Below are 62,658 nucleotides of genomic sequence, written 5' to 3'. Positions count from 1 at the left end.
GAAATGGAGTCAATGTACTTCAATTCAGTCTGGGAACTTGTAGATCAACCAGATGGGGTAAAACCTATTGGTTGCAAATGGATCTATAAGAGGAAACGAGACCAAACCGGTAAGGTACAGACCTTTAAAGCACGACTAGTAGCAAAGGGTTATACCCAAAGAGAGGGGGTGGACTATGAAGAAACCTTCTCTCCTGTTGCTATGCTTAAATCAATTAGAATACTCTTATCTATTGCCACATTTTATGATTATGAAATTTGGCAAATGGATGTTAAGACAGCTTTTCTAAACGGCAATCTTGAAGAGAGTATCTATATGGCTCAACCAGAGGGGTTCATTGAACAGGATCACGAGCAAAGGGTTTGCAAGCTTAAAAGATCCATTTATGGGTTGAAGCAAGCATCTCGATCCTGGGATATAAAGTTTGATACTGCGATCAAATCTTATGGCTTTAAACAGAATGTTGACGAACCTTGTGTTTATAAAAGGATAGTCAACTCTACAGTAGCTTTCCTGGTGTTGTACGTTGACGATATCCTACTCATTGGAAATGATGTGGAAATTCTGACTGACATTAAGCATTGGCTGGCGACACAATTCCAAATGAAAGATTTGGGAGAGGCTCAGTTTGTTCTTGGAATCCAAATTGTTCGGAATCGCAAGAACAAAACACTAGCATTGTCTCAAGCATCGTACATCGACAAAATGTTGATTCGATATAAGATACAGGACTCCAAGAAAGGATTATTAACTTTCAGGCATGGAGTTCATTTTTCGAAGGAACAAAGTCCTAAGACACCTCAAGAAGTTGAGGATATGAAACACATTCCCTATGCATCAGCGATCGGTAGTCTGATGTATGCCATGCTATGTACCCGACCCGACATATGCTATGCTGTGGGAATTCTCAGCAGATATCAGTCCAATCCGGGACGTGCTCATTGGACTGCCGTTAAGAATATCCTCAAGTATCTTAGGAGAACGAGGGACTATATGCTAATGTACGGTGCTAAGGATCTGATCCTTACAGGGTACACTGACTCAGATTTTCAGACCGATGTAGATTCGAGGAAATCGACATCAGGATCTGTCTTCACTCTGAACGGAGGAGTAATAATATGGAGAAGCATAAAGCAAGGTTGCATTGCTGATTCCACCATGGAGGCTGAGTATGTTACTGCTTGTGAAGCAACGAAAGAATCTGTATGGCTTAGGAAGTTCTTAACTGATTTGAAAGTCGTTCCAAATATGCATCTTCCCGTCACTCTTTATTGTGATAACAGTGGAGCAGTTGCAAATTCAAAAAAACCAAGAAGCCATAAGCGAGGAAAACATATTGAGCGCAAATATCATCTCATAAGGGAGATTGTGCAACGAGGAGATGTGATCGTCACACAGATAGCTTCAGAGCACAACATTGCTGATCCATTTACAAAGCCCCTCACCGTAAAGTGTTTGAAGGGCACCTAGTGAGTCTAGGACTACGAGTTATGTAATCTAGGACAAGTGGGAGAAAAGGCATGAGTATGTGATGCCCTAGTTTATTGTATTTCTCTCTACTCAACGTTATAAAACCCCACTAGAGTTCTAGTCCAAGTGGGAGTTTGTTGGGTTTTATGTCCTAAAACTCATAGTTTGTAAACGAAGATATATTCTATTTTCAATAAAGTTATTATTGATGTTTATTCAGTAAAAAATATTATTGAATAAAGTGATCTTTACGATCATTAATCTAAATCCAATAAACTAAGAACACTCTGGCTATAGTATAATTACTTGAACTATATGTAGAGACATAAGAGGGGATCAAGTTCAAGTATATAGTCAAAATGATCTATAGTATAAGGATAAGGCTGAGTACCTTATTCTGGGGACACTATGGATGCGGCCCACTTTTGTATATGATATAAACAATATGATCACTAAATTGTACATGTGGAGATATGTGAGTGGGGGCGTCCTATGCAATGAGTATTGCATAAGATCGGACCATGAAGAAAACCACTCTCACTTTATAATGTCGTTTACTGTTGAGACTGATTTTCTTTTCATTCGATAACCTAGGTAACTCGGTTTTAATCCTGAGCTAACCATGAACTCCTGTTTATTTGGAATTATCCTTAGATTTGCATGGGTGAGAGTGGCTCTAGTTCGCCGACTCAACAGGCCTCCCATTTATGGGGTAACACTGGGTAAATGGCTGAGGACGTGGGGTGCAAGACGGAATTCACTCCTACCCACTTTTAGGGATAGAAGAAAGGTAGTTCCCTTAAGCACTGACTCCAGGTCTTGAACAAGGGACCCCACCCTCTCATTGGCCTGAGAGGGATTCAGTTTACTGGTTGGACCACAAACCAATTGTTCATTAGAGGATCAGTGAGACATAAGGAACAAGAAGTAACTTCAGGGGTAAAACGGTAAATTGACCCAGCTCTAGTTACGAACAACCTGTGAAGGATCAACTTACTAATCATGGTTATATCAGATGGACAGAAATATATCTATAGTGAGGGGAGTGCAACTACTAGGCTATAGTGGAGTGTCCTAGTAGTTAACGAATGTTGGTTAATCAGGTTAATGAGTTTAACTGGTTAATCTTGGATCGTTGGAGCCCATGATCTATAGGTCCATTAGGTCCCTCTGCTAGCTCATATCGGACTAAACCTTAGAACAGTGTGACGAGTGAGTTCGAAGTGTTCGAATTCAAATTAGGGAATATGCGTTACATATATACGATATATTTAACCGCAATTTTGTTTTATTTACGAATTAAACAAAAAGAGAGAATCTGAGATATTTAAATAAGATTTAAATATCTTAATCAATTATGTGTCGGAATTGATTGGGATTGACATTTGAATTAATATTAAATATTAATTAAATAGTTTAATTAATCATTTAATGTTACTTTAATTTGAAATTCATTATTCAATTTAATTGTTGAATTAAAATGAAGAAAGTCAAAATGTTGACTTTCATCTAATAGAAAAATCCATGTTAGTGGAATTTTGAGGTTTCAAAATTTGGTTTAACCAAACTTGCATGTTTGCCAAATAAACCCCACAAGTTTGAGTGGAATTTTGAGTGTCAAAATTTGGTTAACTCAAACATGCATGCTTGCCACATAATCCCAAAAATTTGAGTGGAATTTGAAGTGTCAAAATTTGGTGATCTCAAATTTGCATGAACATGCAAACATGACTCTTTAAATAGAGTGATCATGATACATGGAAGGTCTTCTTCATCTTCGTGAAAAACCTTGAGAAAAACCTCTCACAAACACTCTCTTCACATATACAAAATCCCTCCCAAGTTTAGTCACTCACCGGATTCCACAATCCCGTTCTAAGGCCGGAGGATAATGGAGAAGACACTAGTGGTGGTTCGAAACCAGTTCGTGAGGCAAAAGGAGTTTGAACTACAAAAGGTTAGTATTTAAACTCATTAAGTTTTAATACGTATGAACATGCTAGTTATTTACAATAATTGATGTTCTAAAAGTGCCTAAGATCCAAATTGCTTCCGCATGTGTTATATTAACACCATCAGTAGGCGCTTATCAAAGAAGAATAAAAAAAGAGATGAAATTGAAGAAAAAAGGGAGAGAGAGAGTTATTTGGCTACGGTTGGAGAGGTGAGAAGGTTCTCACAAAAATCAATCTTTATACTTATTTACAATGAAGGATTTTTGTTCTCTAACTATAACAACTTGACTTTGCCTAGTGTTTTTCAATCTCTCATACAGGAATTTGAAGACATGTTTCAAGATAAAAAAATACCTCCCATTAGAGGTACTGAACATAAAATAGACTTCATTCCAAGGACTGTCATTCCTTATAAGCCAGTTTATCGAGTCAATCCAACCGAGACAAAAGAAATTCAAAGGCAAGTGGAGGAGCTCATGGAGAAGGGCTATGTACCAGAATGTTTGAGTCCATGTTCTATACGAGACTTATTGGTGCCAAAGAAAGATGAAACTTGGCGCATATGCATGGATAATAGAGTCATCAACAAAATCACGGTAAAGTATCGACATCCTATTCCTAGGTTAGACGATATGCTTGATTTATTGCATGATTCGTATCTATTTATAGAAATTATTTTGAAATCTGGATTTCATCAAATTAGAATGCACGTAGGAGATGAATGGAAAACAACTTTCAATATTAAGTTTGGATTGTATGAATGGTTTGTTATGTCTTTTACGTTAACTAATGCTCCTAGTACACCTATGCGCTTAATATATAATGTTTTGAGAAAATATATAAGAAAACATGTTTATATTGATGATATTATAATTTATTTGAAGATTTTGCTTGAGCATGTGGAGCATGTTTAATTAGTTTTGATTACACATAGAAAAGAGAAATTTAATTTTAATAAGGGTAGTTTTTGCATGGAAAAAGTTCACTCTATTGGTTTCATAGTTCATAAAAGTATAATAGCATTAGATAGAGATAAAGTTAAATTCATTATGGATTTAAGTGCTGTTTTAATTCAAGATGAATAGCCGTTAGTGTATTTTAGTGAAAAACTAAATGGGGCAACATTTAAATACCCTACCTATGATAAAGAATTGTTTGTAGTTCATATATTGCATGTGCCGCAACACTACTTATGGCCTAGAGAATTTGTGATCCACTTTGATCATGAAAACTTGAAGTATGTGAAGGGTCAAAGCAAACTGAACCGTAGACATGCAAAGTGGGTAGAATTTATTGAAACATTTTCGTATGTCATCAAGTATAAGCAAGGTAAGGATAATACAGTAGCTCATATGTTATCTAAAAGGTATGATCTCTTTACTTCTCTTATTGCCAAAAATTCTTGGAGTTGAGCATATTATTGAATTATATAGAGATGACCAAGACTTTAGAACTATTTATGCATCTTGTCTTGCAAAAAAAGTGGTGGATGATTATTATGTGTTTCATAAATTTTTAATTACTAAGAGTATGCTTTGTATTCCTAAATGCTCTATAAAAGATTTGCTTTTGAGAGAAGCATATGGTAGTGCCTTAATGGGACATCTTAGGATTAATAAAGTTTAAAAAAAGTGGTGGATGATTATTATGTGTTTCATAAATTTTTAATTACTAAGAGTATGCTTTGTATTCCTAAATGCTCTATAAAGATTTGCTTTTGAGAGAAGCATATGGTAGTGCCTTAATGGGACATCTTAGGATTAATAAAGTTTATAAGATGTTGCATAAACAGTTTTGTTGGCCGAAGATGAAGCATGTGACAGATAGATTTATGGATGATGCAAAGCATGCTGCTGACTTATTCTTTAAGAAAGTAGTTTATGGATTTAATACACTTCATTTGCTTCCTATTCCTACTAATTTTCTTCTAATATTTTTGTGAGTGAAGCATGCAGATTTGATCATTTTGCTTCCTATTCCTACTAATTTTCTTCTAATATTTTTTTTAAGCATGCAGATTTGATCATTTTGCTTCCTATTGCTACTAATTTTCTTCTAATTTTTTTTTTTTTTTGAGGTGACAGAAAGAAGGTGATATTTTTTAGGTGACGGAAAGAAGGTGATGATTTTTTATTTTTTCTGATTCGAGGACGAATCCTTCTAAAGAAGGGGAAGATGATAAGAATCACGGTGTTCCAAATGGACCTATTGCCAAGAAGGTTCAAAAAAATATGTCAACAACAGAATTCGAACCTACGAATGCACGAAGAGCTCATTTAATATCAAACCTGTCGCATTAGCCACTCAAGCACATCAACATTTGTTAAAAAAAAAAAAAAACTATGTTTAATTTCATAAACTATGTAAAAGACAAATGGTCAATTTGACTTATTCTTTGTGGAGATTAAAGGGGGTCGAGAATAAATCCCATCCACAAACGTCTTATGTCGAGAGACTATAAATACCCACAATATGTTATGTAAAATTCAGATTGGTGGATAAATGTAATTCAGATCTCAAATTGAGACGTTTCCCTTAGAAATCCAAGCATCATATTTGCCATTTCTAAGTTTCAAGCAATTCTTGTGGTAGAATTGCACCCGAGCCATTCAATTAAGCCTTGATCAAGTTAGATTGTGGAGTGACTCCATTTAGAACAAGGTTTCCAAATATTGCTTCTAGATCTTCGATGGTAAGAGGTAATCTAATTCTAGCCTTATCTCTTGGTTGATCCAAATTTCGTATAAGGAGGTGTTAATTACTTTGATTCAAGGGTTCTTGCTCCAACATAAGCTTGGATCATTGGGCTGAGGATTAGGGTTGCCTTATCAAAAGTAGCTCCACGGGAAGAAGAGAGGGAGTAAGTAGCTCGAGATCATTCCGAGGGGACCGACTAGATCAAGACTAGGAGAGATGATCCCCATGATGAGAAGAATCCATACACTCAATCCATTGCTTCTACCCCTCCCCGATGCAGCTGGGACCCGTACTCAGATTTCAGCCACTGTAGTTCAAATGCAGCCTGACGACTGAGTGAAGGTTGGGAGTGGGCTGCTCGGGTACGATCTAAAACGATCCCACATTCCAGAAAAAACCGGACAATGGGAAGCCTTCGTTGAGTAATGGGAAGCGGGCTAGTCCCCGAAAAAGCCTTGCCAACTATAAGAAAGAGTTGTGGCTCAAAATCAATCAGCAGTTCCTAGGTTCTCAGTAACGTGGCCAGTCAGCGGGCAGGAGGGAGGGAAGCTTACCTTGACTTGTTGTCCGGGCAGATAAAACAGCCACTCGCTATTTCCAAACATAGAATCAGTTGCATCACCCAGCCCCAATTTAGAGTTGGATTTATGGCAAACAAGGAATTTCCGGCAATAAGGATATCATAAACATAGTTTGACAACATTCGAATCTCACCATCCATTATTGGAGTTTCAATACAATGATCGTCCAACGAAATCCCATATCGCTAGTAGCTTGATGAAACTTAAGGTACCATACCACTGTTTCAAGTCATATAAAGAAAGACTTTCTTAGCTTGCAAACTTGATCTTCATGCCCAAGAACCTAAAAACCTGGCCTGGAGGTTGTACCATTACCATATATATAAATCCTCGAGTTCACATTTCAAAATGCTATTTGTTTTTAGATCCCCATCTGATCTTATTCAAAATCCAAATGAGCGACCATAGCAGCGACAATTCTAATAGATGTCAACTTCTCCACAGGAGCAAATCTTTCTTCATAATCAATCCCACCCCATCCACTATGAGATGTGAGAAGCCCCGAGCAACCAATTGCGCCAACGAGATCAAAATGGAGTCGTCACTCTTGCGCTTCACCTGTCATACCCTGACTACACGGAACGAGACAATTCGATTGTCTTCACTCCTTCTGGTAATGGGACAAGTTCCCATGTCTCATTCTGATTTAAGCTGTTCAAGTAGAAATCTCCTCTTTCATCGCCCCACTCTTTCAGGCCAACCGCTTCTTTAAATGAGCTTGGTTCTTCTACTTTCTGGAGAGGCACAAGACTATTAAAGTGTCACAGTGTCCGCATAGCTGGCTTCTGTATACTTGGGATTGATTGGGCTTCCTGATCCTTGTCGATCTTCTACTTCTAAGTCTGCTATCAAACACAGTGCCTTCAGCAGGGATCCTCTTGAATATCTTGTTGCTCTCTTCTAGACATGCCATCACTCTTTGTTAACAGATCGCGGGCCTTGGGCTTTTTTTTCTTTGATAGGAGGGCTTTGTGTAGCTTTTTTGACTCAGGTCCAAAGTGACTCACAATATCAGGCTCTTTCTTGTTGCTCAGGTGCTTGTGCCCGTATACGGAAGTCTAGCATCCTAGAATACGGCAGTACTACATTTTTGGAGGACCATCATGATGATGTCTCATAAAAAACGAGATGTGGAGATACAGATTTTGTAGTCGGATCAATGCACCTCAACCTACGCTGATCATAGCCAACAAAGATGCACCAACTAGCCCGCCTTCTTTTCCAGCTTCGTCCGTAACTACTCAGAACACATAGCAGACGCAGCCAAAGACTTTTCAATGTTAGTAACAAAAAGCTAATTTTTCTTGGGGTTTCCTTTTTCAAAACAGCGGTTGTACGTTCTTCGCATGCGCATCATGCTTCGACAAGTTTCGCCCTTCTTTCTGCAACTCTATTTTGCTGTGGAGTGTGTTGTGTGAGCAGCTAAACGGATAACGGACTTGAATCATCAAACTCTTGCAACGTGTATTCTCTACCATTGTCGTCAGTCCTCAGGCATCTTTTTCTTTGATTGAGTTCATTTTCCACCCCCTCTCTTTAGAATCTTCACTCTCATTTCCTTGGCCATAGCACAGTCTCAACAAAGTAATCATTCTTGAATCCTCTGATTCTTTCTTTCTTCTTTAATGTCTTTTTTCTTTCAATCCTTTAACTGAACTTGTTTTGATCAATCTTTCTTCTGTTTACAGGTCCGAGTTATTTGGGTTTTGTCTTCAATGCCACGGATTGATTGATTTCCCATCAGAGGACTAGAGGAGGCCGCCGGCTGTCGTCAACAATGCTATCTGAGTATGAGCGGGTTCTGGTGCTTGAAAGGGGCGGTGTAACGTACGTAAAGCCTAATCTGATGACCCAGTCAGTCTTCCTCACCACTCTCATGGAGGTGCTTTTGACTCCCCGGTGCAAGCCTGAACCTCCGAAGACGGCGTCCCCAATGCCCGAGGCTGGGTTCTTGATGGCAGTAGTGCTATCAATGCCGGGTTCTATAGTCGAGCCGATCAATAATTCAACGAAAGGTTAGGAGTGAATTGGGACCTTCGAGTGGTCAACAAGTCCTATGAGTGGGTTGAGAGGGTTATCTTAGGTTAGGCCGGAGCTCAAGAATTGGCAATCCGCAGTTAAAGACGGGCTATTGGAAGCCGGTGTTGATCCCTATAATGGTTTGACTTTGGATCATTCAGTGGGTACCAAGATTGGTGGTTCGACATTCGACAGTTCTGGTCGTAGACACAGTGTTGCTGATCTCCTCAGCTATGCGAAAGCTTTGAATATGAGAGTGTAGTCTATGCAAGCTATGCAAGTGTTGAAAGAATTCTTTTAGCCTCTTCTTCGTGGATCGAAGCAATCGGTAATTGGGGTTGTTTTTTGCGACCAAAGAAAGAGGGCTATGCAATGCAAAGGGAGCGGTGATCCTCTGTGCTGGGGCTCTCGGAAGCCCACAGGCTTCCGCTTCTGAGTGGCATTAGACCGAGGCCGTCCCTCTCATCGTGGGGAATTCCTCTGTCTCATTACTTGCCTTATGTCGGACAGTTCCTCTAGGAGAACCCCCGAAATGGCATCTCAATTGTGCCCCCAATCCCATTGGAGCACTCTCTGATACAAGTCGTGGGCATAACCAATTCAGGGACAAGGGCTTACCTTGAAGCAACTTCCAATCTCATACCTTTTGTCCCCGGCTCGCTCTCTTTTCATTCGAAACCCAGCTTCACCACTCTATCTCACTGTGGCTACCCTGATGGAGAAGATTACTGGGCCACTCTCTATTCACTCCGGTTGCCATCTACAGATGTCAGAGTTAACCCAATTGTACGATTCAACTACTTTAGTAATCCGGGTGACGTATGTGGATTGGTGTGTGAATGGCACCTGCAAGATGGGTGATGTACTGAGGAGCCGTTCCATGGAGGATTTCCAATTCAGGGAATGGTTTGTTTGGGGGCCGAGATTGAATATACGTGCCCCCTGCATTGCCCGTTGATCAATCAAATGATTGGCTGATTGGAGAGTTTTGCCCGCAGTGAGTACTATATGGCACTACCATGGTGGATGCCTTGTGGGCAAGGTAGTTGATCGCAATTTCAGGGTTATTGGGATTGATGCTTTTCAAGTTGTTGATGGTTCGATATTCACTGTATCACCAGGGACCAATGCCCAGTCCCCTCTTTTGATGCTTGTATGGTCAGTGTCTTTCTTGTTATCTGAATGCTTCAATCTTTTTGTTGGTTTGTTAGAGTTGACTACTTACCCTGTTGTGCCAAAAGGAACTATAAGCGGACTGTGCTGCGAATTTGCTAGCCATTTACCAGTATTTCCTCTTCTGCTTCTGTTTTTGGGTTTCTTCTTCTCCTTTCCCCTTGTGAACACAATCAAATCCGAAAAAATAAGAAATTGGTGATTCTCTCCAATTAAGAAAAAAGATTGAAAAGACCCTCTCGGGTTTCTCTTTCATTTGCCAGTTCCAAATCTGCATTGTTAGTCAACTGCTGCACCATTTTTCTTACAGGATGCCAAGTTAAAGAAGATAAGGCGAGTGGATAAGGTCCGAAACCCAATAAAACATTTATGCTCGTGGCCGGACAAGAAAAAGATGTGGGAGCAATGGCACTCAATCACAAACCCTCTCTTTCCCTTTCGGTAAATTACTTGGTATTTTTGTCTTCTTCGCCCTTCTCTGTCCAGCTCAAGCTGATTAAAAAAACGGATTTGTTTCGGAAAGCGTTCCGCCCCTCAGTCTTGGACATTTTGGCGGGACTTTTCCTGCCCTACATTCTAGTCACGAATCCAAAACTTCTCGCTCCCACCGGCCGGCTCTTCCCTTTGGCTACTCTAAAAAAGGTACTGACGCTTCACACCCCATCTCGACGAAAATCAGGAAACTTATTGCAACTACATCAAAAATCGAGAAAAAAAGACGTGAACGGCCCCTTTCTTAGAACTAATTCATAGGGGGCAACGTGTGATATATAAAAATATAAAAGAAGAAAAGATATGAAGCATCCACTTGGTGCTCATAATATCTTTCTCGATGTTTTTTGTATAAGGGATTGATTCTTTCTTGGAAGGGAGCTAGGTAGATTTAGATCGATCGAATCTACTAACTAATTGGTTTAGCCTATCGATGTCCTTGAGTCCAATGAGGATAAAGAGGATGGATGGCCTGGCTTCTTTAGCATTTTATAGGAGTGGATAACAGCGGAAAAAAGGATGAAGTATTAGCATTAGCATGAGAGAGCAGAAAATGACACTAAACAAAACAGAAAGAGAAAGGCATAGGGTAGTTAAGGGGGACTCATCACGAGTATTTATTATTATACTCAATGCAAGCATCACTAAGGTCTAATATCTTTCTCCGGCAAAAGTCGAATAACAGAAGTATGAAAAAGAAAGGGGGAACCATGTGAAGCAGACCAGCAACCAAATATTACCAAAGGCAAGAACGGTCCGCACCAGTATAGGGGCAGGGTATTTAGGCTCCTCCCTCTCGTACGCCACTGGTTAGGTAAGAAACAAACTCAGGTTTGGGGGAGAGTGTCAAGAATCGGGTCAGATTTAGCCGGCATGTTCTAGCCGCCCTCAAGGCACGAGATTCCATTCCGATTTCCGAGGCCCAGAAGCTCGAAGCATCCCAGCTATGAAGATGAAGAGACACTCCTAGTTACCAAGTGGCCCGTTTGGTTGATGATTCGTTCACCTGCTTGCTCGCTTCCAACACAAGCACACTATCCTTTGTTCGCCCTCTACCACACGGAACGGCTCCCCTAAAAAAAAGGGGCACTTAGACGCCCTAGGTCCATTAAAACCTTTTTCTCCCTTATTATCAATCAAAGAGAAGGCAGCCGATGCGGCTTGATGTCTCAGACCATTACATTAAGGATACAAAAAGGCAATGTAACAAGGGGCCAAGCGTACCTACCGTGAAGGAACAGGATGAGGCAGAAGTACTCCCCGCGCATACTAGTATTAGATAAAACGGTTCCAACTACATGTATGCCTTCGGTTAAAAAGGTAGACAGAGTCAACCTCCATACACCTCTGGTCACTCCAGCCTTTCTATGAGAGTGAGAATGAGGGGGATACTGAAGATGTCCAGTCAACCAACCAGGGGAGGATGGGCCTCAAGGGGGATAAAACCATTCAATACTGACTCTTTTACGGGGAATGTAAACAAAGTTCCACTCCCAAACCTACCATCTCAAGTTCAGAGTAAACCATCTCCACAGCAAGACTCCTTCCACTCCAATTAGGCCAAAAAAAAAAAATAGACAGAGGATAGAATAGAATTTGATAATAAAAGATCCTTACTGGAGAAGGAATAAGGAGTTTCATCTTGACTGACTGTTCTGTCGAATGAATCTTGAGTCTTTACAGGAGAGTAAGTAAATGAGCTTGAACTGAATGAAGGGAATATTGGTGAAGGAGCTTGAGCTTCTCTTTCTTCTTCTTTTCTTACTGTTCAATCTGGTGAAGGAAATCATTCTTCTTCTTCTCATCCTTTAACATTACCTCTAGCCTCAAATAGCCCTAAAAATAGACAGAGGCATCAACTCTAATTAATTTCCTATGCTTTCATTAGTGAAAAAGCTAAATAGCCAAAAATCCCGGGAAACCGTAAAAAGAATTTATTGAAGCTGCAGCTATGAGTTCAAAAGTTCAATGGCCCATAAAATAGACAGGGGATAGAATTAGATAAGAAATGGTCCTTAAAGGAGAAGGATAATGAATCGGGAGTCTTTCTCTTTGTCTTGTCTCCCTTCTTTCTTTGATTTACTCGACAGTAAAGGTTCTTCAATCAATTCATTCTTTCACTGTAAAGGAGAGAGAAGGAATGTTTCGTCTTGCGTTGAGTCTTTCCTTGAAACACTTGAAGGGGAAGAGAAAGAGAAAGAAGGAATCTTTCGGATTTACTGACAGTTAAGTCAAATCGATTCTTCGATAGTCTTTCCTAATAGTGAACGAGAAAGAATGTTGAGAATTGACTGGCAGTTCACTCTCATTCATCTTTTGGATTGACTTGAAACACTTTCAGGGGCAGGTTCAGGAGAAAGATCAGTTAAAGAATTCATCTTGAGTTGAGGATTGACTGACAGTGAACTCTCATGTTGAGTTTTGTTTCGTCTTTCCTTAATAATGAATTAATTACCTTTACTAGATTTTATCCCTAAAAAAAGGGTAGGATAGAAAAAAATGATTTATGGTCTTTACACTCAAAAATGGGGATTTTATCCCAAAAAATAGGGAGAGGATAACTTTTTCTAATTAATGGTACTTACAGGCAGTCGAGTAAAAGAGTGTTTGAATAACTCACAATCACGGAACAAGGAGTTTAGGAGAATGATGCTTTCGTTGAGTCTTAGTTTATAGTGAAAGAAGAAATAGGGATAAGTGATTGAGTGAAGCAAACAGTGAGACCAATAGAATAGGTGAAAGAGGATTGAATGAATTTACTCTCATGTAAAGGAGCGAAGCGACCTTGTTTACAGTACAAGAAAGGAGAAGATCAAGAAGCCGAGCTGAGGTTCAATCTCTTTCCGAACTAATTACCTAAAAAATAGGGATTTTATCCAAAAATAAATAAATAAATAAATAAATAAATAAATAAATAATAGGGAGAGGATAGCTTTTTATCCCCCAAAAATAGGATACAGATAGAATGAATCTTGAGTCTTGACTTCCAGTTCACTCTAATGAATCTTGAGTCTTGATTGTTGAAATAGGGTAAAGATACACTTTTATCCCTAAAAATAGACAGAGGATAAGATTTGATCCCCAAAAATAGGGTAAAGATAGAATGAATCTTGAGGATTTACTGACGGAGAACTCTCATGAATCTTAGTCTTTATTGTTGAAATAGGGTAAAACATCAATTTTAATCAAAAAAATAAGGGAGATAGAATGAATCTTGAGTCTTTCCTTCCGGTGAACGATCATTGATTCTTCTTGAGTCTTTCCTTGAAACACTTGAAGGTGAAGGGGCAGAGCTCTGAGACCCATAGGGCGAAGGGGCGGAGCTCTAAGACCCATAGGGCGAAGGGGCAGAGTCGCTCGACCGATAGGAAGAGGAGAAAGATCAGTTAAAGAATTCATCTTTCGTCTTTCCTTTCAACACAGGTTCAGGGGAAGGCAAGTTCAGGTTCAGTAGCTCATTCATCTTTGTTTCTTCTCCCTTTAATCAATGTCTCTTTCACTGTAAACTCTAATTAATGTTTCTTCTTTCCTTCCTTTCCTGTTCAGTCTCATTCATGTTTTATCTTTCCTTCCTTTCCTGTTCAGTCTCATTCATGTTTTATTTTCTTCTTCTGTATAGGTTCTTCTAATCTCATTGCCTTCTTCCTTTCCTTTTCCCATTCCCATTTATTCATTGTAAACTCCTCTCCCTATTTACCTCTCGTGTTTGAAGGATTGAATATGCTTTACCTTGTTCAAGATGTTCCAGTCGAAATATTCTTGTTGGGTTGCATTCCATTTTCACTTTCTCCGTTCTTGCTTTCTTCAACAGTAAGAGAAGGACGACTTACACCCTCCAGAGACAGGAAGCCTCTGAAACTTTATAACGCTTTTCTTCAACAGTAAGAGAAGGACGACTTACACCCTCCTGAGACAGGAAGCCTCTGAAACTTTATAACAGTGGATTCCTTTTTTTTCCTATTCGTTTACCGTTGTGATTGTGCATCAACTAATAGAAATAGAAGCAGTGGCCTATTGCTTTCTTTTCTCTTTCTCTTCCTGTTGAAGATTAAAAAAAATATGTCAACAACAACAACAGAATTCAAACCTACGCACAGAGAGCTCAATTGATTTCAAACCTGTCGCATTAGCCACTCAAGCACATCAACATTTGTTACAAAAAACTATATTTAATTTCATAAATCATGTAAAAGTCAAATGGTCAATTTGACTTATTCTTTGTGGAGATTAAAGGGGACCGGGAATAAATTCCGTCCACAAACGTCTTTTGTCGGGAGACTATAAATACCCACAATATGTTATGTAAAATTCAGATTCGTGGATGAATGTAATTCAGATCTCAAATTGAGACGTTTCCCTTAGAAATCCGAGCATCATATTTGTCATTTCTAAGTTTCAAACAATTCTTGTGGTAGAATTGCACTTGAGCCATTCAATCAAGCCTTGATCAAGTTAGATTGTGGAGTGACTCAATTTAGAACAAGGTTTCCAAATCTTGTTTCTAGATCTTCGATCGTAAGAGGTAATCTAATTCTAGCCTTATCTCTTGGTTGATCCAAATTTAGTATATGGAGGTGTTAATTACTTTGATTCAAAGGTTCTTGCTTCAACAAAAGCTTGGATCGTTGGGCTGAGAATTAGGGTTGCCTTATCATATAGAGTCATATGAATGTGCAGCTCTTGAGAAACAATAGGAAAGACTTGAAATATAATCTGTGCCTTCGTTCCAGAGTTCATTAGGAAGTGAGTAGGGGACCGTTCCTTCCGTTCAGTAAGGGAATACAAGCATTACGGGTATTCTAGTTCTGTTGTTAAACTCTTTTTCAAAACAGTTTTCGTCAAGGGCCATGATTTCCATTCAAGTAATACTTTTCAATTAGTTGAGTTTGCTAACTCGTTGGGAGAAATCGAATGAAAGCTGCTCGAATCCTCGCGATTGTCCAAGGGTCAAATTGGATTCTGGGTTCAGTATATAGGGATCCTCCACTTCAACAGAGAAATCCACCAACTATGATAAGGAAATGTCGTGGGTTAACTAGTTTCCCCTAACTTTTCCACACCTAAAAGCAACTCCGCCAACCTGCTGATGAGAAGGGTTACTACAAGTGGTGTGATGAGATCTGTATTTCAACTTGGTTGATCATCGAGAAAGATATCCAAAAGACTAAAAAGAACCAGTCACTTTATGTATGGAGAAATAGGTTAGGAAGATCTCACGTAAAGCTGGCACAACTCCGTGAAACTCGGGTCAAATAGATTCACTCTACCACCTTTCGGTACTGGCTTCCTTTACTTCTGTTGTCTCCATATGAAGTACATTATGACCAATTGAAATTAGAGAAGAAAAGAAAAGAATATGAAGAACAAAAGTGGAGAGAAGAAACTAAGGTAAAAGAGAGAGATAAGAGTGAAAAAAAAAAAAAAAAAGAGAGAAAAGTGAGGGGCAAAGGATGAGTGAAAACCAAAAAAAAAAAGAAAAAAAAGTGAGAAAAAAATATATTATTAGAGAAAACAAAAATATTCAGTTCTTGTCCAGAAAAAACGAAGAATTTGATTTGAGGACAAATCCTTTCAAAGAAAGGGGGGATGATATGAATCCAACAACTGATCACTTCCATGTACCCGAACGAGCAATTACAAGAAGAAATAAAAAGAAGATTCAAGTATAAAATCAAGAAAATAATAGAGTAGCCGACATTAGAAAGTGATTAGAAGACTTGCCATTGATAGTTGAATTACCAATTTAGACAATTTATGAATGCCTTATTTTCTTAAATTTGTATTTAATAGCATTTATTAATAATTTGTATGAATGCCTTATTTTCTTAAATTTGTATTTAATAGCATTTATTAGTGATTTGTTGGTGGCTAAACTTTATTATGTTAGGGTTACCTTTTGGACCTATTTAAAGGCATGTAATATTCATGTTTGGGTTGAATTGAATATAGAAAAAACCTTTGTGTTTTCTTGATACCCTTTTGGTGTTATTCTTTTTCAAACCTTGCTTTAGGTTTGATGTTTAAACCGATTCATTGAATTAGTTTTGATCAAGCTAATTCTGGAGTGAATTGTCTTGGTATCTAAGAGTGACCATCATAGATTCCAAGTTCGATCTAAGAGTCATTCATCTTCTAACCAGCTCTTGGTTGGAATCAATCCATTAAGTTAGCTTTCTCTGTGAACGTTTTGCAAGGATTCTAGAAGGACTTCTAGCTTTGCAAATTCCAGCATCGTAGGCGCTTATCATTTGGTATCAGAGCATTTGGTCAACGTTCTTTGGCTGCTCTAGAGGTGAAATATCTTTACTGTTATTTTTTTTTCTCATTTTTGTCTCTCTCAGATTATCGATAAAAAAAAAAAAGAATTAGTAGAAAAAAAACCAGCTTTTATATTCGTGACCTAGTACCAAAAGCGTACCTTTGAGTGTTAAACATGAGTGTTAAACATGAGTGTCCCTGAGTGAAATTTTTGTGAGAAGTGTGGAGAGGTCCCTATTACTGATAACAAAATGCCACATAATGGAGAACGAGTACCACCTGTACCAGATCTTAATACAACCATTCTTCAAGCAATTCAAGGTATGATGGAAATGATCATGGAAGATAGATAAGAGAGAAGGGCGCAACAACAAAGACAAAAATGAGCATTACAAGAAGATGAAGGTATAGTAGTACAAGAAAGGCAAGTTGAAGGAAGATGAAGAGGAAGAAATAACCATGCAACCTAGAAGGATGGAAAGAGTACATGAAGATAGAGATGGGGGAGTTAAGCTCAAAATCCCACCCTTTTGTGAAACGGCAGATTCTAAGGCATACTTGCAGTGGGAAAGAAAGATAGAGCATGTGTTTGATTGCAACACCTATAGTGAAAATAAGAAAATGAGACTTGCTATTGCCGAATTTACCAATCATGCTGGTGATTGGTACCAACATCTCAAATCCGAGAGAAGAAGAAAAGAGGAGGATCCAATAGAGACATGGGAAGAACTTAAAGAAGCCATGAGAAAAAGGTATGTTCCAAAACATTATGAAAGAAATTTGAAAAATAAATTGCAAGGTCTGAGGCAAGGAACAAAAAGTGTGGCAGAATATTATCAAGAGATGGAGACTATGATAGAAAGAGCAAATGTTAGAGAAGAAAAAGAAGATACCATATCTAGATTCCTTGGAGGTTTGAATCTAGAAATTGCTCATCTTGTTGACAGAAACCCACCACCATATCTTGAAGACATGTATCATTATGCTCTCAAAATTGAGGACCAATTGAAGGAAGAAAAAGAGCATTCAAAAAGGTACACATCACGAACTAACACCTTTTTAAATTCTAAAACTTGGAACAAGGATAGTTTTGTGAATAGAAATGAATCAATGTCACCAAAAGAAAAGTTTGTGGCTGCTAAAAGAGAGGAGGCTGAGAGTTCCAATGGTAAAAAGAATGAAGATTCAAAGATGGTAAAGGAGAAGTCTAGTTCTATTCAATGTTGGAAGTGCAAAGGGTTTGGACACATGAGCAAAGAGTGTGTTAATAAAAAAGTGATGGTGATAAGGAATGGTAGACTTGGTTCAGATGATGAATGTGGATCATGATTCACAGCTTGTGGAAAAAATCGCAGCATATGATGATAAGTATGTTGAAGAAGGTAATTCCATATCTTTGATCACACGAAGGGTACTCAATGTTCAAATCAAGGAAGAGAAATTTGAAGATCAAAGGGAAAACTTGTTCCACACAAGATGTTTGATCAAAGGAAACCCATGCAGCTTGGTGATTGATAGTGGATGCTGCACAAATGTGGTAAGCAGCTTCCTTGTAAAAAGACTTCAACTTTCTGTCCATCCCCATCCAAAACCATACAAACTTCATTGGTTGACAAACAAAGAAGAAATTAAGGTGAACTCCCAAGCTCTTATTTCTTTTACTCTTGGAAGATATAAAGATGAAGTCCTTTGTGATGTCGTACCAATGCATGCGGGGGACATCTTATTTGGCCGACCTTGGCAATATGATAGAAAGATAACATTTGATCGTTTGATGAACAAGTATACTTTTACTATGTGTGGGAAGAAATTTACTTTACTTCCGTTGTCTCCATATGTGACCAATTGAAATTAGAGAAGAAAAGAAAAGAATATGAAGAACAACGGTGGAGAGAACAAACTAAGGTAAAGGTGAGAAAAAAAAAAGTGGGAAAAAAAAAACAATATTCAGTTCTTGTCCAGAAAGAACGAAGAATTTGATTTGAGGACAAATTTTTTTAAAGAAAGGGGGATGATATGAATCCAACAACTGATCACTTCTATGTACCCGAACAAGCAATTACAAGAAGCAATACAAAGAAGATTCAAGAATCAAATCAAGAAAATAATGGAGTGGCTGATATTGGAAAGTGATTAGATGACTTGTCATTGGTAGTTGAACTACCAATTAAGACAATTTATGAATGCCTTATTTTCTTCAATTTATATTTAATAGCATTTATTAATAGTTTGTATGAATGTCTTATTTTCTTCAATTTGTATTTAATAGCATTTATTAGTGATTTGTAGTTGGTGGCTGAACCTTATTATGTTAGGATTATCTTTTGAGCCTATTTAAAGCATGTAATATTCATGTTTGAGGGGAATTGTTGAATATAGACAAAACCTTTGTGTTTTCTTGATACTCTTTTGGTGTTATTCTTTTTCAAACCTTTCTTTAGGTTTGATGTTTAAACCGATTCATTGAATTAGTTTTGATCAAGCTAATTCTGGAGTGAATTGTCTTGATATCTAAGAGTGACCATCATAGATTCCAAGTTCGATCTAAGAGTCATTCATCTTCTAACCAGCTCTTGGTTGGAATCAATCCGTTAAGTTAGTTTTCTCTGTGAACGTTTTGCAAGGATTCTAGAAGGACCTCTAGCTTTGCAAATTCCAGCATCGTAGGCGCTTATCAATATGAACCAAGAGACACCCATTATACAATATACTTTAATGAAGATGTGAAGAAAATATTGTTGAAATTATCAAAAGATATTTCAATTCATGCCACATTGAAGAAGAATGAAGTTTCATTTATAAATTTTGGGTAGATTTCAATTTAGAGTTATTGTATTTCATTAATGTATTTTAAGACTTTTTATTTACTCTAGGTTACAATTACATAATGGTTAATTATGGTCATAAAGTATGAATGTTACAACTCTTGTAATGTCTTTAATAGTTTTATTTTGAGGCTATATAAAGCCATGTATGTTGTATTTGTAAGTAGACTTGGAAAATATATATAAAAGGAGCATTTGTGCTTTCTTTAGCCAATGGCTAAGTTTATTTGCAATTCTATGTAGTTTAGGTTGCATGTAGATCATTCAAGCTCGACATGATCAATCTTGCTTGTGGAATGATTCGAATCTCAAACAAGTGTTCGAGATATTTGGTCAACAAGAATCAATCAAGCTAGACATAATCGATCTTGCTTGTGGAGTGATTCAAATCTCAAACAATGTTCTTGCCTTGAGATATTCGATCAACAAGGTAATCCGAATCTTACTCTCCTTGTAGTGATTTCCACGAATCATGTCATCAGCCATTCTTCATCTCCACCGGCGATTGTGGTAGATGGCAAGACAGAGGCGGAGGTGCTGCGAGAAAGTTGGCAGCGAGTGCAAAAAGCTGGACCTGACGAAGGGGTAGAGAGTGTGGCTGGTACAGAAGAAGCGGGAACCATGATTCTTTGATGTTTCCAACCTTGGGGAGCATGAATAGAGGAACTTTCTACCTCAATGACATCTCCTCCTTCTCTTGCATCTTCAGTTTCTTCGGAATCATCTTCCAATCGGAGTTGCCGACGAGTGCCTGAGGAAAGAGAGATTGCAGTAAATATTTGAGAAAAGGATGACGGGTAGGTCAAGAAGGTAGAGTGGGTTACCTAAAGATGGCTCTCGGGAAAGGGCAGAACGGGTTCTCGATGAGGAAGCGGTAGCTTGAGAAGAACTAATTGCAGGCGGGCCTAACTGAGGGACAAATTGCTAGTCTTTTTCGAGAATAAGGTGGAGGTAAAGGTAGCTTGTCTCCCCTAGGGGGTGAGAACTCTTGAGAACAAAATGGAAATGGTCTTAGCAAGGGTTCAGTTGTTTGCTATTCCCTTTTACCAGCGTAGCACATTGATTGGCGCTTTGAAGTGAGGGCTAGGTGAGGGCATGGTTGACTTTTTTTTACTAAGGAAAAAAATCTTGTTCCTAAATCGCTCTGTGGGGACCTTTTTTTTAGCGCTTGCTTACTTCTTAAAGCCAGGATGTACAATTTACACAGCCTGACGACTTATAACATGAATGATTCAGAGAGGGTTGAGTGCTTAGTGTCTTTGCAAAGTGAGCGGTAGGAAAGTCATCTTTCTGGCATGGTTTATAACGACCCATAGGCTGAGAGCATGAGGGCTTGAGGGATACGTGGATTGGGAAGTTGACTGTGATCCAACCATTGTACAGCTGACTGATGGCTTATGTTGCCAAGAGGGCATTGAGACAGAGTTGGGCTTAAAAGTATGGTCTTCGGCCCAGCATCTCACAATTACCTATGCATGTGCAAAGTTGCGATGTTCTAGAGGGAAAAAACCTGGGGACACATGAGCGTGGTGGTTCGTGCGAGATTGCTGTCACCACGAATGCAGTTAAAGTGTTGTATTGCCTGTTGGTATCAAAAGACTAAAAAGTTCAGAAGTTACAAGATCCGCTCTTCCTGATTCCAGTCTTGGGGGAAGGGTCTCTCTTATTACCACACCAACTGCATTTGAAAAATCCGATCTTGTCTAAGAGAGGTATCGTATTTGATAAGCGCCTACAATGCTGGAATTTGCAAAGCTAGAGGTTCTTCTAGAATCCTTGCAAAACGCTAACAGAGAAAGCTAACTTAACGGATTGATTCCAACCAAGAGCTGGTTAGAAGATGAAAGACTCTTAGATCGAACTTGGAATCTATGATGGTCACTCTTAGATACCAAGACAATTCACTCCAGAATTAGCTTGATCAAAACTAATTCAATAAATCTGTTTAAACATCAAACCTAAAGCAAGGTTTGAAAAAGAATAACACCAAAAGGGTATCAAGAAAACACAAAGGTTTTTTCTGTATTCAACAAAATCTCTCAAACATGAGTATTACATGCCTTTAAATAGGTCTAAAACGTAACCCTAACATAATATAGTTCAGCCACCAATCACAAATTACTAATAAATGCTATTAAATGCAAATTGAAGCAAATAATGCATTAATAAATTTCCTTAATTGGTAATTAACCTACCAAAGGCAAGTCTTCTAATTACTTTCCATAAATTTCCTTAATTTGTAATTCAACTACCAAAGGCAAGTCTTCTAATTATTTTCCAATATTAGCCACTCCATTATCTTCTTGATTTGATATGCTAATGCTATAAAGATTTTTGGGCTCAAAAGTCTTTTTTTCAACTAGTACACTAGCTAGCTTTTGAAGATGCAATGTATAGGCCTCTTGAATCTTTTTAACCTTGCTTCTTGTAATGGTCCTTCGGGTACATGCAAAGGGTCAGCAGTTGAATTCATATCAGTATCAATTAAAAGCTGAACCTTAATCAGTCAAGCAAGCAAGAGGTGCGACAGCTTAACTGTTAACATTCGATTGGAATTTGTGAAGAATAGAACTAGAAGAATGGATTAGGAATGATTATCTAAATGGGTAGGTTAGACTGGCTAATTGCTACGCCCCACTGCTTCCTCAATAAGCGCAGGGCTGACGTTTTTCCTTCTTCTTTAGGATTCATCTTTGAATGACGTGATAGGTAAACAAACCTTGAGGGAAGGAATCCGGCTTTCATTAGGATGACATTCTTTTCATGCGAATAGCAAGGCTTGCTAACGTTGAGGATCGGTTATGCCAAAGTATAGAGACCTGAACTTCGAAAGATTAAGGCACAACTCCTGACTCACTAATTGTCACATTAGTCGACCGGGATAGTTCCTGCTCCAGCTTGAAGAGCCGATGTTTAGGAAGAAGCGGACGGTCAATCTCAAACTTTGGGCATCAAGGTTGAAATCCTGGGGAACCAGAATATACAACTTTTGCATCTGATCAAGCAGGAGTTGAACCAGCCTTTGGAGTTGGGGGTTGAACCTACTTAGCCAGCCGGAGAGCTAGTTGAAGCTTTGGATGGAGTGGGACCTGCTTCTTAGGTCAGGAGTAAAGACCGACTTTCTACTTCTTCTTGGGCAGCGAGTGCTTACGACTCAGAGGGTATCAAGAAAATACAAAGGTTTTGTCTGTATTCAACAATTCATCCAAACATGAATATTACATGCCTTTAAATAGGTTCAAAAGATAACCCTAACATAATAAAGTTCAGCCACCAACTACAAATCACTAATAAATGTTATTAAATACAAAAGCAACTGAAAGAGAAAAAGAAATTCAAGACTGAATGAAACAGGACTATTACACTAGAATTGAAGAAAATAAGGCGTTCATACAAACTATTAATAAATGCTATTAAATATAAATTGAAGAAAATAAGGCATTCATACAAATTATTAATAAATGCTATTAAATATAAATTGAAGAAAATAAGGCATTCATACAAATTATTAATAAATGCTATTAAATATAAATTGAAGAAAATAAGACATTCATAAATTGTCTTAATTGGTAGTTCAACTACCAATGGTAAGTCTTTTAATCACACTCCAATATTGTAACGACCCGAAATTTTCTACTTAATTTAAGGTCGCTACTGTATACATACCATAAACATTGAATGCGGAAGACTTCATTTAAATTCCATAAAACATAACTTAAAACACAACCATGGATTACGTGTTTCGAAAACATCTTTAAAACGATCTCGAGTTGCGACTATTCTATCCTATCTTTAAAACGTTTAAGTTTAAAACATCCTATTCTATCCTAAGTCTAAGAAAATAAATGCCACTATCCTATGCATGTGCCATGATCTCCAGTTGCGATGCCGTCGTCAGCCGTACAGGAATGCCTTGCCTTAACCTGAAAAATGTAGTAGCACATGGCTTGAGTATTTAAAGAAATACTCAGTAAGTGACCCCGCTATTGGGGTTAAATGCAACAATCACATGCAATAATATGATGGGACCTATCTTTCGTTTCGTTTCTTTTTCGTTTCGTTTCGTTTCGTTTTCCCTATGGTGTAATCATAACAGGTAATCGTGGACGTGTACCATATACTCTACATGCAGCCCATTCGTGCGAGTATGGGCTCACCAGCATGCTTTGGGGGCCCACCGGGACCCGTTAAAACTAAAACCGTCACAGCAGCGCTATGCAGGGCATAACGATCGTTGTCCTGCCATTTGGATGTACGCGTCCGTACCCTCGTGATGGGATAGGGGTATCCCCCCAAATGCATGATCACACAATATGCATGAGGTCCCACTAGTCCTACAGTCATCATTTAATGAACATAACCTCGTGTCACGTTTTCATGCTTACATGTCATTCTCATTCTCATTTCGTTACATATCATATATATTCCTAGCGGGGTTATGTATCATGCAATTTACCGTATTTCATGTCATACAATTCATTCAGTTACATTCTAATACTCATACAACAAGCCATAATCGTACAAGGGCCACACATCGTCACATGCATTCATATCACATCAACTAAGCAGCATAAATAACATACATTCACGTTCACATGATTTCGTACTTAAGCACAATAATCTAGCATACAATGTATCGTATCATAACCAAGTCATAACGTAAACACTTCATAGTCATATCGTTCTCTAACTTACCATAGCCTTAACGTTCTTATACCTATCACAGACATATCATTACGTGACGTACGTTAGTCATATCGTCACAAGAACGTACCCTAACGCTATCGTTCTATCAATCTATCACAAACCTATCCCTTTCTACCCATAACCTAACCGTATTCTTTCATCAATCTCTCCTATCCATAGCACTCCGGTATGTAACCTAACCTTAACGTTTCATGAACGTATCTTACTCTTATCGTTACATTTCGTTTTGTGCATCCTTCTCGTGCCCTAACTCAAACATATCATTGAGCACATCGTACCATAATTATTATCATACAAACCACATATTATAACATATTATAACATATAGGAAGCATATTGGTCCACAGACAATTTACACATATCAATATATATGACATGTACAGAACCATAGGGCACGTGTCAACATCAAATATAACCATGCCGATAGTAAGGTCACTTACCTGGCTAGCTTAAGTCGTTGTCACAAATATATCTTTAATGAAAGTTCGATTCCGTCCTTTGAAATCCGAGTCAACCTTGTTGATCAGATCTATCTTCACGTAAATCTCCGGTGAATCTCAACTGGGTAAAGGTCATTCTCATTTTTTTTTTCTCAAGTAAATCTTACGATTATTGATTTTCTGTTTCTTTTTTGCAGTAACTGTTACTTGCTGGCATAAGGATAGGTTGAGGAGAGATAATTGTGGGAAGGGATGAGAGGTTAGCGGGGAGAGAAGTGGGGAAAAGTTTTTTATTTTTTTATTTTTTTATTTTTTAATTAATTAATTAATTAATTATTATTATAATTTTAACTATTTTTATAATTATTTTTATTCGTTTATTTCTTTATTTATTTTTGGGCTATTACAAATATCAACCACTCCATTATTTTCTTGATTTGATTCTTGAATCTTCTTTGTATTGCTTCTTGTAATTGCTCGTTTGGATACATGGAAGTGATTAGTTGTTGGATTCATATCACACTGACCGGCGCTGCCAGAATAGAGTTCCCCTCCCTATCGATTGAGCTGCTTCACTCTTCTCCCTGGGTGACAAGTTCCAGAAAACTTGGGAGGACATATGCAATGAGTTCAACAATAAAGATAGTTACAAGATCGAGGTCGGTGTAACCAAGTGTGACTTAGAAAGCATCCAGAAGCTACCTAACGCTTCTCTGAGTACATTACCAGATAGATGGAGGAAAAGGGCATCCTAAATGACAACCAGACCCCTGGGGACAACTGGAAATGATAGTGAAGAACCTCTTGCCAGAGTATCAAAAGCATATGTTATGTATGCCCAATACCTACCCGACTTCAAAGCTCTCATAGAGATTGGGTAGAGAATTGAGGATTTCATCCAATCAGGCTTCGATGCATACACTCCATCTCTGCCTATAGTCTCGTTCCTCTCCCTATCGGTCTCAAATCTTCTCTTTCCTCTCCACTCTACGTTTCTAAGGAAATCTGCCGATTCATTATACGGTTCCTAAATCTGCTTATTCATGTGGTAGAGCTACATAAAAGGAGCTCACTCAACTCAACCTATATACCCTTTATTGCCTCAGACTCTTTTACTAGTTTTATGGTTTGCGATGGGAATTTCTAGCTTGGCAAGGGTGTATGCGCTTTCCTTGCTAACGGAGATATGCTTGTCTTGTGCCTATGCCTCGGCTTCGGAAGATGAGGGTAGGGATCCGTTTTTATATCTCAAACAATTGCGTAGTAAGATGAGAGAGAAATAGGTAGTATGGGGGAGCTTTGATTCAGTGCTCTTTTTTATGCTGAAAAGACCATTGGAGGCAAGGGTAGGCAGAGACTGGGGGTTTGGAGGGAACTACTAAAGGGATGTGCATAAAAAGGTCCGTATTTTCCTGCGAAAACTTGCAAGTGCCGGAGGTAGCTGCATTAGAGGCTCAGCAGGTGTCATTGTTTAACATGATAAAGAAGTAGGTGGCCACGGTAGCCCCCTCTTTCTTTAACCCATTTATCAATAAGCGTAGTTGGGAAAAAGAAAATAGAGGCGGAGGCTAAAGCCTGACTCCAAGGGATTCTCTTAGCTAATCAGTTTGGCATTACACTTAATTACACAGAGAGGGGCGAAGCTACGAGATCGAGTGAAAGAAGCGAGAGGAAAATAGCTTTATTGAGAGTTTGAAGGTGAAGGAGAAGATTGAATTGACTCGACTGCAATTTTTTTTTTTTTTTTTCACAGCTTTACCGAGTCTTTGAAGGTGAAGGATCATAATTGTTTTAGATTTCAAGAAGGGAGAGGGAAGAGGAGAATATGTTTTACCTCGTTCAATCAGGTGAAGGAGAAAGAACCAAACACCTATGTTTCGAGTTGACTAAGTCTTCGTCTTCTTCCTTTGACTCTATTCTCTGACCTTCCTTCTCAACTTGGGCGATGCTACCTCGAGAAGTGCTCTGGAACCTATTTACCTCGTGAAAGAACCAAACACCTATTTACCGATAAAGCCTAAAAAATATCTGACAAGGGTGAATGAGGTAAGATTATCCGAGGTTCAGGTTCTTCAAATAGCTTTATCGAGTGAAAGAAATCCATAGGACAAAGAAAGTAAATGCTTAATTTAATCCCATAGAGATGATAAATATTTCTCTTCTCCTTTCGTTCTCTTCTTTCTTTTTCTATTTCTTCGAATTGGAATTGATGATAGTCGCGAAGCTACTCGACTCTCAGAGGAGAGAAGCAATGAGACCAATAGAATAGGTTTAGGAGATCTTGTGTCAACCACTTCCACTCATAGCTACAGCACTAACCCAATTATTTCCTAATAATTGCTATTGTTGTACTTCACAAGTCACATTAATTTCTTGACCAGCAGTATCTTGACCTTTAACTATCAAAGCATTGTAAATATTAGGCATTTTTCCCGAGCGAAAAGCTACATCTAGTACTGGAGCAATGATTTGAGCGATACGTCCCAAGTTGTTTTTTTCAAGCGTGAAAACTTCAGGACCAGAAGTAGTAGGATTTATTCTCATAATCAAATCAAATATGTCAAAATTTGTGTGTTGAGAAAATTCTTGAAATCTAAAATCAATGTTGGAAAAGCAATTTGATCGGTTGCACGAACAGTTGATGATAGGGGAGTAGCCTAAGCCTTTACAAATGGTTTCTTTGATAGAAGAGGGGAGGATGTCGACATGACACCATGATAAGCGCCTACAATGCTAGAATTTGTAAAGCTAGAGGTTCTTCTAGAATCCATGCAAAACGTTCACAGAGAAAGCTAACTTAACGGATTGATTCCAACCAAGAGTTGGTTAGAAGATGAATGACTCTTAGATCGAACTTGGAATCTATGATGGTCACTCTTAGATACTAAGACGACTCACTCAAGAATTAGCTTGATCATGTCTAATCCAATGACTCAATTTTTAACATCAAACCTAAACCAAGGTTTGAAAGAAACCTACCACCCAAAAGGGTTTCAACCACAAGGTTTTTGTATTCCACTATCATTTCCATCGTACCTTGAATTGCTTGAAGAATGGTTGTATTAAAATCTGGTACTGGTGGTACTGCTTCTCCATTATGTGACATTTTGTTATCAAGGGACCTCTCCACACTTCTCACAAAAATTTCACTCAAGGAACTCGTGTTTAACACTCATAGGTAGGCTTTTGGTACTAGGTCAAGAATGTAAAGGCTGGTTTTTTTTTTTTTTTTTTTTTGGTGCAATCTTGCTTTAAGCTTGATTATAACCAATTCAACGATCAATTCTAACAAGCTAAGACTAGAATCTCAAGGATCAATAGCCTGAAAATAAATGATAAGAATGGAATATATATATATATATTATTTTTTTTTTCTCAGAACTATTTTTTTTTCCTTTTTTTTTTTCGATAATCTGAGAGAGAAAAAATTGATACAAAAAAATAACAATAAAAATATTTCACCTCTAGAGCGGCCAAAGAACGTCGACCAAAATCTCTGATACCAAATGATAAGCGCCAAAAATGCTAAATTTTTGCAAAGCTAGAGGTCCTTCTAGAATCCTTGCAAAACGTTCACAGAGAAAGCTAACTTAACGGATTGATTCCAACCAAGAGCTCGTTAGAAGATGAATGACTCTTAGATCAAACTTGGAATCTATGATGGTCACTCTTAGATACCAAGACAATTCATCTAGAATTAGCTTGATCAAAACTAATTCAATGAATCGGTTTAAACATCAAACCAAAAACAAGGTTTGAAAAAGAACAACACCAAAAGGGTATCAAGAAAACACAAAAGTGATATGAACCAACAGACATCAATCATATAATATTCTTCAATGAAGATGTGAAGAAAATATTGTTGAAATTATCAAAAGATATTTCAATTCATGCCACATTGAAAAAGAATGAAGTTTCATATTATAAATTTTGGGTGGATTACAATTTAGAGTAATTTAGATTTATTGTATATCATTAATGTATTTTAAGACATTTAATTTACTTTAGGTTACAATTACATAATGGTTAATTATGACCATTAAATATGAATGTTACAACTCTTGGAATGCCTTTAGTAGTTTCATTTGAGGCTATATAAAGCCATGTATGTTGTATTTGTAAGTAGACTGGGAAAATATATTAAAAGAAGCATTTGGGCTTTTCTTTAGCCAATGGCTAAGTTTCTTTGCAATTCTATTTAGTTTAGGTTGCATGTAGAATCATTCAAGCTTGACATGATCAATCTTGCTTGTGGAGTGATTCAAATCTCAATCAAGTTTTCTTGCGATGAGATTTTGATCAACAAGAATGATTCAAGCTAGACATGATCGATCTTGCTTGTGGAGTGATTTGAATCTCAAACAAGTGTTCTTGCCTTGAGATATTCGATCAACAAGGTAATCCGAATCTTATTCCCCTTGTAGTTGATTCCTTATCTTATCATTTGGTATCAGAGACAGGTTTCGATCCTGGGACCTGTGGGTTATGGGCCCACCACGTTGAATATATATATATATTTTTTTTTCTTAGAACTGATTTTTTTTCTACTGATTTTTTTTCTTTTTTTTTTTCGATAATCTGAGAGAGAAAAAAAATTGATACAAAAAAATAACAATAAAAGTATTTCACCTCTAGAGCGGCCAAAGAACGTCGACCAAAAGCTTTGATACCAAATGATAAGCGCCAGCAATGCTAGATTTTTGCAAAGCTAGAGGTCCTTCTAGAATCCTTGCAAAACGTTCACAGAGAAAGCTAACTTAACGGATTAATTCCAATCAAGAGCTGGTTAGAAGATGAATGACTCATAGATCGAACTTGAAATCTATGATAGTCACTCTTAGATACCAAGACAATTCACTCCAGAATTAGCTTGATCAAAACTAATTCAATGAATCGGTTTAAACATCAAACCTAAAGCAAGGTTTGAAAAAGAACAACACCAAAAGGGTATCAAGAAAACACAAAGGTTTTGTTTGTATTCAACAATTCATCCCAAACATAAATATTACATGCCTTTAAATAGGTCCAAAAGGTAACCCTAACATAATAAAGTTCAGCCACTAACCACAAATCACTAATAAATGCTATTAAATAATAATAGAAGGAAACAAGGCATTAATAAATTGTCTTAATTGGTAATTCAACTACCAAAGTCAAGTCTTCTAATTACTTTCTAATATCAGCCACTCCATTATCTTCTTGATTTGATATGCTATAAAGATTTTTGGGCTCAAAAGTCTTTGTTTCAACTTGTACACAAGCTAGCTTTTGAAGATGCAATGTATAGGCCTCTTGAATCTTCTTAACCTCGCTTCTTGTAATCGGTCCTTTGGGTACATGCAAAGGGTCAGCAGTTGAATTCATATCACACAAAGTTCAATAACAGTATAGAGAGTTACTGACTTCCCTTTGACTAGGGCCTTCTCAAGTTCTTTTCTTGTGGCCACAGGTTTTTGGGGGGTGAGCAACTAGCTTCTGTCCTAAGGCCATCTATTTCTAGTGCTTACGAGCCAATTACATAAAAAGAAAAAAGAATGGGAATGGGAATAATAAGTCATTATTCCTTCCCTGCAGTCTGATTTAAGCGGAACTAGTTTTCAGGCCATTTGCTCTTGATGAAAGGCCAGAAGTGGAAGTTATAGATGTAGTTATCTTTGTTGTCAATACATTGCTTCTTTCTGGCCATGGGGAGATTGTACCTGATCTGTCCGAGAGTCCTATTCCTTCTGCCGGCGAGATAGTTCCAATTGTTGTAGTCTCTTTCTTCCCTAGTACATAATTTCTGGAAGGGATAGAGTTTGTATTTGTATTGACTATAGGCATTGACTAAATAAGCTAAGCTATACTGAAAATCAAATAAGAAGGACTCCCCTAAATCCAGCGTATAGCGAACCAAACAAGCCTTCCAGTCTAAGAGCTTTCCATGGGGATTGAGTGGAAGTTCGAAAAACCTAGGATGATTCCCATGCAGTTTGATAGGCTGAATACTAGATTGAAAGGCTTCCTTTTATATAAAAAATTATCATTGTACCAGCTTTCAAAGGCTATAAGGTGGAAATGGTTTCAATGGTCAGAGACCCCTCCATTGCCCTTTCCTGAGAAAGGATTCCCACCTGCTAACTAGGAGGATTCCTCCCTTTTCCTTCCATCGAGACTTTCTTTTTGAGGACCCGGACCATCATTGTTTGAAAGAGTCATCTACTCCCTTCTATGAAGAATCAACATAGCAAAATCATTCCACCGAGGGCTTGAGGTAGTCTTATAAAAGAAGATGAGGGTACAATTTTCTATTTCAGAATTTCTATGTGAATTGAGAATGAACCATATTCTTGGAAGATCAGATAGAGCCTCAAGCCTGACGTCAAAGGCGTTTATAAGGCAACCCTAATCCTCAGCTCAACGATCCAAGCTTTTGTTTTAGCAAGAACACTTGAATCAAAGTTGATATGAACCATGACCAAGGAATTTCCATACTTCAAGGTCCAATTACAAGGACGAGAGCCAATAAGCTACAACAAACCTTATACAATAATATTCAAGCTATGGTGAGCTCATTAAAGGAAATTCTAGAAGATGCTGGAGATCTCCCTTATATGTTGTGCAAAGTTGAGCTTCAAGAAAGAGATGAATTAAATGCAGTTTAAGTTGCATTTAATGAACTTCGTTGAATTTATGAAACTAGCCCAAGGATGAGTCAATAAGCACATTTTATTAATTGCATTATTTAATTATAGTTTAACTATTTGTTTGTCATATTTAAGCTAGTTTTAAATATAGGAGTTAAGGTTATATTGTAACCCACATAGGTTACTATATTCCACCATTAACTAGCCATTTTAATATGGAGGTTACGGGTATTTTTCATTTACTAGCCCATTTAATTTGGGAGTTATGTATCACATATGTTAAGGTTGTAAGGGCTATAATAAAGTCTTCTTTTCTTTGATTAGACATCAGATTTTGGAATTAAGAATAGAATTTCTATTTTTAGCTTTGGTGAGAGATAAACTTTCTTTGCAAACTCTTGTGTTTAGAACATGTAGAATCATTCAAGTGGTATTGATCAAACCTCTTGTGGAGTGATTCGAATCACGAGTTTAGAAACGAGTTTTCTTTACTCTTGATCTTGATCATCAAGGTAATCTGTTTCATACTTTCCCTTGGATTGATTTCCATATCATTTGGTATCAGAGCTTCAAGCTCCAGATCAGATATATGTTTCATTGCGCTTATCTCTTTTAATTCTCTTATAATTTTTTTTCTCAGTTTGTGTAGAATGTTCATGTTCTATCGAAAAAATATATAACAAAACAAAAAAAAATTCTTATATTCTTTAAAGTGTTAGATCTGGATCTTATCAACACTTTGTTATTCTTTAAGATCTTCTAAATCAATTTTCTTGTTGGTAAATTGATTACATTTTGCCAATCAGAAGAGAAAAAAAAAAAAAAAACCATGGAAAGAAAGAAAGCTTATATCAATGTTAAATGTCTTTCTTTTTTCCTCTTGATTATTATATGTAACTCTCATATGTTACTACGTCTAAATTAGTCCTTAATCATTTTCTTTCTTTAATTCGTTTCTTTGTCGTTATTCGGATTGCTCCTTCAATACCCTTATTTATGTATTGAGTGTACTGTCTATTCACTTTGAATTGCACTTAGCTCTATAACATAGCTTGTCTCACATCCCAATTTGTTTTTTAGAGTGTGATTTGTGTGTGCTCAATTGTGAGGGTGAGTTTGTAAGGGAGTAACACATTGATTCGAGTGTTGAGTGCTAAACACGAGTGAACTACATTTACGAGTGAATACACGTGAGGGAGCGCTTGTGAGGTCCTTTTTTTTCTTTTCTTTTGTAGCATGAAAAATCCAGACGACAATACTGACATTTCTGATGCATGATTGAGAGAAGCACAACAACGAACCATTGAAAGACTAATTCAAGGAATAGAAGAGTTGACTGATCGAATTGGAAGATTGGAGATTCAAAATCAAGCTCGACAGAGGATTCCACTACCTACGCCCTCAACCGATACATATGAGGGCAACAATTCTGATCACCACGAGGATAATCCACATGAGGTTGGTCATGGCTTGATGCGAGGCAGAGACCATGTGATAAGCGCCTACAATGCCGAAATTTGCAAAGCTAGAGGTCCTTCTAGAATCCTTGCAAAACACTCACAGAGAAAGCTAACTTAACGGATTGATTCCAATTAAGAGCTGGTTAGAAGATGAATGACTCTTAGATCGAACTTGGAATCTATGATGGTCACTCTTAGATACCAAGATAATTCACTCCAGAATTAGCTTGATCAAAAATAATTCAGTGAATCAGTTTAAACATCAAACCTAAAGCAAGGTTTGAAAAAGAATAACACCAAAAGGGTATCAAGAAAACACAAAGGTTTTTTCTGTATTCAACAAAATCCCCCAAACATGGGTATTACATGCCTTTAAATAGGTCTAAAAGGTAACCCTAATATAATATAGTTCAACCACCAACCACAAATTACTAATAAATGCTATTAAATACAAATTGAAGCAAATAAGGCATTAATAAATTTCCTTAATTGGTAATTCAACTACCAAAGGCAAGTCTTCTAATTACTTTCCATAAATTTCCTTAGGTTGTAATTCAACTACCAAAGGCAAGTCTTCTAATTACTTTCCAATATCAGCCACTCCATTATCTTCTTGATTTGATATGCTAATGCTATAAAGATTTTTGGGCTCAAAAGTCTTTGTTTCAACCGGTACACTAGCTAGCTTTTGAAGATGCAATGTATAAGCCTCTTGAATCTTCTTAACCTTGCTTCTTGTAATCGGTCCTTCGGGTACATGCAAAGGGTCAGTAGTTGAATTCATATCATCCTCCCTTTCTTTAAAAGGATTTGCCCTCAAATCAAGGTCTTCATTCCCTCTGAGATCTAGCTTGTATGCATTGTCATTGATCCGCTCTAGTACTTGAAAAGGACCATCTCCTCTTGGTTGAAGTTTTGACTTTCTCTGACTTGGAAACCTTTCCTTTCGTAGATGGACCCAAACCCAATCACCTTGTTTAAAAATCAATTTCTTTCTTCCTTTGTTCTTGCGCGTGACTAGTTTTTTATTTTTGTTTTCAATTCTTTCTTTTATGTCTTTGTGAATAATTTTTTTTTTATGTATTCGGCTCTGGAAGAAGCTGCATCACTAGCAAACATATTAGGTGGCAAAGGCGATAAATCTAGAGGAGTTAAAGGATTAAATCCATACACAACCTCAAACCGTGAACACTGAGTGGTGCTATGTATTGCTCTATTGTATGCAAATTCCACAAAAGGTAGAGTCTCTTTCCAAGACTTAAGATTTTTAGAAATTACTGACCTAAGTAAGCCTCCTAATATTCTATTAACGACCTTAGTTTGTCCATCGGTTTGAGGGTGACATGTTGTAGAAAATAGAAGCTTAGTTCCCAACTTTCCCCACAAAACTTTCCAAAAATGGCGTAAAAATTTTACATCCCTGTCACTAACAATGGTTTTGGGAATACCATGCAATCTAACCACTTCCTTAAAGAATAGATTAGCTATATTGGTAGCATCATCTGTTTTGTTACATGAAATGAAATGTGTCATCTTACTAAACCTATCAATCACCACAAAAATGCTATCATGGTGTCTTCTAGTCTTTGGTAATCCTAGAACAAAATTCATGCTAATGTCAACCGGGGGCCCACCGGGACCCGTTAAAACTAAAACCGTCACAGCAGCGCTATGCAGGGCATAACGATCGTTGTCCTGCCATTTGGATGTACGCGTCCGTACCCTCGTGATGGGATAGGGGTATCCCCCCAAATGCATGATCACACAATATGCATGAGGTCCCACTAGTCCTACAGTCATCATTTAATGAACATAACCCCGTGTCACGTTTTCATGCTTACATGTCATTCTCATTCTCATTTCGTTACATATCATACATATTCCTAGCGGGGTTATGTATCATGCAATTTACCGTATTTCATGTCATACAATTCATTCAGTTACATTCCAATACTCATACAACAAGCCATAATCGTACAAGGGCCACACATCGTCACATGCATTCATATCACATCAACTAAGCAGCATAAATAACATACATTCACGTTCACATGATTTCGTACTTAAGCACAATAATCTAGCATACAATGGATCATATCATAACCAAGTCATAACGTAAACACTTCATAGTCATATCGTTCTCTAACTTACCATAGCCTTAACGTTCTTATACCTATCACAGACATATCATTACGTGATGTACATTAGTCATATCGTCACAAGAACATATCCTAACGCTATCGTTCTATCAATCTATCACAAACCTATCCCTTTCTACCCATAACCTAACCGTATTCTTTCATCAATCTCTCCTATCCATAGCACTCCGGTATGTAACCTAACCTTAACGTTTCATGAACGTATCTTACTCCTATCGTTACATTTCGTTTTGTGCATCCTTCTCGTACCCTATCTCAAACATATCATTGAGCACATCGTACCATAATTCTTATCATACAAACCACATATTATAACATAACATAACATATAGGAAGCATATCGGTCCACAGACAATTCACACATATCAATATATATAACACGTACAGAACCACAGGGCACGTGTCAACATCAAAATAACCATGCCGATAGTAAGGTCACTTACCTGGCTAGCTTAAGTCGTTGTCACAAATATATCTTTAATGAAAGTTCGATTCCGTCCTTTGAAATCCGAGTCAACCTATATGAGCACATGACATTAGTTTCAGGTTTGAACTCTACAACATTATTTCTCTAATTTACATTGGTCCATTGTTAAAAGTCTGAAATGTTATATATCTATAATTATATTTTGATTAAAAATCTTATTTTTCATGGTTACTGTTATATAAGAAAGTAGATACACCTGATTCAAGTTATTCTGGTCTTTACTCCTCTCTGTATACCCTTTGTATTTACCCTTCCCACTATATTTAGTTTGTGGTTTTTAATTCCCAAGTCTTTTTTTTATCTGTTGCCTTATAATTCTGTTCTCATGTATTCAAATTTCAAGTGGATCTCTGTTTCCAAATCTTTTCTTATCTTAGTGTTCCCTATTCAGAAGTTTTCTTGGTCATTCTATCTTTAATCTATTCATTTGGCTACAAATCTATTCATTTGGCTACTGATAAAAATTTAATCTAATATTACTTATCTGACGTGATTTGCTAGAATCGTATAAATGATTGACATTTAGTTTTTAACTCTAGACCATTGTAATAATCCAATGAAGATCTAACGGTTGTGATTTCTAAAAAAATAGGATAAAAGAAAATGAAGATTTAATATATACCTGATTGATCAGATCTATCTTCCGTAAATCTTCCCGAATCTCAACTGGGTAAAGGCCATTCTCATTTTTTTTTTTCCTCAAGTAAATCTTACGATTATTGTTTTTCTGTTTCTTTTTGCAGTAACTCTCACTTCCTGTGTAAGGATGGGTTGAGGAGAGATAATTGTGGGAAGGGATGAGAGGTTAGTGGAGAGAAGATGTAATAGCCCAAAAATAAATAAAAAAATAAACAAATAAAAATAATTATAAAAAATAGTTAAAATAATAAAATAATAAATAAATAAATAAAAATTAAAAGAAAAAAACATTCCGTAACCATCCCTCCTCCTTCCTTCAATCTCTCACCACTCCTTCCCTAAAAATAATTCGGACAACAAATCATGAATCTCTTCTCTCTAAAAACAACTGCAGATTTACCCATAATTCTTCATTTCTAAAAAAAAATAGAAAAAGAAAACAAAAGGTTTAAGCAGACTAGCTCGTCCGGAGGAGATATGTCATTTGAAGAGGTCAGTATGTTAAATCTTCCTTTTATTTTATTAAATAATATTAATTTGGTTACAATTATTTAGTTTTGAATCAGAGATTAAATGAAAAGAATTCTTTATGAGTTTAGGAAATCAAAACCAATTATATTTTAGATTTATTAAATTGTTGCAATGATTTAGATCTACTGAATTGTTGCAATGATTTAGGTTGTAATTTGATATGAATTATAGGAAAAGAATATAACCAAATGAATGATTAAATTAAAAGGTAAGAATATAATTGTTAACTAAATCAGAAACAAAACAAAGGAAATAAGAAAAAATGAGATAGAGATAGAAATACAGAACACTGTTAACTGAAAAGAAAAATAATAATAAAAATAAAAAGGAAAGATTGAGAAGTAGAAATAGATTAACAAAATTGAATAATACCTTCTTAAAAATAATTATAGAGGAAAGATTGAGAAAAGATTTGTTGAACAGGATTTAAAAGTAAAACAGGAAATATCAGAGTGCAGTGAGCTCCTTTAAATTTTGTCTAACACTAAATATCAGAATTTTACAATGGTCAATCTAAATTAGAGAAATAATTTTATAGAGTTCAAACTTGAAACTGATGTCATGAACTCATATAGGTTGACTCAGATTTCAAAGGACGGAATCGAACTTTCATTAAAGATATATTTGTGGCAACGACTTAAGCTAGCAAGGTAAGTGACCTTACTATTGGCATGGTTATATTTGATGTTGACACATGCCTGTGGTTCTGTACGTGTCATATATATTGATATGTGTGAATTGTCTGTGGATCGATATGCTTCCTATATGTTATGTTATGTTATAATATGTGGTTTGTATGATAATAATTATGGTACGATGTGCTCAAGGATATGTTTGAGATAGGGTACGAGAAGGATGCACAAAACGAAATGTAACGATAGGAGTAAGATACGTTCATGAAACGTTAAGGTTAGGTTACATACCGGAGTGCTATGGATAGGAGAGATTGATGAAAGAATACGGTTAGGTTATGGGTAGAAAGGGATAGGTTTGTGATAGATTGATAGAACGATGGTGTTAGGGTACGTTCTTGTGACGATATGACTAAGGTACGTCACGTAATGATATGTCTGTGATAGGTATAAGAACATTAAGGCTATGGTAAGTTAGAGAACGATATGAATATGAAGTGTTTACGTTATGACTTGGTTATGATATGATACATTGTATGCTAGATTATTGTGCTTCAGTACGAAATCATGTGAACGTGAATGTATGTTATTTATGCTGCTTAGTTGATGTGATATGAATGCATGTGACGATGTGTGGCCCTTGTACGATTATGGCTTGTTGTATGAGTATTGGAATGTAACTGAATGAATTGTATGACATGAAATACGGTAAATTGCATGATACATAACCCCGCTAGGAATATGTATGATATGTAACGAAATGAGAATGAGACTGACATGTAAGCATGAAAACGTGACACGGGGTATGTTCATTAAATGATGACTGTAGGACTAGTGGGACCTCATGCATATTGTGTGATCATGCATTTGGGGGGATACCCCTATCCCATCACGAGGGTACGGACGCGTACATCCAAATGGCAGGACAACGATCGTTATGCTCTGCATAGCGCTGCCGTGACGGTTTTAGTTTTAACGGGTCCCGGTGAGGCCCCCAGAGTATGCCCACTGGCTAGGGACAGTGGCCCAGCGGTGTGCAAACTAGCTGGTGAGCCCATACTCCCACGTATGGGCTGAGTGTAGATTATATGGTATACGTCCACGATTACCTATTAGGATTACACCGTAGGGAAAACGAAACAAAACGAAATGAATTGAAATGAAACGAAACAAAACAAAATATAGGTCTCATCATTTCATTGCATGTGATTGTTGCATTTAACCCCAATAGTGGGGTCACTTACTGAGTATTTCTTTAAATACTCAAGTCATGTGCTATACATTTTTCAGGTTAAGGCAAGGCATTCCTGTACGGTTGACGACGGCATCGCAACTCAAGATCATTGTAACGACCTGAGAAAGAAAGAAAAAAAATATATATATATAATAAAAAATAAAATAATTAAAAAAAATTAAAAACTCAATCGCCAAAAAACCCGCGAGTTTTCCGGCGACCGCCGAGTTTTGCGGAACCCACGCGAAACGACGGCCACAGCACACCCAGCCCTCAGCCCACGACACCGAGCATCTTCAGAACACCTGCAAAGGGAGAAAAGATAGAAAATTTCGAGAGAGAGAGAGAATTCGGACAAACGTCGGCGAGTGTCCAGTTTCTCCGACGAGCCCTCAAACCACCCTCAAACTGACACCAAACGACCTGTTACCACCATGAGAAGGATCCCTAACGAAAGCACAATAACTCAGGGTGCGTTTTGTGTTATTTCGTAAGCGCCGTCGTCGGTAACCGAGGTCGAAAAATTAGGTTTTCTTAATCGTTCTTAGATCTGTGGTTTCTAGGAGCTTTTAGGCCGCAAAACTCCCAGAAAAGAAAGAAGGACGACGAATAAAGAGGAAAAGGGAAGAAAGAGGACCGAAATTAGCAATGGAAACACCGTAGGAAGGAGAGAGAAAGCTCGTCGGAAAATCGGCCGAAGTCGGGTAAGGAAGATGAGATCCACGGATCCGGGTCAATCCGAACCCAAAACCTGAGAGAGCCAGCCCATTCCCCCCCTGGCCTCTGCCTTCGGCCCAGCCCAACTACAGCAGCCCAAACCTCAAATCAGCCCAGAAGCTACGGTTCAATTGAACCAACCCAGACTAGACCCACGGTCCAATTGAGCCGGCCTGCAAACCAAACACTTGCGGCCCAGCCCAGTAAGCCAAGGCCCAACGATTAGTCTTGGCCCAGTAGCCTTCCACTGCCCACGACTCGAACCGGACTGCAACCCACTCTTCGACCCGATACTACCGCTCGACGTGGCTCTCTCTATTGTCGCCACGTGTCACACAGCGGCGCAGACAGTCCCTCAGCTCGGCTCGTTGCAAACGGCTCGGGCTCCCTCCGGTGACGCTCCGGCGGCTCCTCCGACGGCTCCAGCGGCTGTTCGGCTCGGCTCACCTGTTTTCAGCCCAGTTTCCACTGTTTCGACCCTCCCGGATCTTTTTTCGGCCCCGATTAAGGTATCCGAGGCCGTTTTAGCGTCGTATTTCACATTTATTAAATTATAGGTAAATCAATTGTGAAATACTAACGGAAAGTGGTGAACGGTGTGATAGGAAACAAACCCGGCGACGTAGGAAGCAGCTCTCGCGGAACGGGAGCTTACGTTTATCTATTTAGGGAGTACTTCGGCCAAGGCCAACCAAGTAAGTGGCCTTACTATAGGATAGGCTAAATAAATTGTATGAGTTATGATGATGTGTGGATTATGATGCTCGATGATATGTGCAGTATATACATATTTTGTTGAGTGATGCTTGATATGTTTGACGCACGTTGTGGCCTTATGATGAGCATGATGATTGCATGTTTTTTCCTTAATATGATGATGTTTTCCATATTGAGCATGCTAGATGATGATGAGTGCCATTTTGTATCATGTCGTTAGATCGACATAGGACACAACCCTAAGAGCATGAAAATGATATTAATATAAATATCCTCGAGTATGTGTTACCTAGAGTAACAAAGAGATGAGATTAGAGGGTTGTGTCAGAAGAGACATTACGATGGACTTAGAGGGACCTCATGCATTTTGTATGTTCATAAGCATAGGGCTACTTCCCCTAGAGATGATGAGTGCAGACACGCACCTTATAATGAGCGCGAATGCGCACAGGTGCAAAAGCACACAGATGAGGGTGTTCATGAGGCGCATGACACTATGGGGTTCCACTGACCTCCGGACGTCACTACAGATTAGCTTGACTAGAGGGTCCAGGGGGTGTGCGAGCGCCCTGGGGACTCACACTCGCACGTGTGAGCCGTGTGTAGGGAAGTACTAGACATCCAATTTGTTCGAGACTGGAGGCCACCCCTAAGATGATTAGAGATAGGTCCCTATTCATGATTGCATGTGTTTGCATTAGCATGACCCCTATAGTGGGGTCACTTACTGAGTATTTCTTCGGTCGTGTGCCATATTGTTTTTCAGGTAAAGGCAAGGCTCCCCCCATGTACGGTTGACGGTGGCATCGTGATCAGAGACTGTGGCGCGTGCATAGGATAGTTGCATATTTAAAATTCCTAGTCTTGGTTAGGATAGGGCGTCTGCATTTCATTCATTTATATTAATTAATTTTTAATCGTTTTATTTTATCTTTTGAACTCCAGCATGATGTTTGAAACACGTAAGTCCGGCAGTGTTTTCCAATATTTAAATGTATTCTGAAGTTTTAAATTTTTCCGCTAATAAAGATGAGCATTCTTAGATTTTTATTCTACATTAGAGATGAGCATGATACGTTAGTGGCGACTCTAGGTATGTGGAAATTTAGGGTCGTTACAATCATGGCACATGCATAGGATAGTGGCATTTATTTTCTTAGACTTAGGATAGAATAGGATGTTTTAAACTTAAACGCTTATTTATTTTATTTCGAGTCTTTTGTTGTGTCGTTTTAAAGATGTTTTCGAAACACATAAGTCCATGGCTGTGTTTTAAGTTAAAAGTTATGTTTTATGAAATTTAAATGAAGTCTTCCGCATTTAATGTTTATTGTATGTATACAGTAGAAACCTTAAATTAAGTAGAAAATTTAGGGTCGTTACAAGTGAAAAGCTTAATGGAGCACAACTTAACTATCTGACTTATGACAAAGAGTTATATGCACTTGTGAGGGCTTTGCAAGTTTGGCAACATTATTTGTGGCCAAAAGAGTTTGTTATTCATACGGACCATGAAAGTTTGAAGTACCTCAAAAGCCAAACAAAGCTAAATAGGAGACATGCTGAATGGGTGGAATTCATTGAGACGTTTCCTTATGTAATCCATTACATAAAGGCGAAGGATAATGTGGTCACAGATGCATTATCAAGAACAGAATGAAGACCATGATTTGAGGACAAATCCTTTTAAAGAAAGGGAGGATGATATGAATTCAACTGCTGACCCTTTGCATGTACCCGAAGGACCGATTACAAGAAGCAAGGTTAAGAAGATTCAAGAGTCCTATACATTGCATCTTCAAAAGCTAGCTAGTGTACCAGTTGAAACAAAGACTTTTGAGCCTAAAAATCTTTATAGCATTAACATATCAAATCAAGAAGATAATGGAGTGGCTGATATTGGAAAGTAATTAGAAGACTTGCCTTTGGTAGTTGAATTACCAATTAAGGAAATTTATGGAAAGTAATTAGAAGACTTGCATTTGGTAGTTGAATTACCAATTAAGAAAATTTATTAATGCCTTATTTGCTTCAATTTGTATTTAATAGCATTTATTAGTAATTTGTGGTTGGTGGCTGAACTAATGTTAGGGTTAACTTTTAGACCTATTTAAATGCATGTAATACTCATGTTTGGGGGATTTTGTTGAATACATAAAAAAAAAAAACCTTTGTGTTTTCTTGATACTCTTTTGGTGTTATTTTTTTTCAAACCTTTCTTTAGGTTTATGTTTAAACCGATTCATTGAATTAGTTTTGATCAAGCTAATTCTTGAGTGAATTGTCTTGGTATCTAAGAGTGACCATCATAGATTCCAAGTTCGATCTAAGAGTCATTCATCTTCTAACCAGCTCTTGATTGGAATCAATCCGTTAAGTTAGCTTTCTCTGTGAGCGTTTTGCAAGGATTCTAGAAGGACCCCTAGCTTTGCAAATTCCAGCATCGTAAGTGTTTATCATTGGATGATATCATATTTGGTTCTATTAATCCTTCTTTATGTGAAGAATTTTCTAAATGTATGCAAAGTGAGTTTGAGATGAGTATGATGGGAGAACTTAGTTTCTTTCTTGGACTTCAAATAAAACAACTCAAGGATGGTATCTTCATCAATCAAGAGAAACACACTAAATATTTTCTCAAAAGGTTCAAGTTCAATAGAGGTAAGATTGCAAGAGCTTCCATGAGAACATCCACTAAGCTTGACAAGATGAAAAAGGTAAAAGTGTGGATATTAAAACTTATCGAGATATGATTGGATCTTTACTTTACTTCACCGCTAGTAGACCCGATATTATGTTTAGTGTATGTCTTTGTGCTAGATTTCAATCTTATCCTAAGGAATCTCATTTACATGCCGTTAAGAGAATTCTAGAAGGATTTGCTTGGAACTATTGATTTAGGATTGCGGTATCCTAGAATTGTTGAATGTAAATTGGTAGGATATTCTAATGCGGATTTTGTCGGAAGCTTACTTGATAGTAAAAGTACTAGTGGAACTTGTCAATTTCTTGGTAGTTCTTTAGTTTCTTAGTTTAGTAAAAAGCAAAATTCAGTTGCCTTATCTACTACCGAAGCGGAATATATTGCGGTTGCTAGTTATTGTGCTCAAATTCTTTGGATGAAACAAAATCTTTGTGATTTTGGATTAAAGTTTGATAGTGTGATAATACAAGTGCTATTAATTTAACCAAAAATCCTATTCATCATACAAGTGCTATTAATTTAACCAAAAATCCTATTCATCATTCTAGAACTAAACATATTGACATTAGACATCACTTTATTAGAGAGCATGTGCAAAATGGACATATTATTCTTGATTTTGTAAACTCTAATAATCAACTAGCCGATATTTTCACCAAGCCATTGAATGAAGAAAATTTTTGCAAAAATAGGCTTGAGCTTGGTATTATTCGTTGTGATATATCTTGAATTTTTATAATCTTGTTTATAATTTTTTTAATGCATGTTCTTAGGAGGAGCCATTATGTCATTCTTAAATGTATTCTTTTTCGATTGTTCTTTTGATGTTACAAAGGGGGAGAAAATTAAGAAAAATATGCTCTAAGATTGTTGTTTTATAATTTATGAATCATTTACTTGTTGTGATGTTTCATAATTTCTTGAGGCATTAATATAGGGGAGAATATGCTCTTTAGAGAAATTTATGATAATATATTAGCCTTGATTGATATTATTAGGTGTATTACCTTGGTTTTTATGGATTTTTTCTTGAAATGGTTTGTCATCATCAAAGAGGGGGAAATTGTTGGCTTTTTGGCCCTTGATCTCACTCTAATTAATTTCAATCAATTGATTGATTGATGTTTTGATGATAACAAACCTACTTTTAGTTATTAACTATTTTCAGTATTTTGAACTATCCACAATATAAGGTCGGGAATAACGATTACAATGACTTTTCAATTACTCAAATCAAAGCTAAAACGAAGAAATTAGAGTCGAGACAACCTACCCGACGTGATGATGTGGTAGCAAAATCAAAATGATGGACAAATAAAAATATATCAAAGTATGACATTTATAATTTTTGAAGGGTAACAAAGGGTGGAGTTTTTCTTATTATTATATTTCTAAATAAAATTACTTTTACAAAATATAAATTTGAATCTATCCGTTACTCACATCGATTTTTATTCTTACTATATTATATTATTATATTTTAAATTTTAAATTTTAAATTTTTGGTAGTTACTCACATAATTTTTATTATTAATATATTATTATATTTATAATAAATTTTGAATTTTCATTTGACCGTTACTCCCATAACTTTTTATTATTATTATATTATATTATATTATTATTATATTAAAATTTTTAAATAAATGAATTTGGAAATTTTTCTTATTTATTTACTTTTAATCAACCCCTTCCATTATTCCTAACACAATCCAATGGTCAATATTAATTCCTACATTTTGCCATTTTTCTCTCCTATATAAACTCATCTTCCCCACATTTTAAAATACACAACTTACATACATTCTCCAATCCTCATTGGTTCAAAGTCTCCATTATTTGTTGCTCTCTCCAAGCTTACAAGTTTATTTCTCTTCATCTTATTCTTGAGAGGGATTATTATCGTATTGTGAGGAAATAGTTGTGAGTGTCCGAAATTGTAAATCTACTCTTTAAGAGAGTTGTGGTGTGTTATTATCAAACTCAAATACTTGTATTGGTTTGATCCTGCGCCGTGAAAAGAATTGAGTTTGCTCTTGAACTTGTAAAAAAAGTGGTGTAGCGGTTTGGCTCTGATCCGTGGAAAGAGTCGAGAAAGTTTTTTATTCAAATTCCCAAGAGGCGCTTGGGGAGTGGAGTAGGTCGAGTTTGACCGAATCACTATAAAACTACGTGTCATTTTCTCTAACTCTTTCCTATTTAATTTCAAAATTATTATTGTGATTTATTGCATGTTCTACTTGATTATTGTTTTGACTTGAATTATTTTGTTCTAGTAATTATAATCTTCTACTAATTTGTAAAAAGTTTCATCATTAGAAAAATTAATCACGTTTAAACACTTCTATCGTTAAAACCCTATTCATCCCCCCCCCCCTCTAGGGTTGCCATACACCAACACAATGGTCTCTGTTGACCCCCGGCATCATTAGCGTGACCTCCCGGGTAGTCCCTGGCCAAGTGACCCTCCCTCCCACATCGAGGGCAGGCTTCCATGTGAGCCGAGCACCAATGATATGAACTAAAAGACATCAATCATACAATATACTTCAATGAAGATGTGAAGAAAAGGCTGTCAAAATTATCAAAAAGATGTTTCAATTCATGCCACATTGAATAAGAATGAAGTTTGATTGTTATAGCTTTTGGGTGGGATACAATTTAGAGTAATTTAGAGTAATTTAGAGTAATTTAGAGTTATTGTATTTTAAGACATTTTATTTACTTTAGGTTACATTTACATAATGGCTAATTATGGTCATTAAGTATGAATGTTACAACTTTTGGAATGCCTTTAATAGTTTCATTTTGAGACTATATAAAGCCATGTATGTTGTATTTGTAAGGTAGACTTGGAAAATGTAGTAAAAGAAGCATTTGTGCTCTTCTTTAGCCAATGACTAAGTTTCTTTGCAATTCTATGTAGTTTAGGTTGCATGTAGAATCATTCAAGCTCGACATGATCAATCTTGCTTGTGGAGTGATTCGAATCTCAATCAAGTGTTCTTGCCTTGAGATATTTGATCAACAAGAATCATTCAAGCTAGACATGATCGATCTTGCTTGTGGAGTGATTCGAATCTCAATCAAGCGTTCTTCTTGCCTTGAGATATTCGATCAACAAGGTAATCTGAATCTTATTCCCCTTGTGTGATTCCTTATCATATCAACCAACCCCAATGGTTTTTACGATACTCGTTACACCTGGGTCTATCATCCAATCTGCTTTCCCTTCCTTACTGGCCCCGCCTGGAGTCGCGACGCCATCTATCTGGTCGTCTCAGTGTCGGTGATGGGTATGAACCACGACGGTCATCCCGGTGACGACGTTGTCTCTGTCTCTCTGTCGATGAACGGGATTTGTGATAGTCATCCCCCGTCACAGCGTCGTTTCTGTCTCTCAGTCGATGGGCGGGACTCGTTCAATCCACTGGTTCCCTCCATGGCCCTTGCTACCCTCAGGGCGTTGGCATATGTAGTGGGCGCTATCGCCTCAACCACATTATGAATCTTCCAATCTAATCCTAGCAAAAACTGGCGAGCCGTCCTGTAGTCGGTGTCTACCAAATCTGGAGCGAAGCATTTCAACTTGGCAAACTCCCTGGCATAAGCGGTAACCGAACGCCCTCTTTGCTTCAAGTGGGTGAACTCCTGATGTTTGCGAGTCTGGACGTCCTCTGGGTAGTACGCCTCCGCAAAAGCCTCCTTGAATTCTGCCCACGAAATCTCACCCCCCCAGGTCTAATAAGCTCTCGAGTGGAACGCCACCATACATGTGCATTGGCCCGTACATGAACGCTACACACTCTACCTTTTGGTCTTCTAGATAGTTTGTCGGCCTGAACACAGTCTCTATGGAACTCAACCATAACTGTGCCTCTGTCGGGTCATCAAAAGTTCCCTTGAAGGTTTGTGGGTCACCCCTCTTAAAATTCCACAGGCATCTGGCTTCCCTGGTGGAGGCTAAGTCATTAGCTAGCTGGTCATTGGACAAGTTTCGTACACGGTCTGCAATACGTCTACCAATTCCGCTGCCGAGTCTTGGGCGGGCTGGGGTGTCGCTGGCAGCGGGCACGTCATCGTTACGTCGGGCCCCTCCACGGTGTCCTCGCGGTTGGGACCCCGTCCCCTTACGCTCCTACCCCTGACTGGGTTCGCCTCCTAATACTCCCTCCTCGCGCCTGGGTGGCATATCTAAACCTAGCAATAGCTGTGAGGTTATATGCTAATCTATCCATTCTATGAACAATCACAAGGCATAAGTCGCGTACACATGCAATGGCATTAGTCAGGGTACACACACAAGCATATATCTATCACATCATGGAACGCACTAACATCAGGACAAGAGACCGTACAACCGTAATTCTTCCTTACAATATATACACATACCTGACGGCGACGGTGTGGTTGCTGGAGGACCATGGAAGTGCCTTAGGCCTACATCGTAGGCCCGTCTACAAGACCTGTGACCTAGGGCTCTGATACCAACTGTAACGCCCCTAATTTTCTCTATCCTAATTAGCGACGTTACCTTGTAATCATATAACGAAAGTGCGATAGTTTATGTAAGACAGCCTAAAAAATGACAATACGTTCGTTATTATAAACAGTTCATACCTGGGGAATGTTGGGTTTTATGTTCTAAAACTCATAGTTTGTAAACAAAAAACATATTCTATTTTCAATAAAGTTATTATTATTGTTTATACAGTAAAAATTGTTATTGAATAAAGTAAACTTTATGATCATTAATCTAAATTCAATAAACTAAGAACACTCTGGCTATAGTATGATTACTTGAACTATATGTAGAGACATAAGAGTGGATCAAGTTCAAGTATATAGTCAAAATGATCTATAGTATAAGGATAAGGCTGAGTACCTTATTCTGGGGACACTATGGATGCGACCCACTTTTGTATATGATATAAACAATATGATAATTAAATTGTACATGTGGAGACATGTGAGTAGGGGCGTCCTATGCAATGAGTATTGCATAAGATCGGACCATGAAGAAAACCACTCTCACTTTATAATGTCGTTTACTGTTGAGACTGATTTTCTTTCCATTCGATAACCTAGGTAACTCGGTTTTAATCCTGAGCTAACCATGAACTCTTGTTTATTCGGAATTATCCTTATATTTGCATGGATGAGAGTGGCTCTAGTTCGCCGACTCAATAGGCCTCCCATTTCAAGGGTAAGACTAGGTGAATGGCTGGGGACGTGAGGTGCAAGACGGAATTCACTCCTACCCGCTTTTAGGGATAGAAGAAAGGTAGATCCCTTAAGCACTGACTCCAGGTCTTGAACAAGGGGCCCCACCCTCTCATTGGCCTGATAGGGATTCGGTTTACTGGTTGGACCACAAACCAATTGTTCATTAGAGGATGAGTGAGACATAAGGAACAATGTAATAGCCCAAAAATAAATAAAGAAATAAACTAATAAAAATAATTATAAAAATAGTTAAAATAATAATAATTAATTAATTAAAAAAAATCTTTCCCCACTTCTCTCCCCTAACCTCTCATCCCTTCCCACAATTATCTCTCCTCAACGCATCCTGACGCCAGAAAGTAACAGTTACTGCAAACAGAAAAAGAAAAACAATAATTGTAAAAAAAGAAAGATGAGAATGACCTTTACCCAGTTGAGATTCGCTGAAGATTTACGTGAAGATAGATCTGATCAATAAGGTATGTATTAAATCTTATTTTCTTTTATCCTATTTTTTTTAGAAATCACAACCAATTATAGTTAGATCTTTGTTGAATTATTACCATGATCCATCTTTTAGTTAGAAATTAAATGTCAAATCATTTAGTACAATTCTAGTCAATCATGTCATATTACTAATATTAGATTAAATTTTTATTAGTAGCCAAATAAATAGATTAAAGATAGAATGACCAAGAAAACTTCTGAATAGGAAATTGAGATAAGGAAATAGGAAATCCTGAGATAAGGAAAGATGTGGAAACAGAGATCCACTGTAAATTTGGAATACATGAGAAAAGAATTAAAAGTGGAATATGTGAGAACAAAATTAAAAGGCAACAGATAGAAACAGAAAGAGATGGAATTAAAAACAGAAACTAAATATGGAGGGAATAGTAAATACAGAGGTAAATCCAGATAACAGTAAAGCTCAGAATAACTTAGCTGTGTCTACTTTTTATACCACAGTAACCATGAAAAATGAGATTTTTAATAAAAACATAATTATAGATATATAACATTTCAAAACTTCTAATAATGGACCAATGTAAATTAGAGAAATAATGTTGTAGAATTCAAACCCGAAACTAATGTCATGGGCTCATATCGGTTGACCCGAATTTCAAAGGACGGAATCAAACTTTCATTAAGGATATATTCGTGACAACGACTTAAGCTAGCTAGGTAAGTGACCTTACTATCGGCATGGTTATATTTGATGTTGACACGTGCCCTGTGGTTCGGCACGTGTCATATATATTGATATGTGTGAATTGTCTGTGAATCGATATGCTTCCTATATGTTATGTTATTTATGCTGCTTAGTTGAAGTGATATGAATGCATGTGACGATGTGTGGCCCTTGTACGATTTTGGCTTGTTGTATGAGTATTGAAATGCAACTGAATGAATTGTATGACATGAAATACGGTAAATTGCATGATACATAACCCCGCTAGGAATATGATGATATGTAACGAAATGAGAATGAGAATGACACGCAAGCATGAAAATGTGACACGGGGTTATGTTCATTAAATGATGACTGTAGGACTAGTGGGACCTCATGCATATTGTGTGATCATGCATCTGGGGGGATACCCCTATCCCATCACGAGGGTACAGACGCGTACATCCAAATGGAAGGACAACGATCGTTATGCCATGCATAGCACTGCCGTGACGATTTTAGTTTTAACGGGTCCCGGTGGGGCCCCTTGAGTATGCCCACCGGCTAGGGATAGTGGCCCAGCGGTGTGTAAACTAGCTGGTGAGCCCATACTCGCACGTATGGGCTGCGTGTAGAGTATATGGTATACGTCCACGATTACCTGTTAGGATTACAGCGTAGGGAAAACGAAACGAAAAAGAAACGAAACGAAACAAGACGAAATGAAACGAAACGAAAGATAGGTCCCATCATATTATTGCATGTGATTGTTGCATTTAACCCCAATAGTGGGGTCACTTACTGAGTATTTCTTTAAATACTTAAGCCAAGTGCTACTACATTTTTCAGGTTAAGGTAAGGCATTCCTGTACGGCTGACGACGGCATCGCAACTCGAGATCATGGCTGTAACGACCCAAAAAAAAAAAAGATAATAATAATAAGTAAATAATAATTATAAAAAATAAAAAAATAAAAATAAATAAAAAAAATAAAAAGTAAATTATCGACTCTCTCTCTCTCCACCTTCCCCAAATATCTCCCCAACCCCTACAACTGTAAAAGGATCTGAAAAAAAAACAAGAAAGGAAACAGAAACAAAAATGGCAGATTTTGGGAAGGGAAAAATGAGAGAAAGAAACATAGCAAAGATCACAGATTTTGGGAGAGAAGAATTGGAGATGACCTTCACTTCAGGCAGATCTAATAGGAATGGAAACAGATAGAAAAGTCATTGGTAAGTTAGATCTCATTTTCTTTTATTTTTGCACGAGATAGAAAAATTATCTTAGATCTCTCTTTCAATTATTTAGATTTTTGGATATGGGATCGAAAATCAAAATTGGGTGTGTCAATTGCATCTAAATTGAATTATCATTTTGAGGGAAGAGAAGAAAATCATAATGGATGGATGCATAGCCATTTTTACTCGAGGAAAAATTAAAATAGATAGGAAATGGTTAATGACAGTAGTTTTAGGAAAGAAAAGAAAAATTCAAAATCATTTATCGAATTAATTAGAATCAGATTTCCACCTACTTTACCCAGTTATTTAGATGTTAATTAGCAGTTAGAAATCATGTCAGATCTTTGAATGAGATCATAGATCTTCTTCTTTGTACCATTATTGAGAATTAGATCAACCCTTCATTTACTAAACTGTTAGAATTAAATAGGGAAGAAAAGAATTGGAAAAGAATTAAACAAAGAGAGGTTTGAAACGAATTAAACAGAGAGAGAGAGGTAAAGAAAAATATATATACATATATTTAATTAAGTACAGAAAAGAAGAAAAGAAAGAGGTAAAGAGGTAAAGGAAAGGAAATTATATATATTTAACTAATTAAATACAGGAAAGAAAAGAGAGAGACAGTGGGGAGGAAAATGGAAGATTTGGTGAACAGAAACAATTTTACAGAGTAAATACATAGAGTAAAAAAAAAGATACTAAGATATATATATATATATATATATATATATTCAATACTCATAAAGTCTTTAATGCTCACATGAAGTTTAGCACATGAACCCTTGTAGGAGTCTAGAGAATTAAACATGAAATTGATGTTATGGATTCTTATAGGTTGGCTTGGATACAAAGGGAAAAATCGAACTTTCATTAAGGATAAATTGGTCACACCCGTATAAGCTAACCAGGTAAGTGGCCTTACTATAGGATAGGCTAAAAAATTGTATGAGTTATGATGATGTATGATGTATGAGTTATGATAACGTGTGGGTTATGATACCTGATGATGTGCTCAGTATATATATATATATATTGATGAATGTCGTACTTGATATGTTTGATGCACTTTGTGGCAATATGATAAGTATGATGATTGCGTGACGTTTACCTTAATATGATGATGTTTTCTAGATTGAGCATGCTATATGATGATGAGTGCCATATTGCATCATGTCGTTAGATCGACATAGGACACAACCCTAAGAGCGTGAAAATGATATTAATATAAATATCCACGAGTATGTGTTACCTAGAGTAACAAAGAGATGAGATAAGAGGGTTGTGTCAGAAGAGACATTATGATGAATTTAGAGGGACCTCATGCATATTGTATGTTCATAAGCATAGGGCTACTTCCCCTAGAGATGATGAGTGCGGACGCGCACCATATGATGAGCGTGAATACGCACAGGTGCGAATGCACACAGATGAGGGTGTTCATGAGGCGCATGACACTATGGGGTTCCGCTGACCTCCGGACGTCGCTACAGATTAGCTTGACCAGAGGGTCCAGGGGGTGTGCGAGCGCCCTGGGGATTCACACTCGCACGTGTGAGTCGTGTGTAGGGAAGTACTACACATCCAATTTATCCGAGACTGGAGGCCACCCCTAAGATGATTAGAGATAGGTCCCTAAATCATGATTGCATGTGTTTGCATTTGCATGGCCCCCTACAGTGGGGCCACTTACTGAGTATTCTTTGAAATACTCAGGCCGTGTGCCACATCATTTTTCAGGTAAAGGCAAGGCGCACTTGTACGGAGGACAGCGGCATCGCGAGCAGAGACTGTGGCACGTGCATAAGGTAGATTCATATTTAAATTTCTAGTCTTAAGTTAGAATAGGTTGTTTTGCATTTCATTGTTTTAAAGTATTTTGTATTTGTTTTTGTTTTCTCTAAATTTTAGTATTTCATATTTAAACACGTAAGACCATGGCTGTGTTTTCCAGAGAAGAAGTTGTTTTAAACGTTTTTTTTGAAGTTTACGTTATCAACTATGTTCATGTAAGAGTTATATTTCCGCATTATAGATGAGCATGAGAGGTTAGTAGCGACTCTGAGTATGTGGAAATTTAGGGTCGTTACAATGGCACATGCATAGGATAGTGGCATTTATTTTCTTAGACTTAGGATAGAATAGGATGTTTTAAACTTAAACGTTTATTTATTTTATTTCGAGTCTTTTGTTGTGTCGTTTTAAAGATGTTTTCGAAACACGTAATCCATGGTTGTGTTTTAAGTTAAAGGTTATGTTTTATGGAATTTAAATGAAGTCTTCCGCATTCAATGTTTATGGTATGTATACAGTAGCGACCTTAAATTAAGTAGAAAATTTCGGGTCGTTACAATATTGGAGAGTGATTAAAAGACTTACAGTTGGTATCAGAGCTCTAGGTTATAGATCTTGTAGACTAGCCTACGATGTAGGCTTGGCATGTTCCATGGTCCCACTGTTGATGCCCCGTCTCCGTCAGGTATGTCTTGCTTAAGATAAAAAAAATGAAATGTCAGAGAAAGGAAAGACTAACGATTCATTCTCCTGACCCGGAAGGAAAGAAAGAAGGGAAACAGAAGGTAGAGTCTATGAATGACGGAACCTGAACTGAATATGCTTTACCTTGTGAAAGAAAGAGTGAAGGTGGTGGATACATGTATTAGCTAGATTCATTATTTCCGATTTGTTACATGAATGGCCATGTTGATTGTGTATGTTGTTATTGCTTGGTCATTATAAAATATAACTCATAATTGGACATTTACACCATTGATTGTATTATAATTTACTGCATTATTGTTGCCTTAATTCTATATTTATTAGAATGTAGAATATGTTATGTTTTACCTTGCATGGAATGTGAATGTAAATTGTTGTATTGATGATGTTTAGATTTACTGAGATTGTTGCTAGCTTTAATTTTAGTAAGCTACTAAATGTTAGTGTATGGGTGAAAATGATTTTGCTAAGCAAGATCATATGTTTTAGTTAGACGTCTTAAACATAAATAAACTACATAGTCTTATGACCATAGAGATGGGGAGGACTGTACCAATGTATACGGAAGAGTAAGTAGTTTTAGTTGAAATAAAATGATCTAAGAAGCTTGATAGATGTCAATATCCTATAGTATACCATAGATATTAAAAGTGGTAGTGTCTCAAAGAAAATTTTATAACTTTGAAGTATGTAAAGATGAAATTAAAAGTATCACTAAAAAAGAAAAAAAAAATTGAGTTAAGACCATAAAAGTTTAAAACATGTATAGTTAAATTGATTGGTGAATGACATAAATTTAATGGAAGCTTGGAAGTACTGAGATGTAAAAAAAAATAAAAAATAAAACACTTTCGTGCCTTAATACGAGCTGAAAATTAAAATAAATCAATAATAATAATAATAATAATAATACAACCGATTAGGGAAGTTCTGACTTAAAAGTATCGAGCCACAGTTTTGATGAGGCATTACGATCATGGTCAAAATTTTAGAGGTATATGGAGAGGGACTACGGTATGAGATATGAGATTGTCAAGATACCTTAAATTTAAGAAACCATGATTTAATACAATCTTATTTGAATAATTGTTCTGGATATTCTTGATGTCCTTTAGGGTCAGATTACCCTTTTCTACTCCTTCCGAAATATGTTTGAAAGGGCTAGCTTTGACCTTTTCTCCGTAGCAGTTGTCGAATTCGACTTCTTCTAACGGAGGATGTTTTGAATATACCTCGCCCCTTTTGGTAGTCTTCCAACTCCTCTGAGTCAAGGTGCATACCTGCAAAATATTTTCTTCAAACCATTCGAAGAAAAGACACTACAAACTCAAGCTCATTACGATGGTTTAGCAATCTATGAATGGAATATCGATGGGTTGTCTAACTATCTGATAATGAATGTTGCCAATGAGATGATGATGGCAGCAAGCGCGTATAAATTACAGGGCCATAAATCCGACCATCAGATAGCTCAAGTTTTGGTAACCGAATTTACCGGGCAACTCAAAGATTGGTGGGACAAATATCTCGACGAAACAACTCGCCAACAGATATTAAACCACTATGTCATTAGGCCAACTACTCAAATCATCAAAGAAGAAGGTCCATCAACTAGGACCGAAGTACAGCATGAAAGGGTAGAGGATGCTGTCAACACCCTCATATATACCCTCATAGAATGCTTCGTCGGTGACCCTCTGAAATACTAGGAGAGATCCGCCGAGATACTCATGAATCTGAAATGCCCTACCTTAGGTGATTTCAGGTGGTACAAAGACATGTACTTTAGCAAAGTTCTTATTAGAACAAATAGTTCGTTGGAATTCTGGAAAGAGAATTTTGTCAATGGACTACCAAAACACTTTTCAAGGAGGATCAAAGATGGTCTTAAGACAAAGTACAATGGAACAATTCCATGGAAGACTTTGTCATACAGATCCATAGCATCCTTCATCATAGAAGAAGGACTCAGGCTTTGTAATGAGTCAAAGATTCAAAACAAGCTCAATTCTTCGATATCAAACAGAAAAGAGCTTGGAAGATTTTGCGATCAATATGAATGCAAGGGAATAGAAGCTCCCTCAACCTCTAGACGAAAGAAGGTTAAGACGCATCCAAAACCTTATCATTCATACAGGCCTAGAGAAACATATCGAAATAAACCCGTGCAGTCTCAAAGGCCAACGTATTCAAGGAAGTATATTCCTACAAAAATCCATAGAGGAAAGAAAAAGCAAACTTGCTTCAAATGTCGTGAAGAAGGATACTATGCTAACAATTGTCCAATCAGAGGAAAGATCAATGAGTTGGATATAGATCAAGAGCTGAAAAATCAGCTATTACGACTGATCCTAACCGACTCAGAGCAATCAAGCGAGGGAGAAATCCTCGAACTCCAAGAAGAATCCGATTCATATTCTAGCACAAAATACAAATCAGAACAGGAGGGAAAAAGGACATGCAAAGGATGCATAAATGTCCTCACAAAAGATCAAGAAATTCTACTCGAAGTAGTAGAAAAAGTTCAAGATCCAGAAATTCAACAGAAAATTGCTCAACGACTTCGAGATGCCATGACAATCTCCAAGCCACTTGAAAGGGAAGAAAGAAATCCCTACAAACTTCAATCTGTTCTCCAAAGATTTGAAAAACCGAGGGAACTCACTACTCAAGATTTACAAAGAGAGATTAATAATCTCAAACAAGAGGTACAGACGTTAAGATCTGAAACCAGGTCAGAATCTTATATGCTTCGTCAGGAAATTCTCAATCTTTAGGAAAGGCTGCCCGAACAAAGGAAAACAGCGCAACCAAATCTGGATGAAGAAGATTTTCAAAGTTCCTTCGTTAGAGCCATCACCACTTCTCAAGATCAAAAATGGTACGCTCTCGTTACCTTAAAAATTTATGATTTCAAAATCACACTAAAGGCTCTCATAGATACTGGAGCCGATCAAAATTGCATTCAAGAAGGCCTAATACCTACAAAGTATTTTGAAAAAACTACTGAGGGCCTTAGAGGTGTTAACAACAACAAACTCAAAATTAATTACAAACTATCAAAAGTTCATGTCTACAATGATGGAATTTGCTTCGTAAATTCCTTCCTTTTAGTAAAAGACTTAGGACAAGAATTAATCCTAGGTACTCCTTTCATTACTCAATTATATCCTTTTAGAATAATTGAAAAAGGGATAGAATCAAAGGCCTGAGGAAAGAAGATAAAATTTAATTTTCTTTCCCCCATAAGGATTAGCGAAATAAATAACCTTCCAAAGAATACAATTATTCAATCAATAAATGTATTAAAAAATAAAGAAAAACAAATTTCTTTTTTAAAAGAAGAAATTTTATTCAAAAGAATAGAAGAACCGATTCAAAATAAGACTGTCAAAACTTTACAAACTCAATTAGAAAGAGAAATTTGTTCAAATATCCCCAATGCCTTCTGGAATAGGAAACAACACATAATTGATCTTCCTTATATCAAAGCTTTCGAGGAGAAAAATATTCCTACGAAGGCCCGACCTATTCAAATGAATAAAGAATTACTAACATTCTGGAAAGCAGAAATTAATGATCTTTTGCAGAAAGGTCTTATTAGACCATTAAAGATCCCCTGGTCATGTGCGGCTTTTTACGTCAACAACCAGGCAGAAAAGGAACGTGGAGTCCCGCGACTGGTAATTAACTACAAACCCTTAAATAAGGTTTTGGAATGGATTAGATATCCAATTCCAAATAAATCAGATTTAATGCAAACAATTTCAAATGCAAAAATATTTTCAAAATTTGATATGAAATGAGGATTTTGGCAAATCCAAATTTCAGAAAAAGACAAGTACAAAACGGCTTTTAATGTTCCTTTCGGACAATACGAATGGAACGTTATGCTATTTGGGCTAAAAAACGCTCCATCCGAATTTCAAAAGATTATGAATGATATTTTCAATCCTTTTCAAGACTTTTCAATTGTTTATATTGACGATGTTCTAATTTTTTCTCAAAACATCGATCAACACTTCAAGCATCTCCAAACATTTTTGACGACAGTCAAAAGAAACGGTTTAGTTGTGTCTAAACCCAAAATTAAACTTTTTCAAACAAAAATTCGTTTTCTTAGATTTGAAATCCATTTGGGTCTAATTAAACCCATTCAAAGGTCCATTGAGTTTGCCTCAAACTTTCGAGACCAAATTACAGATAAAACCAACTACAAAGATTTTTGGGATGTCTCAATTATGTGTCTAATTTCCTTCAAAATATCAGACCTATCTGCAAGCCACTTTTTGAAAGGCTCAACAAGAATCCAAAGCTCTAGACTGAAGAACACACCAGAACAGTCCAAAAAATCAAATCCCTTGTCAAGTCAATTCCGTGTTTATCGCTGATAAACCCACGGGTTAGTTTAATAGTGGAGACCGACGCATCCGATATTGGATATGGAGGAATCCTAAAACAGTCCCTTGACAAGAAAGAATCCATTGTCCGTTTCCATTCAGGAATATGGAATTCTACTCAAAAAAATTACTCAACAGTAAAGAAAGAAATACTTTCAATAGTACTTTGTGTACAAAAATTTCAAAGTGATTTAATTAACAAAAGCTTTGTTATCAAAACAGATTCAAGGGCATCTAAATTTGTTTTAGAAAAAGATGTCAAGAATCTTGTGTCTAAACAAATTTTTGCTAGATAGCAAGCCATTTTATCTTGCTTCGACTTCCAAATTTTGCCTATAAAAGGGATCGAAAACCCCTTGGCAAATTACCTCTCAAGAGAGTTCTTACTCTCAAAGAAAAATTCTCCCTAACCAATCTCCTTCTCCCAGCAATGACCGGAAAGAAAGCGATCGAAAAAGGGAAGAAGCCCAATGCTTCTTCAAGCACACCTACTCCAATGACATCCGACAACTATGCGATGGATGCTGGTTTCACATTGGTGACCAGATCTAAAGCAAAGCTTTCTAAAAAACAGGCGGAGATTATCACTCCGATGAGGCATTCTGCCTCTTCAACTCGGCCATCTGCCATTACTTCATCGAGAACCACTGTCTCTTCCACTTCAAAGGGACCTTCTGTCCCCTCGACCTACTCGGACGCGGTTGTTCCCGTTCGTTTTTCTCCAGTTCCTGAAATCAAAACCTATTTTCAAAAATCTGTGTCTATACCAGAAGCTCTAGTAGAACCAGAATACGACGACCCAAAAATCGGCGAAGTCGTTAAAAAAGCCTATCCATCGGGATTCTTTTATATCCCAGAAGATCTTCATAAAACCCGAAGGTTCTATGAATATATTCTAGTCGACACAAAGTCCGTTGAAATTACTCATATTCCGAGTCGCGATGATCCTTCGAAAATCGCGTATTCAAAATTAAAAATTTTTAAAGTCATGAGCCCGACGTATTGGAATCAAGATCCATACATGGAAAAAACTTTTTCAAAATCTTTTGTTCCTCATTCTTACTCATACAGAGACTATCAGATGGCATGGTTTAATGTCATTTGGTATCAAAATTACGAGCACTCATGGTTTATTCAATTCTGCCAGAATGCTCATAAAATTCATTACCCATTTTGGTTCATCAAATGGTGGAAAATCTTTGGATCAGCCAAAGATATATTCCCAGTTCCAATACAAGAATCGTTCCACTATTTCGTTCAAGACATATTCAAAATCTCATTTCCATTAACCATGCGCTTTTGCGTATACTTTCAAATTCCTTGGATTTTAACTTGGAATTTTCAAATTAAAGAAACCGAAGACCAAATAAAACAGGTCTTCAAAACTATTAAAATCAAATGGTGGGATAAATATACTTATACCCACGCAGACATCAAAGCGGTAAAGGTCTGGCTATCTGAGAATGGCCACCTCCAGGATTTATCCAAGAGAGGACCTCCGAATTCCTTAATTCAAAGTCGAAGCTACTCGCTGCATTAGCCCAGACAACTTCGGAAGCTGATTTTCAAAAGTTTCTTCAAGAGGCCACATCGGTCGGTTCGACGTCTTCTCCTTCTATTATAGAAGAAGAAGATGAAGACGCGATCTATGATCTCAATGATCCATTTTTGGATTCTCAACCACCTTTGTAGATATCATCATCTCAATGACGGAATAGTCGTTAAACTAATTGGAAAAAAAAAATAAATAAATAATTTAAAAAAATTTAAAAATCCGTGACATATTCCATTCAACTTTCCTTATTTTGGTGTATTGTTATTTGGTTTTTCTTATTATTGATGTACTTTTTCCTATTTCATCATTTCATTGAGAAATTGATGAACGTAGGAATGAATGTAAATATATGTAAAAATGTAAAAATATTTAAAACTTGTATTAATTAAGCTAGGATGACAGAGCTCATGTAAATCAACTAGAAGTTTTGTGGTAATCCTCCTTAGAGTATACGAATGCACTCAAGAAGCTCAACATAAACAAATTGCTGTAGAAAATTAGGGAACAATTTTTCCTAGCAATGTCAACCTGGTTAAAAGGTATTACCATAGTTAAAGTTTCAAGACTATCATTTTAAGTTTGATTTTCAAGTATCTCAAGTTTTATGGCATCTGAGGATATCCACCATGCTTATACAATACCAATTTTCAGAAGAGAATTTTGTTAAGCCCATTCTTGATATTAGAAAGGCTTTGAAAGGGTTGTGATGTCTTTCCGTTATGGTTATAGGAACATTAGTTTTGGGCTGTACTAGATAAGGTATACCAAGAGAAAAGCCTATTTGACAATGTTTTCTATGAAATTACCAAATCCTCGAACTCTAGCTTATCACAAATCAAATACAGGAAGTCGTTCCTAGATCCATGTGATTTACTAGTGCATTCTATTTGCATTGAGATAGGGTGGAGTTCTTAACCATTTCATGTCATGATTTCGACTCCAAAAAATTTACTAGAATTGGGGTAGGTAGCCAAAAGAGTGTCACAATTTAGTGCAACTTATTTTAGTTTGAATTAGTTATGGAATATATGATGTTCGTAATCTTCCAGAATATATTAGTTAGGAAATATATCTTAGATATCGTAATCAGTTGAATTTGAATAGTAGTATATTTTATTTTATTATCAGGATTTAGTTAGTTTATATTTTCTTGGTAGATATTATTTAGTTTCTTGTATTCTATTTAAAGGGCGTGAATATCAATGAAGATAGAACAATTCGATCCCAATTCTTTTCCTCATTCTTAAATCTGTATTCTTTCGTTGAGTAATAATATTTTCATATCTATGCACACTTTTGAGTGGTAGATATTGCGTCAGTTGGTATCAGAGCCAAGTTGGTACGGTTTAATATTATTACTCAACGAGATGAATAGTGGGAGTGCTTCTATGGGTGTAGCTATGGAAAAGCTGGTTGGCAATAACTATAGTTATTGGAAGTTATGCATGGAAGCTTATCAACAAGGGCAAGATTTATGGGATTTAATTGAAGGTGATGACACAGAAATTCCAGCCGATACTCCACAAAATGCAAAATTACGTCAACAATGGAAGATCAAGTGCGGAAAAGCCTTATTTACCTTGCGAACTTTGATTAGCAAGGAGTATATTGATCATGTTCGTGATTTAAAGTCACCAAAGCAAGTATGGGATACACTTCAAAAGTTGTTCACTAAGAAAAATACCGCTCAACTGCAATTTCTAGAGAATGAACTAGCTATGGTAACTCAAGGTAATTTTTCTGTTGAAGAATATTTTTTGAAAGTGAAAAATCTGTGTTCTGAAATTTCAGAATTAGATGCTGAGGAGCCAGTGAGTGAGGCTCGATTACGGTGTTATCTTATTCGTGGATTACGAAAAGAGTTTATGCCCTTTGTTTCCTCAATACAAGGGTGGGCAAATCAACCTACGGTAATTGAATTGGAGAATCTTCTTTCCAATCAGGAAGCCTTGATTAAGCAAATGACTAGCAGCAACAAGTTTTCCCCAAAGTTAGAAGGTGTGTTGTATGTCAAAGATCAAAGGAGACAGAATTTTCACTCAAGGCCTTCATCTAGCAATGAGAATCAATTCAGAAATGACGAGTCGTCAAAGAAGCCATTTAAAGCTTACAGGTGTGGAAAACTAGGCCACTTTAAACGAGATTGTCAGGCGAAAGTGGTGTGTGATCATTGCGGAAAGCCAGGCCATATTAAACCAAATTGTCGAGTCAAGATGCAGGAATCAGAAGCAAATGCGGTACATGAAAATAAAAGTTCTCCAGATCCAATTTGGGAATATTGCTTAACCACTGAGGTTCTTGACCAGCCAACAAACGTGACTTCAGCCGTATATCAAGATGATGTTTCTACAGGTGATCAAAATTCTAATTCCACTACTTACGCTTCTGAGTTTGATTCTCTCCAGATTTCGCATCTGGACTCTCTCTTTTTCTCCGATTTCAATTCTATTGCCCCTGATGACCCTTCTGTTTACTCCACGGCCTTGGATTTGAGATTCGACGAAAATGAAGTTGTCGAGCTAACGTTTGACGATCTTGACGATCTTTACCTCCCCTCTGAGGCTGACGATTTTCTCATCTTGGAGAATTTAGATCAAACTACCAATTTGCAGGATCCGGCTACTGATGCTCCGCCCCAGTCTGACCCAGAAATAGCTGCACTGCTTGATGATGATGATTTATCACGATTTGGTTCTGATGTTGAGGACTTGGAGGAGGATTACGTAGTTCAGGTAAATTTATGTGAAGAAGGGGAGGATGGTTCAATGGATAATAAGTTTAGTGTGGCTAAGGATTCTAAGAAGACGACAGGAAGCCAGAATATTATTAATAATAAATCTTTTGGCGATGACATTTTTGAGGATGCAGATGTTGACCATGTGGAGGATGATGTTGATAAGCCACGAACTCGACAGCTTTTGGATGATCGATTTGATACCCTCTTAAGTCAGGACTATGCATCTAGTGACAACGGTGACAGTGCTTGTGATGAGCATGGTGGTTGGGTAGCTGAAGAAGATGAGTCCCTTCCTCAAAAGCTCAAGCATGCCCTTGATGATCATAGTAAGGATGACTTGGACCTTGACCAAGGATATAAAGCTTCTGCAGATCAAGAGCTTTTGCAGTCTACCAGTGATGTAATTCACCGGTGTATGGAGTATGCTGAGTCTGCAGAGATGAATTATTACTCTTTCTCATTAGAATTGAACCGCTGCGATGTGGAACTTATTAAGAAGGAAATCATTGAACATGATGTGTCAGTGTCTTATTCAGGTGGTGGCGTGCCTAAGAAGTCCATACGCAAGCCTAACTGGAAGAAATTCTTCGTAGATTATTTTGTTCGAGAGAACGTGTTAACGCAGGATGTTGAATTGCAGGAAATACATACTAGTGAGCAAGTTGCAGACATATTTACTAAGGCACTTGCCAAAGTGAAGTTTGAAGTTTTTCGTAGAAGCTCTCGGAGTTATTGAAAAATAAGCTTGCACTAAGGGAGGCTGTCACAATTTAGTGCAACTTATTTTAGTTTGAATTAGTTATGGAATATATGATATTCGTAATCTTCCAGAATATATTAGTTAGGAAATATATCTTAGATATCGTAATCAGTTGAATTTGAATAGTAGTATATTTTATTTTATTATCAGGATTTAGTTAGTTTATATTTTCTTGGTAGATATTATTTAGTTTCTTGTATTCTATTTAAAGATCGTGAATATAAATGAAGATAGAACAATTCGATCCCAATTCTTTTTCTCATTCTTAAATCTGTATTCTTTCGTTGAGTAATAATATTTTCATATCTATGCACACTTTTGAGTGGTAGATATTGCGTCAAAGAGAAGAATATTACAAATTTCTTGTATGGGAAAATAGGCAAATTTGTATATGGAATTCATCTACAAAGATGAGACATTAATGATGAACCAAATCAAGTGGACACAAACAATAATGAGGAAAAGAAAACAATTTTTTCTTTCTTTTTAAATATTAAAAATATAGAGAACGAACCATTTTAATTGAAAACATTCCGCTAATG

The 62,658-nt window shown here is 37.0% G+C and overlaps 1 long non-coding RNA gene and 1 pseudogene across 1 annotated transcript; both read left to right on the top strand.

Annotated features, from left to right (window-relative positions):
* Window positions 1–8,438: 8,438 nt before the first annotated feature.
* Window positions 8,439–10,097, top strand: LOC111443844 (annotated as a pseudogene).
* Window positions 10,098–11,164: 1,067 nt separating this feature from the next.
* Window positions 11,165–31,108, top strand: LOC111444121. Its single transcript, XR_002710647.1, has 3 exons — window positions 11,165–11,371; window positions 23,793–23,801; window positions 31,098–31,108. It is a non-coding gene; the product is annotated as an uncharacterized LOC111444121 (long non-coding RNA).
* Window positions 31,109–62,658: the final 31,550 nt, after the last annotated feature.

This window comes from Cucurbita moschata, unplaced genomic scaffold (assembly GCF_002738365.1).
Source record: "Cucurbita moschata cultivar Rifu unplaced genomic scaffold, Cmos_1.0 Cmo_Scf00006, whole genome shotgun sequence".
In the NCBI taxonomy this organism is placed as follows: Eukaryota; Viridiplantae; Streptophyta; class Magnoliopsida; order Cucurbitales; family Cucurbitaceae; genus Cucurbita; species Cucurbita moschata.
The sequence above is the reverse complement of the archived record's forward strand: the minus strand, read 5'-3'. Positions and strand labels throughout refer to the sequence as shown.